Source organism: Cupressus sempervirens, chromosome 1 (genome assembly GCF_028749045.1).
Source record: "Cupressus sempervirens isolate cs-2001-9-10 chromosome 1, ASM2874904v1, whole genome shotgun sequence".
NCBI classification, from domain to species: Eukaryota; Viridiplantae; Streptophyta; class Pinopsida; order Cupressales; family Cupressaceae; genus Cupressus; species Cupressus sempervirens.
In genome coordinates, this window is record NC_143118.1 from 684,206,399 (window position 1) to 684,278,487 (window position 72,089).

Consider the following 72,089-nt stretch of genomic DNA (forward strand, 5'->3'; position numbering starts at 1 on the left):
CATGAAGTTACATAAGGTTTCAAGATTAAATAATGTCCCAACTAGGATTTCAATATAAAAATTCAAGGATAGTCACATTTACAGAATAAGTTAAATATTATAAGTTGAAAGATGGTCATGTTTAAATTGATGTATTTTAAACACTAAACTTCATCAAAAAAATAATGATATTTAATTATTGAAATCATCGGTGTAGAGTTTCCACTTTAAAAATCATATAACAATTAATCTCAATATTTAAAAAATCCCAAAAATAAAGAAATAAATAGAGTATAATCCCTTATTTAATCTATTTTATAACAAAAAAATGTTAATCTATTTATGTATGTATGTATGTATGTATGTATATTTTTAAATAAAATTAATATATACTTTTTTTATAATTTTAAATTATATATTTAAAAAAACTTTTATATATATATATATATATATATATATGGTATGTGCAGGATCATGGTGTACCAAACTATGGCCTTAAGTGGTAGTGAAAAACCAGCAAATAAGGGTTATGTCAACTTGACACGTAATTTTAAAGTGGTTCTAGACTTTATATCAAAAAGTTGTAAGAAAATAATCTATAGGAAATTGAATCTAGTTTCTAAAATACAAGGCCTTATCTGGAGAAAAATATATTCGATTGGTCAAAAGTTTGAATTTTAATGCAGTACTACAAAAATTTCAAGGCGAAAATAAAAAGTAGGTGTATGTCTGACCACCTTAATCATAATGAAATGATAATATTTTTAAATATAATTTTAGATATAAAAAGTAGACTCATGCCTAGATGTGACGCATATTTTTGGGAATTTTTATTCCAAATAAATAATTAATTATAAATTTTTTACTATACTATTTTCAGAATTAAAAAACTCCCGTGTCTGACCACCTTAACTACTTCAAAAAAAATCAAAATTAAGCTTTTTTTTAAATTTTCTTATACTAGTTGAAGCATAGAATGTGATGCATCTTTTGGATTTCACAAATCTTATACAGTTTGAAAGTTATAACTATTTTTCAACCAGTATGTCAATCAACACTTTGCAGCTAACTCCATTAGAAAATAAGTAATAATTACTTACTGAACTCATAATTTGACAAACCTTACATTTATGAAAAGCTAAGAACATTCTTAAGAAACCCTTTTCATTACATCAAATTTTGGTTTTAAAAAAGTTGTTAGCTACATGCTTGAAGTAAAAAACACATAAGAACATGCAAAAAACACATTTTTGGGATGTTTTAAAGATGACCATATAAGGTTGGTATCGAAAGATATAGTAGGAATTATAAAGGTATTAATTGTTTTCATTTAGTATCAGGATGGGTGGGAAAAAAGTTGGAATAGATTTTGAAATTCGTTGAGGCATTTCAAAACTACATATTTTTCAGATCGCCACTTTTTCGCACACCATGATCCTGCACATACCCATATATATATATATATATATATATATATATATATATATATATATATATATATATATATATATATATATATATATATATATATATATATATATATATATATATATATATATATATATATATATATATATATATATATATATATATATAACTATTTTATAACCCTTGAAGGGGTCGTGTCCAATCTGGTACACTATCAAAGGCAGTGGTGTTGCACTTAACAGAGTCGCACACTGCCAAAAGCAGTCATGCCCTACACTTGAGGTAGTTGTGTGCTGCCTAAGTAAGTCATACGCTGCCCTTGGGCAGATGTGTGGGGGGTGTATAACCCCTCCTCATTTAATATCTAATTATTTTAAATAATTTTTTAAAACAATTTTTATATTAAAAGAAATTTTAATAATATATTTTATTTTATTTTATTGTTTACAAGTACAGGCCCGGAGGATGAATTTTTCCTGCAAACCTTTTTTCTCTTTTTTTTTAGAGCATATGTGAAGATATTTAAATCAAATTGTAAAATTTATTCTAATTAAATTTCCAATCAAAATTCGTTTTCTCCCTAACATTTTCTTCTATAGAAATAATTAAGAATCTAATTTCATTCATACATATTTGGGGAAAATAACCAAAAAGACAAACATGATTCAAGCACCCGATCAAACATGAAGCCAACGGAGCTTTTCCAATGAAATGTTCAATCTCAGGTTTTCAAACCCTACCTAACGCTGATGCTAACAATCTAGCAACCGGGTGAAATTTCTTTTGCAACCAAATCCTTTGAGACACCAAAATTCTCTTCTTTTCCAAACTCTAGAGTTGCTCTTTAAAACTTGTGTGTGCAATTATGACCTAAAAACCCTCTAATATAGAATTCTAATTCTCTTTTAGGTTTTCTGTTTCCGCAAGCTCTAAAATGATAATTAACTTATTTAATTATTCCTTTCATGCAAAATTACTTATTTTTAAACTAAAACTATTCTTTTATATTATTATTTTTATTTCTCCACTTTATTATTTAAAGCAAATTCATAAAAATGACATTTATTTATTATTTAATTAAGAAAGCTAACTTAAGTGCATTATTTAAATGCTACTAAATTTTAAATATTTATTAACTAAATAATAATGCTACACAATATTTAAAGTTTAATATTTAATTTTTAATTTTTAAATCCCTTTTAATGTAGTTTTCTAAATTAGGACTTTAAATTAAATATTTTAAATTTAATTGAATATCCATATATTCCTATAATTCCAATAACAAAAAATATCCTATTTTAACATTTTTTTTCATTTTAAAATTAAATAACATTTAATAATTCAATATCAATGATCAATCCAAGAATCATAAATAAGTATTCTATCAGGCAAATCACAAAATCAAACCACATGAACTGCATAAATAAATCAACCAAAGTGAAAATCAATCCATGTATACACAAAAGACTCATGGGTTTTAAAAAGGGTCGGCAGTTAGTTACAATTCATCCTTCCAAGATAAGTATTTAGGCTATGGTTGGGACTGGACCTGATCATTATCTTCACATTCTCACTCTTTGAGTATTGTAATAGGGCACAATCATCCTGGTAATTCAGGGAAGTCGATGCCTAATACCTACATCTTGCATAAATGATGAGCATATACATGTACATAAATATATATAAACTAAATAGGCAATGGTAGGGAGTGGTACATCATGTAGATCTTGACTGGCAAGTGACTACGACTCCCTCCCTTAACCACATCAAACACATTAGACATGAAAGTAAAATAGACATGCACACCATACACATGAAAGTATGGGGTAACCATAATAAATCACGAGTCAACTTATCAAATGCTTATTTATTAGAATGCATCTCTATTAATACAAACATAGTCATCATTAAAGACATCTCATTTAACATTTTTATGAAAGCAACCACATTTACTAACTAGGAATCATCAAAGCAACATTAACACATAAGCAGTCATTATCATTAACAACATGTGAAATGTAATCAACTAAGAAGTTATTAGTGATATATCTGTAATCCAAGTTATGAAACAACATCATATAGCTGAAATCAAATATCTCTAAAACTAACCAATGCATGAAATGGGCCTAAAAGAGTTTGGAAATCATAACAAAAAAGAAAACTATAGGTGGACATTACAATACCAAAAATAAATTCTACTTGTATGATAAGATAAGATAAGATAATTTTATTAATGTCCAATAAAAGACCACAACTTGGGTCTATGGGACTTGAAGCTTACACCAAGAAGATAGATGAAAAATGGAGCACCATACGGTGTCCATAAAACAACAAATACAATAAATGAACAAAGCAAGAGACATCAAGGAAAATATTAGGTATTCATCCTGAAAGGTAAAAAATCCAATAGCAACTAATATGATTGGTGGCTACCAAAGGCCTTGTGGTGAGGTTGAGTGCTACAAGAGGAGTATTGTTGGCAAAGAGGTCCCTTGGAGGGTCTCATAGATCTAGAATGGCCCATGTTAGGGAAAATACATGGCCGCTTCACACCCCGAGCTAGAGCTAAGGGCAAGAAGAAGGTTGTAATAAGTTGTTCCTAGGTCTAACTCCTAGGAAATGATAGCTGTAAAGTATGGTCGCAAAGGTATAAGGACTCACAAAAATAGAGTGCAATGCAACACTGATCTATCTACCTAGAAAGATCTAAGAGGGATCTACAATCTATAAACAAATAATAAATTCTCCCTCTAATCCCATAGTATATGGGGCATCTGAAAAGGAGATGGATCTCAGATTTTGCCTCTGCTAAGGTACAAAGTCTTTGAGAACATTTCAAGTGAAGAAAGCTTCATCTAATTCTAGAAAATAAAAAAGCTCATGTCATATTTTTAGTGCTTCTTCAAATCATGGCTTAAATAAAATTTATATTATTAATACAATGATTTGTCCAAGTTTAAAATATATCAAGAGTAGGTTGGGAAAGTGCTTTGAATTTTTATGTCTTTTATCATGGCTATGTCCTTTATCATCTATTACTTCCAAAGATTCTAAAGTAATTCACAGTAGGTGCATGTCAAAACAAAAGTTCATAAGGTGTCTTACTAGTGCCTTGTTTGATATACACTCTATTCGTAGCATATACTATTGTATTTACTACTCTCCGAAAGATATGTGATGCATTTTTTTAACATCATTTTTCTTGTTGCTTCATTCATTGAGCTAGTTCTCCTTTCTACTATCACATTATGCTCTAGTGCCTTAGGGGTTAAAAGTTGTCTTTTTATACCATTGTCTTCACAATTTTTTTTTAACTCATTTGAAATAAATTATCCTCCTCCATCAAATCTCAAACATTTAATCTTAAAACTAGATTCATTCTCAACTCTACTCTTAAATATCTTGAATTTCTCAAAAGCTTCATATTTTCCTCTAAGAAATGCAACCCACATCATTATATGGACATCATCAACAAGAATCATAAAATACCTTTCACCATAAAATGCTCTAGACTTTGTAGGACCACTCAAATCTGTCTGCACATTCTCCAACTTTACTGAAGTAGAAAAAAAATTGCTTGGAAAAAATTTATATTTTGTTTTGCAAACGCACATTATGTGCACATCATGTTAGTAGGCTTCACAATCTTAGGCAAGTCTCTAACTACAAATGTGATACTAACCTTCACAATTTTATCAAAGTTGATATGATAAAATCTCTCATGTTATAACCAATTATCATCATCCTTAGCAACTATGCATTGGGTCTATCATAATTTCTCTTATTTTATAACAATTGTCTATCATGGGAGTAGCCATGACAAACTTCATGCTGAGAAAATCTAGAATGATGTCACATTGAGTGACTATGTGATGGAAACTTATGCATATGCTTCTTTCCACACGTGGGAATAACCATAGTGGACATCATGTCGAGTGAATCCATAATATTATCATGACTCCTTAAAATGGAAACATGTACTAACTATTGAAATATTAAAAAATATGACTCCTCTATATTTACACCCCACTTGTTATAGCATATTAGACCAATCTTTTTTTATAAACTTGAAAATTTCTTCAAGGGTGATATTAGAATTTTCTAAAATTGCATCTTTCAATTATCACAACTAAAGCCTTCATGTGTTTTTTATTGACAACCTTCCATTTAGATAAATTTAATTCATTTTTCCCCCTTATGTTTTTCTTTTTAAACATAATCATTTACAATGAAAAGGATACCTTTCTAATTGATGTATTAATCAAATTGAAGTATAATGGTTGTAACCTTTTGGTATATTGAATTGTTTAAAGAAATTCACAGGGTCTTCACTAAAGGGGAAATACAATACCACATGTGTTCATATTGGAGCATTTTAAATGGGAAAAAAAGGGGGCAGTATATTGCATAGATGGGGTTAGCCAATACTTTTTGGGGGTAGGGTTAGGAGTTTATTTAGTAAAATGGTGTGCAAAGTATTTAGTGAATATTAAAGTGACAAAGGAGGGGCAATATTTTAGAAAATAGGTCAGATTCTTTATTATGCCATGTATTCATGTTCTATGATTTAGGTTCACTAAGTGAAGCCTCATGGGGAGATCCAGCCAAAATATTTTTGTTTGATTTGGTAGTTCATTTATTTTTAAAATTAGGAAATAACTTAGAACATGATAAATTTGTGTATTAGTGTCTAAGGGATAAATTATAGTTTTAGGTGCATAGAATTACAATAAAATGGGGATCATGTGTTTAATTTTTTGAGATCCTTTTTTACCATAAAATTACTACAAGTTTGTGATTCTAACACAATATTTATGGAAACCTAAGTTAGAATTTTTAACATTTGCAATGCTCATTTTGATTGTTGGTGATAACTCAATGTTATGATAGTTGTCTATTCAATTCTAAGCACTTGTATAATGATTTTATCATCTGGAATTTGCATCAATGTCCTCTTACAACCCTAGAGAGGAGGTTGTCAAGTTTTGAAGGAGCTTTCTTACAGCCAGTCAAATTATATACATAAATAGAGGATATATCATCTCTAAGAAATTTCAATGAGTTGTTTAAATAAGATCAACTAGTGTCGGGTGTTGTGAAGAATGTTACTCTTATTGAGAGGGAGTCTTAACATTAGTGATCCTTGCTACGTGCTAAAATGTGTGTTTTTTGCAGACAAAAAAATATGAGGTGAAAGCCCTTGAGAGATGTTTCTCTTTAATGCATATTTCTTTGAGACAAAGAAATATAAGGTGAAATCTCTTGAGAGACGTTTCTCTTTAATGCATATTTCTCTAAGATGGAGAAAAATGAGGTGAAAGCCCTTGAGAGTTGGCGGTGCTCTTTCCACTCATGGGAGTAGCCATGGTGGACATCATGTTGAGAGACTCCATTAAGGTGTCACATTGAGTGACTCCAAGATGGGAATTTTTGCATATGCTTCTTTCCACAGATGGGAATAACCATGGTGGACATCATGTGTAGTGAATCCATAATACTATCAAGTTGAGAGATTCCATGACAAACATTTTTCCACAAATGGTTGTAATATTCAAGGACTCCATAACATACTCTATGACATTATCACACTAAGGTTTTCTGTGATAAAATATTTTCCACAAATTGGTGAAGTCATTGCGAGTGTCACGTTGAGAGATCATGACAAGGATACATATGGAAAGATACCTCCCTAGCTAAGAGGTATTGTTGATGTTATAACATTGGGAACTATATTACTTTTCCTAAATTAGAAATATAAGAATAATCACATTGAATTACAATTGTCCTCAAAAGACCAAGCTGTCTCTCACACTGAATTATAGTTGACCTCAAAAGACCAAGCTGAGGTCTTTGCTAAGGTGTTTTCTTTTTAAAAGAAAAACACTACTTTGATAGGATTTTAAAGTTTAGAATAGATTGAGAAATCTAAGGAACATGGTTCATTTATTTATAAATGCAAATCCACACCTACAAACTAAGTGGCATATATAATGAGATCCTCTCTTGTATTTGATGACTGCATATTTCTACATATGACATGTCTAGGGTGCATAAAGAAATAAGATACACGAAATTTGACTTCAATTGCATGCCCTTGCATCAAGAGCTAAAATCCTATCTAGATCAATATAATCTATCTTATTATCTTATCTAACAAGCATTAGTGCCGAAGAGTTCTCGCAGTGTTTTTTTGCTCTTTGCAATTCTACATCTAAAGTCATGCTCTTGCACATTCTTCTATTGCCTGATCACTATCACAATACCAAATTAATGGGACTATAAATTTGAATATTTAACACTTTTAATCTAGGAATTAAACTTAGTGTGTGATGTTTAAGCCATTTCATCTATCACTATGCCCTCTATTGCATTGCAACATTGTAAAAAAGCCTCTGCACCCAATCACGAATAGCAAAATATTTTCATTCAACAACTATACATAAATAGTTTACCGGTACAATTTTGAAGCAGCAAACAAAAGCAAATAAGATCTTTTTAGTTAAGTAGTTATTTACCCTATGTGAAGATGAAGATTAATTAGATCGGATATACCTCTGACCGTAAATATATATTTAGCTTCTTTGTTGGGGGCCGCGCAAACGCGAGCCCCCTCTGACACAAATTATGACGTGCACTCTCCACAGCGGGAGATGCTAGGCAGAGCCCCCTTCTTTATGTGCAATGAAGGTTCTCTCCCTAGGCCAGCGGCCTTCCTGATCATCGATTGACTCCGCCCAGGTAAGTATGCTTTGTACACTCTCTTCCCCTCCTACTTGTACTTACCTCCTCTCAGTTCTGTCACCTCTTCTCGCGCATGTGGGATCATTATAACACTCGCTATCTGCATCTTCATCCTCTAAACAAGTGCAGATTTCATCGAGAGGGGAGAATTAATGTGGCTCTGCCAGGTACATTCAATCAAACAATTAAATACAATGGCGCACTTGGCTTTTAAACAAAATCGTTCTGCGCCTATCCTGCACAAAATCATCATTAGCTTGCTTTCACATAATAGAGAGAGCTGACGGGGATGTAGCTCAGATGGTAGAGCGCTCGCTTAGCATGCGAGAAGTACGGGAATCGATACCCTGCAACTCCACTGGATTGGTTTTCCTTCTTACTCTGCATCTCTCCACTCCATATTTTATGTTTCTCAAAACTTGACATTTTTGCTCGAAAACATTGACCAATTGAAATCGATCTAATTGCTATGCAAATTTTCAACCGGATGAGAAAACGTCGAACAATTCTAATCTGAACTCAGTATGCGGAAAGGCCCAAACTTGAATTGAATCAAGCCGGTGAATTAAAAATTGAAGAGCATAGAAAACCCCAATAGAGATGCAGGTCCTACTCAATACCAGTATGCGTTAGGGATGATGCTACGCCTCTCAAGTACCAAGAGCCAAGTTTGGTGAAGAATCTGTACTCCGTAATTTTAGAAAGTAACCATGTTTTTAATCTATTATAGTCCTATATAATATTCAATCCTACTGTTCCTTATTTACCGTGCTTGTTCATTCACCTCTTCAGTTGTTAGTTTGTTGTTTTTACAACCATATTACTCTAGCATTTACTATGCAATTGTCAGTAATGAAGATTCCTCCAAGGAAAGAAATTTTGAATTTCATGTTATCATTATTGAGGGATTTGGAGGTTATCTGCGGCTATTCATGGCAGCCCAGTATTTGGAGCCTTCACCTTGCATTACCCTTTATTACTACAATTGTTAAGTTGTAAATCTAAGTTCCACCCGAAATAGAAGTCAAAGTAGTCACAAGATATCATAAAGCACCACACAAGACTCAAAGGTTGTTGCGCCTCCTAGAACACTAGTCCAAGTCATTGATCAGTGGTACAGATTTAGCTGCAAATGATGTAAGTGTATAGTTTACAAATATTTCAATTTTCAAATCTAACCATAAAAAATTATTTTACAAAAATTCATATAGATATCATACATAGATCTGTTATCATATTTGGTCATTGTGGCATGGAAGATCCAAAAAAATTTACCATTATAAAAATGTTCATCCAAAGAACATATCTGGGTTTTGGGGGTTTACATTCGCTATTTACTTGATTGAAGAGGGTTTGCAAATTCTCATATATGGTTGATCAACATTGATTTTCATCACACGTTGGCATCTGCAACTTGGTATTGGAATTAGTTTATTATTTGAGCTTGCACTTTGCTTAAGATTTCATCTATTTTCTTAAGGTTGCTCGACTAGGGAAATTATAAGATTTTTCTTCTTTTATATTTTTAGAGAAAAATAATATAGAGAATGATTGTCAATTCCCTTGCAATAATCAAAGATGCAATGTTATGATCTGGAATCACATGTGCTACCAAAATGATGGAGTCATTTTGCGATGCGATTTGTAATGGAATGTGATACTAGTCAACAAAATGAAGCTAAGTTTTCCACGTTGGATCACTTCTCCAACCAAATGTCCCTCCTAAATAGACGAGGGAAATTTTTGCCTATAACTAAGCATACTCATTGCATTCATACGAGGAGGAAAGGGTTGGATGTTGTCACATCACATTCCCTACAGAAAAAAAAAACGTATCCAAGCACCTTTGCAATCCAACCAATGTTAGAGGATATTTTTTGTTGCTTAGTTTTTGGATGACAACATTTACATCTGATTATTCAGATATTGTAAATAGTTATGTTCCTATAGTCTGGAGACGTTGACTATCTCGAAACAATAATTAGAGTTCTTGAAAGGCTACCGCTGATTCAAACACCAATTTGGTTGTGCATAGCTTTTGGAGAAAATATCGATCTGAACAGAGGCATTGGAAATGGCTGACTTAATTGAAGGTTGATGAATCTCCCACCAGCAATTTCTGTTCATCAGGAAACACCCTCAATCCATGGTTTTTGATACCATTGAGCAGAGGTGGTTGAGTGGAGGCATGGGTAGGGGGAGCTCAAAATTCCTTCATTTCAATTAATATGTAATGAACTTGGAATTGGAATGGGATTTGAAGCAATTCCACTTATTTAGATGGAAGATCAAATTCTGGTTTTAGGAGGTAAATGAGAATATCAATTTTTTTAAAATTCCAATTCTGATTTTGCACACACAAACATTAGATTAGAATTTTTTAAAAATTACAAATGCCAATTCATGTCCAATTCCAGCAACTGAACAGGCAAGTGATTCATCCATAATAGTACCCATCAAAAATTTCTCTTCCCTACTTATAATAAAAATAACTAGCAATCGCACCTTAGTGTGCAATAGGTACGTCATAGAGGTAGTAAGATCATTTTAAGTATTTCATCATTTACATGTCTCTTCCTCTCATACTCTCTATATCTCTTTATATCTTTATCAATATATCGTACCATCTCTATATGTTACTCTTTATCTCTCCCCCTCTATGTCACCCTCTATGTCTCCCTACATCTCTTTCTATAATTACCTCTTAATCTATCTCTATCTATCTATATATTTTTCTCTCATCATCAAACTCTATGTTCATCTCTATCTCTATCTTCTTCTCTCCCCTCCATATCTAGAAAAATCTCCCTCTCTTTATAAATCCACTCTTTCCACCACCCCCTCCCTATATTTTTAAATCTCTACATCTCCATATTTCCTTCCCCATTCTCCCTCTATCTCTATCTCATTATCTTTCTATCCCTATATATCTCCCTTTTTCTACCTCTCTCTAGATATCACTTTCTACCTATCTAATTCTCTCTTCTTTATATGTTTAGATCTTCCATCTACACTCTCACTTTTTCTTTTCTTTGTATCGCATTTCTTCTCGATCTCCATCTGCATACCTCTCTCTCTCTCTCTCTCTCTCTCTCTCTCTCTCTCTCTCTCTCTCTCACACACACACACACACACACACACACACACACACACACAATCTATCCATCTTTCTTTGAACCTATAAACCTTCCTCTCTATCTCTCATTATATATTGTTTCCTATCTCTATCTTCATCTTTCTCTCTCAATGACCTCTATTCAACCCTTACCCCTCTCTTTATCACTCCTTTCTTCTTTTTGTATACCTTTCTTTTATCCATTCATATTCTTGTGTACCAAACATATGCATTCGTTATACATGTCACTTCTATGCCATAATATACAAAGAATGGTAGTAAGAATAAGTACATATCAAATCATAGGCAACTTTCATTTCTTATGAAGTATTAAAATAAGACCTTTTGTGTAAGTTAAAAAGAATGTAATTCAAAGATCACAATTAAATGCAATATGCAATCAAAGCTTTTCCTTGACTCATTTGATTCTGCACTATTATGATATTCAATATCTCCATCCGGTAGACACCAAACCCATTGAGTGAATAGGATGCTCAACCTTAACATGAAATATTAAAATTCATTTTGAGGGTCATCCTTAAACATCACACACTAAGGGAAAAATTAAACTTATATAAAAAATAAATCAACTTTGATTGTTAACACTTTTGTCCTAGAAATCAAGCATTAGTATGCAATTTTTAAGTAGTCCTCTTTTGAGTAGACATCAAAGAGTTTTTTTGAATTTATAATATTCCCTCTATGAGACCCAAGATCTAGAAGCATGTTGCATTCGATCTACTTCCTTGGCTATGAAAAGCCCTAAGATTGTTGCTAGGAATTGTCTGGCCTAGTAAATGTCAGGAGTGAAATAACCAAAGGTGCGAAGATTGAGATGAGTGACATGGCTAGAGCCCCTATCGTAGGCGATTCATTTCCAAGAGCAGCAGTACAACCTCTTCCACAAAACAAAGTGGTCATCTATATCATTCAGCTCTTGTTTGAAGCAAATAGAAGGGCATCTTCCCCAAATAATGAGGAGGTGGAGGAAGAGCAGTAGTAGGTTCCTACGAAGAGCACCACCAACATAAACATGTATTTGCACATGTTTTACTTGAGGTCCTCTCAATTTCAATAATAATGGTAATAATTATAGGGACATTGCAAATTGATGCTTCTTCTTTGTATGAAATTAGTTGCAAATTGATGAGTATTTATAACACAAAGCCACACATCATGTGCATAATTCATAGAAGTAATTAAGCGATTACTTTCCCATTTCCAAAGTAATAATCAATTTAACAATAAAGAACACTTGTCATGGAATGATGTATAAGTTTATTTATTTATTTAGAATATAATATGATTGATTAAAATTTAAATATTTGTTAGAATTTTCTAATATAAAATATACTTAGTTTTTATTTTACACTTATTATTGAGTGAGTTTAAGAAATCTCACACTCCTTTAATATATTCTTCTTATTTATATAAGTTTAATTTATTTAATTAAATATATTTTGTAGATAATTCTTTTTATTGAAAAATAAAGTCATGAAGCAGCAAATTTTGAACTTTATGCAAGAGGGAAAAGTTATATTAATGACTGAATGATAGTTTTTCAAATATTCAATGTATATAAAATTATAATTATAATCATATATTGTTTAAAATTTTGAGTAATTATTAGTTCAATTGATTCTCGTGTCCAACATTGAAGCTCCCATTCAGTGCTTATAAAATATTTATGTGGTTAGAGTGTGAAGCAGTGTTATTATTTAATGCAATCCCACATCTACTTAACATTACACCAAAATAGACTAAATTTAAAGTTAATGATGTCAAACTGAGTTCAAAGTTAAGGATGACGAGTGGCTAGTCTAGTTTACTATCATAATAGAGATGATGGTTATTGACAAGGTCCAACTACAAGTAAGGGAGTGGAGGCACACGCTACACTTTTGATGGATACTGAATTTGGTTCAAACGAAGATTATTTTGATTTATTACGATGAGAAGAAAATAGATTTTGATACTGACCATTTGATTCATCCTTACCTACTCACATTTCTCCTTTCACACTTTGGCTTTAGAATGGATATCATGAATAGTAATCATCAAGTTGGCCTGACAACTATCAATCCATGCTTTCCTTAAAAAGTAATATTGTGAATAGTAATCTTTTGAATGGGCTAGATGATTTCAATGGTCATCCACTATTATGGAGCATTATCAACCGTCCGTTGTCCAAATGAGGTCAGACATCTCATATAAGGAAACCCCCTTAGCATTAATTACAAGAAATTATCATTTTATGTTAAATAATTATACTTTTAATGTGAAGAGTTCATACATTATTTTATTAAACCATAACATAAGTTACATGATTGATTCTTTACATTATTGAATAAATTGATATTATAAACTTTTATAAATGTTATTTAATACTTATAATTAATAGATCTAAAATAGAAAATAATCTTCACTAATTTAATGATCTATGCAAATATGACAAGTTACTTACAATTTTTACAATTTTCTAATGATACAATACAAGAACTTACATTTCATATGATCAAGCCAATGATAATTTTTTATATTAATATGTCAAAAAAGATGAGTTATAGTTTAGAATTGTAATATTTCTTTTAAGAATATATAATTAATTATATTTTCGTATAATTAATCCATTAAGATGAGGTTTAATGTCTCTTTATTGCACCAATGTCTATGCCAGCATCAAATCGGCATTTTATTGGTTTCAAAAATTATTTTAAAACTATATTTTAAATTAAATTTTATTTAAAATTTTTTGTTTGCTGGGGGAATTTCGTCACTGGTGATGAAACTAATAAATGGTCCTACTCTGCCAAGAAATAGTCAAAATTGTCTTCTTTGATTTCCAGAGCCTAGTAGATTGTTATCATTTGTTCACTCACCAAAGATTCAAATTTCAAATGTCCAACCCATCCAGCGGCTAGTCCCAGAATTAATATTATTTAAATGCCTAAGAGACATCAAAAAATCTAAGCGATCAAACCTTGTAAAGGTTTCCACGGCCCACAGGTTCTCTGTCGTCAGATCTAAGCCAAATCTACTGTTGGTGCTATCTCGACATCAGAAGCTACGCGAGATTTATGTTTGCAACATGGCATCCTTATGACGTGTGTTCGGTGGGTCCAATGGGCCACGCAACAAGTTTGGTGGGTCAAAAAATTTTCACGGCACCGTGGGTGCTATGTCGCTATCATATGTTGGCCGAAAAATCTTCATAGCGACATAGCGCCCGATGGAAAAGGTTTCACGGTGGGCAGGTTGCGTCACCGGGAAAGTTAGCGGTGGGCGGTCAGTTTCACGGGCCGAAAAGTTTCAAAAAGTGATAAGTAGCACTTGGTTGACACATGGTGTGGTCAGGATTAATAGTACCAGAATCTGCCAAGTTGATGCTTTGAAGGCAAATGGAGAGGTGCCGGGTGTATGAGTCAGAGCATATGTGGTTCATGGGCCCAACGATTTTTAGAGGGAAGGATGTGCAGAGTATGAGGTGGTTCTGATCGTCAGATTGAAATTGATCTATGATGGGCGCTTTCGCGCTATGGAAAAGATGCACGAGATTTACAACAGCAACATAGCGCCTGGGCGCCACATGTCCCTCAGTAGGGTCAAAGCGGTATGAACCCTCTAGGTTGGTGCTTTGTCAGACCAAGGTGGTCCTTTGTTAGGCCAATGGGGAACAACCACGTATGCCAGGTTAGAATATAGTTAGCGCATGGGACTAGATCTTTAATGTGGCCACTATAGTCAAGGCTAAGATCTCCACTGTCAGATCTACAGAGATTAATGGCAGGCAACATCGCGCTATGGATAAGTCACACAAGTTTTATGTTAGCAACATGGCGCTTGGAGGACACGTGTCATCGTGGGTCCAGGTTTGAAGGTACAGGAAATACATACAGTGATACATGGCCGATTTCTATTGATCGATGCACTGAGGGGCATTATATCTTGCTTGTCATTGAATTAAGTCAGATCGATAGAAGGCGCGATGTTGCCATGGTGAAGTTGCATAATCTTTACCATAGCAACATAGCGCCCTTTTGCCACGTGTTAGCGGGGCTAGGTCTTGCTAGGGTACGTCAGTCAGGTACTGCCAGGTGTCATTCGAGTGTGGTGTGGTTGCTAAGGTGGTGCCAGATATGATGGGCCCGAGGTAAGAACAATATTGTGGTACAACGAGTCTCCACAATCGTCAGATTTAAGGCAGATCGATGGTCGACGCTATCTTGCTTTTTGAAGTTGCACGGAAGATACCATGGCAACATAGCGCCTTGTCGACATGTGTCTCGCTGGCTCAACTAAAGTTGGTAGTTAATGACTAGCAGTTGGTGTGATTGCTATAGTTAACGATAATAGTTGGAAGGGTGGCGTGGTTGGTTCAATAAAAGGAGGTCAACCACAGAGGACTTCCCAGGTGGCAGAACGAGAAGAAGCAATTGGCTCGCATGGCCCAGTTGGCTTGTGAAACTAGGTTGACTCTCTGACCCCCCTGCTGATTCATGAACCAAAAATGAGGGTGATCTATTTTGTTGTGCGATCTGATCTTCATGATTGATCCTGACCACAAAAAATGAATGCGAAACATAAAAAATAGTCCACTGTCTCAGTCGATCCATCTACCCAGTCAGAACATCGATGGCACCATTTTCAGTCTTCTTAGGACACCTATTGCAAAAAAGGTCAGATTTTCCTTAGATTTCCATGATTTTCCTCCGCAGGACTTAATGGAAAGTAGCTGCAGGGTCACTTCAGTAGCAAAAAGATCTCAGTTATGCTTGAACTATAAAGGTAGATTTTGTAGTTTTGAGGGAGGACTCCTTTTCTGATTTCTCTGCTACTGCTCCCAAGTCTGTAGTGTAAAATTCTGTTTGTCTCTAAGTTGTATAACATTCTGTATCATCTCCTTCAGCCATCGTTGTGTATGTGCATCTGTCTTGCCTCTCATCAGTATATTGTTGAGATCTGTGGCTTACATACTGTGTCTATTTTCGGCCTATTGGATAATATATAAGTGAGATCTTTTTCCTTGTGTTATTTAGTTTGGTTTTCTGATCTGCATGTGGTCATTGATTGACATAAGTATGGATGTGTATGTCTTTTGAATGTTATCTTGGTTTTGTAGTGCATATATGGGCAGAAATGAGTCTGAACACTCTATCTTGGTGCATCACCTCCTTAGATTAGACTAGGTAGATTTGCTTTCATGCTCTCCTTCTCCCTTTTTCTCTCCAAGAGTAGATAGGTGCACCCTGATAGTAAGAGGATGTTGGCCTTCTTCGGAGACTTAACCTTGCAGTTCAAGTCCCATAGCTTGGAGGTTTTTTCCATGTTTCACTAGGTTTTCCTCGTGCATAGGCCTTGGACAAAGGTGCAAACCTAAGTGACAACAGTTTTTGGCACACCCAGTGGGACACTTTTCAAACAAAATTTAAAGTCTACTGGTGTCAAAGAAGAAAGAGTTTCAGAGATTAATACTGAAGAGGTAGTGCTGGGTTTAGTATTCGAGCCTTCAAGAGGCTGATTCTTCAAAGTACTTGGCGACTCTGAACATCAACAAATCTGGTTCCAGGCTAAAGCTGCAGTGATTCATGCCTAGAGCTGAAACAAGGGCGTCTTCTAGAGGTAAATTTCAATATCAAGAGCTTTCTCTTTCAAATCCTAGAAGAAGGAGGACTAGAACTTCATTATCACAAATTAGGGGTGTAATAATAGTCAATATACCTGTAAGATCTATCTCTACTCCTCCTACTATTCGAACTCAGCCTAGATTGCCATAAACACTCATTAATAGAACACTTGTTTACATGGCACAACCAAGAGGTCATTCTTTTGCCAACTTTAATGATGGAAGTCCTCTATTGTTAGCCCAAAGACATGATATACCAGTATCTTCACTAAAAAGTATACCTGATTTTACTAGTGAAACTTCCATCTCCCCTTTAGAGCATATCCAAGAAGTAGCAAATGTCTGTAATATTCAAGGTATTACAGAGGATGATGTTTCTGTCAAACTTCTAGCCTCATCTTTGAAAGGAAAAGCATTACAGTGGTATAGAGGCTTAGCTCATGGTTCTATAACCAATTGGGATGGACTAGGAGTAGGGTTATGCAAACATTTTGAGGATAGAAGTGACCATCTGTCACTTTTAGAGCAACTGACTACTATAAAAAGAGGCCCCCATGAGTGTATGACTGATTTTAACTATAGATTTCAAAAGACATGGGATAGAATACCTACTACAGTGAAACCTACCCCTGGTAATGTCTGCCTGCGTTACCTAAGAGCTTTTAACAGTGATATTGCCACTACAATCCAAACTATGGGAGGAGATACCTTGCCTAATGCTTATGATATAGCCATAAAAGCTGAGAACATCTTGATACAAGGAGGAAAGTTGGCTCCAAGGCCCCCTATGCCTTTCTTTCCTGATGTTCCCAACCACCAACCAGTAATGACCCCTCTGCCTACAACTTCTACATCACAAGCCCTTACTCTAGTCCCTCAAGCTTCCACATCCTCAAATGGGATAGATGAACTCAAAGAAATGCTCCAAGGTCTAGTACTGAATATAGATAAGAGAGAGAAGACCCTAGATAAAAAATTGCAAGAGCAGGGGAGGGAGTTGAAAGACCAAGGGAAGAGATTAGAGGATATTTTTTCTATAATACAAAAAATGAGTAACAAAGTGGTGGCCTTAGAAAGGCAGCAGGCTCAAGGTGGCAAGCCTCCTCAATTGCAATATCAGGCTCCAAATGGTGGTGGGCCTCCTAATTAGTGGAATAGCTCTTTTGATCAGGGTAGGAAAAATAGTCATGCTTCTGCTTCAAGCTCAAATCAGAATAGAGCTATAGTCCCTCAAAATAACTTGGCCCAAGATCAAGATTTCTATGCTTCTTGCAACTATTCTTATGGCTATTGCATGTGCCAGAAGGTAGAATCTTATTTGGCCCTAACTGACCAAGAACCTGCAACAAAGCAATTGTACAAGGAGGATCATTCCAAGGAGGCCTCATATATTCAAGGACATGATGATTTCTCTTTCATGAATCATCAGATTGGGGAGCATTGTAATGTAAACCAGGATTTTGTTGCTCATAAGACTAGAAGTAAGAAGAGAGCCGTGGAACATGCTGCCCCTCCTTCTCCTAAGAAAGCCTCAACTTCAAGTGTTGCACCTCATGCACATGCAGAAAATGAACTAACAAGTACTTCACAGCAGCAAAAGCAAGATTCTAGAAAGAAAGATGCAAGTGATCCTTATGTTGGCCCATCTCAACCTCTAATAAGTGCAGCTCCCAAAGTTTCTACCAAAACTCCTAATACACCTTTCAGTGTGGTAGAGCAAATGAAGAAGACCAATGTGAATATTTCTATGTGGGATGTTGTTGCTACCATACCAATGCAGAAGAGGATGCTGCAGCAAGAATTAGAGAAGATTGAACCCAAGGATCAGCCATCTACCATGGAGAGTGCCACAAGTATAGTACAACTAGCAGGGGATGTGGAGAAAAATAAAAAGGTTAGACCTCCTTCATTCTATGTTTCTCTAATTATATGGGGCAGATTAGTCCACAATTGCATGATACATTCAAGGGCTAGTAGCTTGGTAATGCCTAGGTGTGTTGCTGATGCTTTAGGAATGAAATATGAGCCCATTGTTAGGGATGTGTTACAATTAGATGGTAGTACTATCAAAACTGTAGGTATCCTTAAGAATGTGGAGAGACTTCACTGCTCAAATTGGTGGATTCATATCTGCCGATTGGTCATATATGTCATTTAAGACCAGATATGGAGCCAATGCCTCAATTAGAGCAGAACCTCAAGCCCTTCATCACACTAAATCTTACAACCCCAATCCCATCAACATGAATTGCCCTATTCTAGAGATGGATGAAAATGACATAGTAAATGAGCCTGCCACTTCCATAATAGGGATTCCTAATTTCTTCTTGGATGAGTGGGAAAATGCATATCAGTTTGAGCCTATGTCAGAGACCCTTGAGACAAGCCTTAGTACATATTGCATAATAGAGAAAGATGCTCAAGTTCCTAATCTTATTGGGACTAATGATGATATAAATGGAACATGGAGTATGTACTTTGATGGCTCAAGGAATAGAAATGGATCAGGGGCTGGTGTTATGTTGATCTCTCCTGCACAAATAAGATACTACTTCTCCTTTAGGCTCCAATTCAGTTGCACCAATAATATGGCCGAGTATGAATCCTTGATTCAGGGTCTCTTACTTGCCCAAAAGAGAGGAATTCAATCCTTGAAAGTCTATGGGGATAGTGAGTTGGTAGTTAACCAAGTGAGAAACTGGAATATCACCAAAAATTACTTGCTCAAGTCTTACAAACATAGGGTCTGGGATTTTCTTGACGGCTTCAATGCATTTAATATTCAGAGCATTCCTAGGAAAGAAAATAGACATGCTGATAGACTTGCAGCAGTGGGTGCAGCTTGTGATGTACCAGGGAATCTTGAGGAAGAGAAGAAGCAAAAAATAAGGGTGGTAGTGAGGCCTGCCATCCCTGACAACAACAATCATTGGAAGGTGTTTGATTCTGATGAGCAAATTGTGAGTTTCTTGCAGAATGAGGCAGATTTCTCAGATAGAAACTAGTCAAGACTGCAAGATCAGTATGGTGATCAAATCATTCATCTTAGTTCTAAAAAGTTTCCCAAGGGTCTCATTACTTTGGAGGGTGTCTTTAATCCTGATGATCAAACAAAAGGCAAAGGAATAAATCTAGCTGCAGAAAAGGATGATTATGCCCCAGTTACAATTGCTGATGGAAAATCTCTAAATATGGGGCAGGTATGTTCTAAAACTGAGCAAGAAAACTTCATTTAGTTATGTCAAGAATTTAATGATGTATTTGCTTGGACATATGATGACTTAAAATGGTTTGATCCTAGTTTGTTTCAGCATACCATAGATTTAGTTGATAAGGCCAAACCAGTAAGGCAAAAACGGAGGCCAGTGAATCCTAAGATTGAGCCCCTAATGAGAAAAGAACTATCCAAGTTGATAGAGGCTAATATAATATTTTATATCAAACACTCATCATGGGTAGCTAACCTTGTCCCTGTTAGGAAGAAGAATGGAGAAATCAAACTATGTGTGGAATTTAGGGATCTTAATCAGGCTTCTCTTAAAGATCACCATCCTCTCCCTTCCATGGAGCAAATTTTGTCCAAGGTCAGCGGTTCAAGGAGATTCTCTTTTCTTGATGGATTCTCTAGTTATAACCAAGTGTTGGTTAAAGAATATGACAGACATAAGACATCATTCACTACTAAATGGGGCACATATGCTTATTGCAAGATGCCATTTGGACTAACAAATGCAGGTGCCACATTTCAGAAGGCAATGGAGATGGCCTTTAAAAAACTAATTGACAAATTTGTCTTAGTATACCTTGATGATATAACTGTATATTCAAAAAATGTAGAAGATCATTTTGATCATCTAAGACAAGTATTTCTAATATGTAGAGAGTTTGGGGTTTCCCTTAACCCAACCAAGTGTTTCTTTGCTACAAGCCAAGGGAAATTATTGGGACACATTGTATCTAAGTATGGGCTAACCATTGATCCAGAAAGAATAGAGGCAATACTTGCCCTTCCTCTTCCTAAACACAAGAAGGGGCTACAAAGTTTCCTTGTTAGAATAAATTTTGTAAGAAGGCTTATTCCTAATCTTGCTACCATGGTGAAACCTCTTACAGATATGCTTAAGAAAGGTATGGTCTTCTCATGGACCAAGGAAGGGAAGGAGAGTTTTGAAGAGATCAAGACAGCCATAGCCTCAGCCCCTACTCTCATGAACCCAAATTTTGAAAAAGATTTCATCCTCTACACTCTAGGTGGTGAGTCAAGTATCTTTTCTATCTTAACTCAAACAAATGACAAGGATGAGGAACAACCTATAGCCTTTTTCAATGAAGGGCTCAAGGAATATGAAGATAAGTACAGTTATGTAGAGAAGCAAGCCCTTGCAGTCATCAGAGCCTTGAAGAAATTCAAGCACCTATTATCCCACAATAGGATCCATCTGTTGGTGCTCCATGCCAGTGTAAAGGATTTCTTGTTAAGAAAAGATATCAGTGAAAAGAGAGCTGGATGGATCACTAGGGTAATGGAATATGATGTTGATATTTGGATTACCAAGCTGGTAAGAGGGAAGGGGTTGTGTAAAGAAATGTTATCAGGCCGGGGTTTAGATGAAGAGGCTGCTATGGTAATAATAGAGCAGCAGGAGGAAGGAAATTTTAATGGTCCAAGGAGCTGGATAAATGATATGAAGAGCTTCTTATTAGGTGATGGATACCCTCGGGGATTGGATAGAGCCAAAAGAAGATAATATAGACTACAATCCATTCCCTATGTTGTGATTGATGGTATCCTGTTCAGGAGGGATTTTAATGGGACCCTATTGAGATGCATTGAAGAGGATCAGGCTGAGAGGATGATTAAGGAACTTCATGATGGCCCTAATGGTGGCCATTTCTCTACAAGAACAACTGCCATGAAGATCATGAGGGCTGGTTATTATTGGCCATCCCTATTCCATGATTGTTATGGATATGTGAGAAAATGTGAGAAATGTTCTTTCTTCTCAGGAAAATAGAGGCTTGCAGCTCTCCCCCTTCGTCCTATTCAGGTGGATCAGCCCTTTACTCAGTGGGGGTTGGATTTTATAGGCCCCATTAATCCTCCATCTAGTGCAAGTCATAAATGGATTTTGGCTACTATTGATTATTGCACTAGATGGACAGAGGTAGTTGCCTTGAAGGATGCCACAGAACCATCAGTTGTTGAATTCCTTGATGGAATTGTATCTAGGTTTGGTGCTCCTTCTACTATCATCTCGGACAATGCTAAGTCTTTTGTTGGAACCCAGATTTGTGCATGGGCAATGAATCACAATATCTACCTGAGCACATCATCAAATTACTATCCCCAAGGTAATGGTTTGGCTAAGTCTTCCAACAAGAATCTGATCAGAATCATGAAAAGGACAATAGAAGACAATCAGAGGATCTAGCATAAGAAATTAAGAACTGCTTTGTGGGCTGATAGGATAACACCCAAGAGATCTGTTGGGAATTCACCTTTTGTGCTGGTATATGGTAGGGAGGCCAAACTCCCAATTTCATTGGAATTCCCATCCTTGGAATTGGCTCATCAACTGGAATTGATTGAAGATAATGCCATGTCAGTAAGAATGGCAGAGCTGATTGAACTAGAAGAAAAGAGAATTAAAGCTATGCAAACCTTAGAGACACATCAACAGTAGATGAAGAGGAGTTTTGATAAGAAAACTAGGGTCAGGACCTTCAAAGAAGGAGATTTAGTTCTAAAGTGGGATGTAGATAGGGCGAAACCAGGAAGACATTCCAAATTTGATGCACTATGGAGTGGCCCCTATCTAGTTGCCAGTTGCAAGTAGGCTAATGCATTTCAGTTGAGCAGGTCAAATGGTGAAATTTTTCCCATTCCAGTCAATGGGATCTATCTAAAGCCCTATTTCTGAAAATTTGGGAATCCATGTGCATAAGTAGTTTAGTTTCTTTTCTGTTGTTTCCTACTTTTCAAGAAGTGCGCATGCACATGGTTCTCACTTTGAGTTGTCAGCTTTCGAAGTTTTGACAGTTTTGAGGTTGCAGTTGCAGAACTAGGGTTTTCAATGTTTTGATCTCCTCAAAAATAGGTTAAGGTTTTGCAATCCTCAGGTTCATACCTTTTTGACTCCATAGCCCAATGGATACATGAGGCCACTGGTCATACACATAGCAGGCTTGTGCCCCCTGTGAGTCGCCAGAAATGTTATCATTTGTTCACCCACCAAAGAATCAAATTTCAAATGTCCAGCCCGCCCAATGGCTAGTCCCAAAATTAATATTATTTTAATGCTTAAGAGACATCAAAAAATCTATGTGATCAAACCTTGTAAAGGTTTCCATAGCCCAAAGGTTCTCTTCCATCAGATCTAAGCCAGATCTATGGTTGGCGCTATCTCGCCATCAGAAGCTGCACAAGATTTACGTTCGCGACATGGTGCCCTTATGATGTGTGTCTGGTGGGTCCAATGGGCTAGGCAACAAGTTTGGCGGGTCAAAAAAGTTTCACGGCACTGTGGGTGCTATGTCGCTATTGTGTGTTGGCTGAAAAATCTTCATAGCGACATAGCGCCCGACGGAAAAGGTTTCACGACGGGTAGGTTGCGTCACCGGAAAAGTTAGCGGCAAGCGGTCAGTTTCACAGGCCGAAAAGTTTCAAAAAGCAGCAAGAAGCCATGGTGCCAATGAAAAACTCAAAAGTTTTCTGTTAGCGACATAGCACCTGGTTGACACGTGGCGTGGTCAGGATTAATAGTACAAAAATTTTCCAAGTTGATGCTTTGAAGGCCAATGGAGAGGTGCCAGGTGTATGAGTCAGAGCATATGTGGTTCACAGGCCCAGTGATTTTTAGAGGGAAGGATGTGCAGAGTACGAGGTGGTTTTGATCGTCAGATTGAAATTGATCTATGATGGGTACTATCACGCTATGGAAAAGCTGCGCAAGATTTACAACAGCAACATGGCGCCTGGGTGCCACGTGTCCCTCAGTAGGGTCAAAGCGATATGAACCCTCCTAGTTGGTGCCTTGTCAGACCAAGGTGGTGCTTCGTTAGGCCAATGGGGAACAACCATGTATGCCAGGTTAGAATACAGTCAGCGCATGGGACTAGATCTTCAACACAGCCACTGCAGTCAAGGCGAAGATCTCCACCGTTAGACCTATAGAGATCAATGATAGGCACCATTGTGCTATGGATAAGCTACACAAGTTTTATGTTAGAGACATGGTGCTTGGAAAACACGTGTCCTCGCGGGTCCAGGTTCGGAGGTGCAGGAAATACAAACAGCGATACGTGGTCGATTTCTATTGATTGATACACTAAGGGGCAGTATATCTTGCTTGCCATTAGATTAAGTTAGATCGACGGAAGGCACCATGTCACCATGGTGAAGTTGCACGATCTTTACCATAGCGACATGGTGCCCTTTCACCATGTGTCAGTGGGGCCAGGTCTCTCTAGGGTACATCATTCAGGTACTGCCAAGTGTCATTCGAGTGTGGTGCAGTTGTTGAGGTGGTGCCAAATATGATGGGACAGGGGTAAGAACAGTATAGTGGTGCGACGAGTCTCCACGATTGTCAAATTTAAGGTAGATCGACGGTCGACACTATCTCGCCTTCTGAAGTTGCACGACAGATACCATGGCGACATAGCGCCTTGTCGACACGTGTCTCGCTGGCTCAGCTAAAGTTGGTGGTTAATGGCTGGCAGTTGGTGTGATTGCTACAGTTAATGATAACAGTTTGAAGGGTGGCACGGTTAGTTCAATAAAAGGAGGTCAACCACAGAGGACTTCCCAGGTGGCAGAACGAGAAGAAGCGATTGGCCCGCGTGGCCCAGTTGGCTTGTGAAACTAGGTTGACTCTTTGACCCCCCTACTGATTCATGAACCAAAAATGAGGGTGATTTGTTTTGTTGTGCGATCTAATCTTCATGATTGATCCTAACCAACATAAATGAATGCAAAACATAAAAAAACACTCCACCGTCTCAGTCGATCCATCTACCCAGTTAGAACATCGATGGTGTTGTTTTCAGTCTTCTCAGGACACCTGTTGTAAAAAAGGTCAGATTTTCCTCAGATTTCCATGATTGTCCTCCATAGGACTTAATGGCAGGTAGCTGTAGGGTCACTTCAGCAGCAAAAAGATCTCAATTATGCCTGAACTATAAAGGCAGATTTTGTAGTTTTGAGGGAGGACTCCTTTTTTGATTTCTCTGCTACTGCTCACAGGTCTGCAGTGTAAAATTCCTTTTGTCTCTAAGCTATATAACACTCTGTATCATCTCCTTCAGCCATCGATGTGTATGTGCATCTGTCTTGCCTCTCATTGGTGTATTGTTGAGATCTGTGGCTTGTATACTATGTGTATTTTTGGCCTATTGGATAATATATAAGTGAAATCTTTTTCCTTGTGTTATTCAGTTTGGTTTCCTAATCTATATGTGGTCATTGATTGGCATAAGTCTAGATGTGTATGTCTTTTGAATGTTATCTTGGTTTTGTAGTGCATATATGAGCAGAAATGAGTCTGAACACTCTATCTTGGTGCATCACCTCCTTAGATTAGACTAGGTAGATTTTCTTTCGTGCTCTCCTTCTCCCTTTTTCTCTCCAAGAGTAGATAGGTGCACCCTGATAGTAAGAGGATGTTGGCCTTCTCTGGAGACTCAACCTCGCAGTTCATGTCCCACAGCTTGAAGGTTATTTCCGTGTTTCACTAGGTTGTCCTCGCACATAGGCCTTGGAAAAGTGTGCAAACCTAAGTGACAACATAGATTATTCCAAAATACCTATGATCGACGGGATTGAAAACTTTAGATTCGTTCATAGCTACTCAAAAATTCCAAAATTCCATGCAATTTCTATTTTTGACGCAATCCAAAAGTTTCAGAAACATTCACACTAAAGGACTCCCCAAAAATCCCATTTTTTTCACAAACCATTGAAACGGCCTCTGAAAATGGGCACTGAAATGTATTCATGATCATGTCAAAGATGAACAATTGCAAGAAACCCCATGTCGTGGTAGTGCCATTTCCAGCATTGGGTCACGTCATTCCCTTTCTCGACATGGCAATGCTTCTGGCCTCACAGTTAGCTACGTCACAACCTAGGCCAATCCAAATCGCATAGAACACCCGATTTCAAAAGCCATCTCCAATAGCCTCGACATTCGCCTCATTGTGCTCCCCACGCCCATCGTGAAGGGCTTACCCACAGGACTTGAGAACTTAGATCTAATCCCAATGGAAGCCTCAGACCTAATTCGCGAACTAGCAGAAAAGCTTCAAAACCCCTTCAATCGTTCAATTGAGGGCCAATTAAAACAAAAAATGAGTCCTCCAGTTTGCATCATCTATGATTTGTTCATTGTCTAGGCCCTGCAATCCGCCCAAAAGTTTAATTTGGAAAGCACTTTCTTCAATGCTTGCAGAGCTCTAGCGACGGTGAAATTAATTTTAGGGCGCTTTCAATCCGTCCACCATGGCATCGGAATGCTGATCAATACTTTTCATGATCTTGAACCTGGGTATTTGCAGCACTTGAGGAGTGTAACAAATAAGCCGGTTTGGGGAATCAGCCCTATTTTTCCTCCAAAGGGATCTACCATGGTCGACATGTGAGGGAAAGTGGCAAACATGAGCTTGGATCACTTTAAATTACAGTTTTCCTTATCTTGGATCACTGGAATGAAATGAGCTACTTGGGTCACATCGAATTACAATTTTCCTCGACATTTTCTTTTTAAGCCCACCCATCCAACTTTGAAGTAGAAATCAAAAAGTAATCTTCAACCCTCCCAACTTTGAAGCACAAAATCTTTACCTGCCCTAACTTTGAAGCAGATTTACATCAATTAGATCAGATATACCTATGACATATATAAACTAAGTAATTTATTTTTCACTTAGTTGTTGAAGGCCATGTGAACATGAGCCCCCTCTAACACAAATTATGATGTACACTCTCCACAATGGGAGATGCTAGGCAGAGCCCCCTTCATCATGTGCAATGAAGGTGCTCTCCCTAGGCCATCAGTCTTCTTGATCATCGATCGACTGCACCTAGCTAAGTATGATTTGCTTATGCTCTTCCCCTCAACCTTGTACTACCTATCCTCCCTTGTCTCACCTTTTCACTTGCATGTGGTGAAGGAGGTGGATAGAGTGGATCAAAGACAAACATGAATGCAATGATAAAAATTCAAATCAATAAGCAAAACACAAAGACATCAAGTTGTGCTACAACACTTAAATAAAATCTATTACAAATCCTTAGAATGCTACAACATTCTATCTACTCATGATCCACAATTAGAAACCCAAAATGGGCTCTGCTGATTACAGGCCTAGCATATTCTATTTATAAGCAAATGCATATTAAATGCTATAGCAAAGAGTTGATAATATAATTAATGTTTTGCAATGAAGATGGTGTGTTTTCCAGTGCTTGGACGGCTGAGGATGGCTACTTGTTTATTGCTAATAGTTGTTTGTCTGTGGCTGTGGACGGCTATGTGGCTATGGACGGTGGGAGAAATTAATACTACCAACACTCCCCCTTAATTTCTTCCACTAATGCTACTACATTTATATTGTTTTCCCTCATCATAATCACTTTGGGTTTAAGAACTTAACCCTTAACCAATGTAAATTTTGAAGTGGTTTAAAGCTCACTACGAACTCCACAAACATCACACAAATGGTTTTAAGATCACCATAAACGTTGCAGTCAAATGGTTTACAAACCAAGCACTCACTAGTTCTAATGACCACAAATCATCACTATGGTGAAACTATCATCACTCTGGGCCTTTCTCTTTTCTACCTACATCAAACTAATTATTGAGTCCATATAAAAAGAAATCCATCTACTAAGACACATGGGTGCCTAGCTAGTATACTTGCTAATTCTATAGAAATTCTTTTCACATACATGGTTCATCAATACATTCAATCAAACTCTAGGGTGTTGGATACAAAAGATAATGCACCCCTTACAATAGCTCATTAACAAATATTCACTAACTCAATCTTCAACACTTGGTTGGGGAATATCAATGCAACCAATTTCTATTAAATGATCACTATCAAGAACATCATATCCTTCACAATTAGACAAACAAATTCTCACCACCAATCTCAACACTTTTATCCAATCAACACACATGCGAACCTTTGAATCATGACAACCAACTCACCACCAATACAACCTACTTTAACTTACTTCAACCATAACTAACTTTAATAAATATTCTATAATATCAAAGACACATACTTAAAACACAAAGACATAATGAGCATTTCCATGATCAATATCTTCCATGCCATGTGTATGCATTCTCTAGCACTCCCACTTGCATGGAGATGCTCCACATGCTTCTAATATATGAATGATAGCATCATACAACACTAACTCAAACACATTTCAACTTTGACTTCCTTCTTTTCATGGCTTCTTTTTTTCTCATAGCAATCTCTTAATTTGTTCTTCTCTTTATTCTTGCAGAAGATAACTTAAAATTCCATTGCCTATTGGGCTATATTGCCACAACACTCTTCACCAATTCTAAACTTCTCAAGCTCTCCATGATCTATACGATAATATCCCATTAGCTCTGATACCACTTGAAGGAGGTGGTTAGAGTGGATCAAAGACAAACATGAATGCAATGATAAACATTCAAATCAATACAAAAAATACAAAGACATCAAGCTATGCTACACCACTTAAATAAAATCTATTACAAATCTTTAGAATGCTGCAACAGAGAATGCACCCCATGCATTCACATAGCACATTAACAATCATCACTAATTCAATTTTCATTACTTTTTTGGGGAATGATAGCATTGCACAATGCTAACTCAAACACATTTCAACTTTGACTTCCATCTTTTCATGACTTCTCTATTTCTCATAGCAATCTTTTGATTTGTTCTTCTCTTTAGTCTTACAGAAGATAACTTAAAATGCCATTACATGTTGGGCTATGATTCCACAACACTCTTCACCAATTCTAAACTTGTCAACCTCTCCCTGATCTCTAGGATCATCTCCCATTAGCTCTGATACCACTTGAAGGAGGTGGATAGAGTGGATCCAAGAAAAACATGAATGCAATGATAAACATTCCAATCAATAAGGAAAACACAAAGACATCAAGCCGTGCTACAACACTTAAATAAAATCTATTACAAATCCTTAGAATGCTACAATAGCTCTACTAATCACAAGCCCAATCCATTATATTTATAAGCAAATACATATTAAATGCTATAGGAAAGAGTTGATAATATAATTAATGGTGGATGGTGAGGATGGTGTGTTGGTCAGTGCTTGGACGCCTAAGGACAGCTTTGGACGGCTTTGGACAGCTACTTGTTTATTGTTGACGATTGTTTGTCTGTGGCTATGGATGGCTGTGTGGCTATGGACGGTGCGAGAAATTAATACTACCAACATGTGGGATCATTACAACACTCACTATCTACCTCCTCATCATCTAAAAAAATGCAAACTACATTCAATCAAACAGTTAAATGTTGTGGCACACTTGGTTTTTAAACAAAATCGTCCTATGCATACTCCACACAAAACCATCTAAAGCACATATCGTATTCTTTTCCTTTGCAATTTTAAGCCCCTCATTTTTCCTCCCAATTTTTTCTGTTAAGAAAAACTTATTTGTTATGATGTGAAGAATATATGCTTAAAAAATTATAGAAAATGGGGGATGTAGCTCAAATGGTAGAGTACTCATTTAGCATGCGAGAGGTACAAGGAGCGATACCCTACATTCCACTGATGCAATAATAGGGATTGCAAGCCTGCAACTATAGTTGTTTAAATCATCTTTAAATTGTCATCTTTTCCTCCAAATGTTGTTGACAAATTGAAAGTAGTCTAATGATACCTGGTTTGCAAGTGGAAAATATTGTTTTCCAGTCTGTAAAATGTTACAATTGAAGGCTTTGAGATAAGTCACATTAATTAGCAGATGCCAGAGAGTGGATTGAGAGACTTAAAACTTGGTATTCACCTATAGTGTGGAAACAAATGGAATTCCTCCTTCTCCAAATGTGGAGTTCTATTTGTATAGAAGAGAAAAATTGGAGCCCCCAAAATTTGAACCTTGAATGTTGAAGGGGTAATTTATGTTGTCATACCCATATTTCTAAGAAGACAAAAAAACTCATTATTCATGTAGCTGGGAAGTTGTCGGCAATGCAGAGAGGAGTATATATAGAACAAATTGCTGAAACTGTTAATTTCATTAATTGAGGGTACGAAGTTGTCACTTAAAAGTCTACTGCAAGTGTAGAAAATGTCTTCACAAATATTTGAGAATGTCTTTGGAACTGTTCCAAAAAAAATCAAATAAACTAGCAATGGTACCTTTGTGTTCAATAGGTATGTCAAAGATATATTTTGAAGATCAATTATAAAAAATATATATGAAGAGGAGAGGGGTAGATAGAGACCTCTTTGTGCTTTAACTCTATTTACCTCTCTCCTTCTCTCTCTATAACTTTGTCTACCACTATCTATCATTTCTTAATGATATCTCTCTAGTGTTAGAATAATCAAATGGGAAGAATACATCTAAGAGGAGGGGTGAATCAGAAGTAATACATTTTATCCATTAAAACTTTTAACTAAAAGTAAACTACATGCATGTAAACATATCAAACAAGCATAAAGTAAACACATGAATCAACAACACATAACACCAAATTTGGTAACCCAAAAACCCTCCAAAATGAGAAGGTAAAACTAGGGTGGGGATGATACCCACAAAATTACTGTAGCAATAATGTTTGAACACTTATGATGATCTGCCTTGTTAAAGGCTTTACAGTATATCAATAGTGACCTGGTTAAAGAATTTACAGACACATTACTTGAAGTGTCACCCTATTAAAGGATTTTATCACCTCATAAAAGGATCTACAACGTAGCTGTTAAGCTAACCTATCAACATAGGATTTTCCTTCTAATACAATTGCTAGAGACTATTAGACTAATAAACCCGATTGCTTACAATCTCAAATTGCTGAATTTAGGCACTTGATCTGCTCTTTTTGATCTTGATCCTCTGAGATCTAATATGGTACTCTTCGATATTGTAATACTTTGTTCTTCATCAATTGATGCTACAATATTGCTCTATTCCTCTATTTCTTTTCACTCTTCCCATTGAATTTCACTATAGTTTACATTGTTCTCCTCCATACATACAATGGGGTTTCATCCTCCTTTTAAAGATTATGAAGACTTAGGGTTAGGTATGGCTCTACATTCCATATTGAATCTTTAATTCCCACTCATTCCTTGCACTTTTCTTATTGGTTGCATGTTGATTGCATTGGAAATGTAAAAGATTTGTTCTTATCCTTATTATCCTTCAAGATTCTTCTATGTCGGCCCAAAAAATAATGATTTACATTTGATTTTGTAAAGGCACAAACTCAAATGCTAATTTTTGTGTTACTCAGCACAAATTGGATTATTGGTGCTCAACAAATATATGATTCTAGTTTTCTCAGGACCTATTGCATTCTAACTTGCTCAACATCAACATCAACTATGACTTGACACTTATATATCACTTGGTACCTTTATCATGCTTAGCACCTAAAGTCACTCGGCACTTGAAGATTGCTCGACACCTGAAAATCACTTGGCACCTATTGTATTTTTTTCTAGCTTGGCACATATAGTGTACTCAACTTCTATATGAAAGTTTGTTAAGTGTGTTGACACTTAGTTGTCAAAACCAATCTGAGACCAACAATCTCCCCGTTTGAGACAAGTGTCAAAACAACTTAACTAAGCATTATTTATCTAACCTTATGAGTACATTATCCAATCTTAAAATTCTTAAAACTCTCCCTGAGCTGATTGTGCCATTTTAGTCTTGTAACCAAAATTATTGTGTTGATTTATCTGATACTCTTTGCCTTTGCCCTAATTTTGTACTTTGTACTTGTGTTGTGTATCAGAGTTATCTTCCATACAATTCCCAAAACATTGAATCTCCCCCACACTATGTCTTATCTCTTATAAATACTTAGTATTCTCCCCCTTTGTTATATCTCCCCCTTTACTTTATTTCTACCCCATTTTGACACTTATGTCAAAGGGTGCTAAGGAGTAATACCATATTTTGCCAAAAATGTATTGTTTACCTCCACAATCATTTTTAGAGCTGCATCCAAATTCTCCAAAGCAATTTCTAGTAACTTATGCCAGATGGCAGTCTTTGCAGCAAGATGTACAAGTCCATCTAATGTAGAATGATTAGGATCTTTCTTTACAATAGTTTCAGCATAGACTTGCTCTTTATGGAGTACTTCCAAATGTGGGGTTATAGAAGATTGATTTTGCATTAGTTTGGCCTTTATATTGGCCTCTTCACTTGTGAGTGCATCTAACTCCTTTTGGGTGTGAATCAATTGAGCAAAATGCTTCTAACTTTGAGCTAGATCTCTTGGTAGCTACATGCTAGAAATCTTAAGATTTCTGTCCAAGCTCAGTATTCTTTGGCCTGTCTCTTGTGTGAAATTGGAAAAATCACATAGCTTGTACAATGAGAAGATATTATCAAGTATAGTTTTGACCTTTTCAATATTCTTGGCCAACTATACTTGTGACAGTGCTATTTCACTGGCTATTTTCTCATTGACTTTCCCTTGAAATTTCTTCTCAGACCATTCCATGAGTTTCACATTGGTCTCTTGGTCTTCACTTGTCACCTGTTCAACAATATCTGATAATTGTTCCATTATAGGCTTTTTCTCATCTGATCATTGCAAGCTGAAGGCATCCATAAAGATGTCCTTAATCTCATGCAATGCTTGCTTATGCTTATACTCCTTCCTGAGTATTTCTTGTCTTTTTCTTCTATTCAATGCATCCTACATCTCAGTAATCTACTCAATGTTGATTGCTTTAGAGTCATAAGTAGGTATGACTATTTGTTCATCTAACTCAGGGTCTCCATGGTGAAGTACCTTGGTCACTTTGGTTGAGCTCGAGCCTTGTGTAGAGATTTACAATGGTATCATCTCAGTGCTTGACTTCTAAAGAGCTTTTGTAGGAGTGCCAATTTTTGGTAACTCTACCAATGTTTGCATTGCAGCTTGCTCCTCTTCTTTTGATGTGTCCTCCTTGTCTTCTTTAGATTTCCCTTGATCAATGAAAAAAATTAGTGGGGGTGTACCTATTGTCTATACTGTAGGATCAGATGTAGCAATCTGTCTTGTTTGCTCTGTATGTTTCACTACCTCTATACTCAATGTCTACATTGTGGTATCATTTCTGAAAGATGTATCAACTATTGCAATCTATGATAGTGTTGGAAGCCTTAAAATTTGAGTACTAGTAGCTATAGAGACAGATAGAAGGTGGTTATTGTGGAATCACCTTATCTCTTGATGAGTCAACTACTGTCGTTCATAGCTCATCAACACTCACCAATACAAGATTTGTGTATAATTGAGCTTGTAGTCTTGATTGGTGAAGGATCTTTGTGAGATCCTCTATAGTTAGGGTATTGATGTTCTAACAAGATTTTTTAGTAACATCCTTTACAGTTATAGTGTCTATAGGTGTGATGGTTACATGAGGGCTAGGAGGTGACAATTGTGTGTCTTGCACACTATGGTCTTGTTACTACTCTTGCTCAGTTGTTGCCATTTGATCTCCTTTTTGTGTCTCCTCCTCCTCACCTTTTTCTTTCTCCTCTTTAACTTTCTTCTCTTCTTTATTTTCTTCTTCTCTCTTCTCTTCCTCTTTCTTCTCCTTTGCATTGGCCTCTGCCTTATTTTCATTTGCATCCTTATTTTCTTCTCCATCCTTGTCATCAATCAATTTGTATATTGTCTTCCACAATTTTGTGGACTTACTTACAACATCTTCAATTTTATTTTGTAGGATGCTAAAAGCTCTATACTTTGGTGCAAATTTGCCACCATGTTTCTTATTAGCCTTAGTTATTTGACCTCTATTCAAATCAGGCATCACTTGTGCTAGTGTTGATTCTCTTATTTCCTTTTCCATTTTAAAAAAATAATGCCACTTATTTTCAATAATCTCATATAACTCCCTAGGCATAGTATTGTCTAACTAGAGAGGTGTGTACTTGAATTCTGCGATCATGGCATACACAAATTCCTGTATCTTATTATGTTCTTCTCTACTTAACTTATTAAAATCAATGCTTTTCAAATCAATAAAATCTACATTATTAACATTATCAAAGATTTTATCTATGTGTAACTTACGAGAATGGCTTACCACTTTAAATTAGTTGATATTCTCTGATTCTGTTCTCTCCTCATCATCAGAATCTAGCTATGCAACATATTTCTTCTTCATTTTTGCTACACTGCACTAGCCTGTTCAGTGGCATTTTTCGTTTCCTTGACTTTCTATTTTTCATTTTATGTAGATGTCCTTGTGGTGGCTCTTGTCATTGGTTTTGTCTTGGCTTGAGTTGGCTTTATAGCCTTCTTGGCTTTGGGCTATGTTGAAGTCTAAGTTTTAGCCGTTCTCTTCTTGGACTCAGCTTGTGTTAGTGCTTCCTTGGCTTCTTCTTCCTTGGCACCTTCTTCCTTATCTTCACCTAAGCCTTGAGTAAGTTCCATTGAGCCTTGCCCTTATTATTCTTCTTCACTCTCACCTTCTTCTTCTTCCTCCTCTTCACCACCTTCTGCCCCTTCAATTTCTACACAAAATTTCTTCTTTATCTTCTTCTCTAGTTTATCTTTTCTCTTAATTATAGAGGTTGTCTTCAACTCTATCTCAACTTTAGACTTTACAACATCATATGTGCCAAAAGGTTTGGTAGTCTTGTCTATTTCTTCTACAAGCAATGCAATGATTGTTGTTGATGCTTCATCCACGTCTAGCTCATAACCCAATGGCCTTAGCCATCTCACCCTTGGAACTACTGCTTGGATGTAGGTGTAATAAATATCAACTAAGAAGAAGATATCATCGACATGTTGTTCCACTAGGGAAATTGGTATTCTTAATCTTTGTTTCATGGATTTCTTAAAATCCTCAAAATAGCTTGTCATTTAGGCTTCAAAGTTGTCACCCATCTATTCAATATACTCATTGATTTGTGTAATTGTAGATTTTTTTGACTTCTAGTTCACCTTTCCAATAGAAGGAAACTCTTTCAAAACATAGAAGAATGTGCATACAATAATTGAACCAAACTTGCACTAAGATCCTTTAGATCTTCTGATTGCTCCTAGGTTCTTATTAATCTACTACAACATCAATTCTGCTAGATCATATATATGATCTTTCTTAACAAATTTATAGGCTACATCCACAAAAATACATGGTACATTGCTCAGTCTACTAGATTGATAGAACTTGTGAGAAATGATTCTCACTATAAAATCTAGAAGGGGATCTGTGATAGTGTCAATTGTCATGCCCCTTTGATTCCATTTGGCCCCTGTGTTTCTTTCAATGGCCTCTTTTGAGTCACTTCTCAGGGTCTTATGCTGATCTAGGGTTGGAAAGCCCATAACCCTATGTACTATCCTCTTTTTTATTTTAACTGGTACTCCTTCCAACCACAAACATCCATCGTGAATTTAGCTCAAAACAATATGTATCCACTCTATCTTGAAAACTGTAGGAAAAACTAGGGCACTAATTAAACCCTTTTTCTCAACAATTTGGAATTCATCCTTCAAAATTGTGTTATCACATAATTTTTGATAGGCTTAGAAGATTTCAAGGTCTCCGATAGCACTTATCTTATAGTTGTAACACTTCCTTACACCCTATACCATGACAACTCTCGGTGGAGTAATGGAAAATATGCCAACAAGGTCATTCATAAGAGACTTTAGGGATTGGCCTAAACTTAGATTGTTTGACCTCATTATTGACTAATTGGACCTCGTGATCTTCCTTAACCTTTGGGTTCTTATAACTAGAAGCCATTTCATTGATCTAGGGTTTTAAAAGATTTAAACTTTAACATTGCAAAACTTGGCACTTAAAGAATACCTTAGATTGATGAAATCTATGCTTGATCACTGTTGAAATCTGTGCAAATGGCTTCAATGCTATTCTTTGATCTCTTCTGCACTCTTCTCATCTTTGCTATACATTTGAATGGTATGAAATGATCAAAAAATCATCCTTATACCTTTCAAGACCTAGCATTAAATACTTAGTGCATATAACTGTCCACTCGGCTCTTGAAGGATTCAACATGACTCGGCTTCCATTAGTCTTCCATTACTTGACACTAACTAGATTTCCACTTCACTTAGCTTCCATTGGCATTTCTCAACTAGTCACTAACTATCAACTTGGTTGCTACTGGCAGCTTGGCATTCATTGACATTCACTCGGTATCTAAGGACAACTCAACAGTATTTGCAAAATCTTCAAGTTTTGACTTAACATCTTTCCTCATGTTGTTTTCTTCTTTGCAGTGCTTGTTTGTCTTGGAACTGATGTATGATGTGGCTTTGTATATTAGTCCCATACATCTATCCTTTCTTAGTTGGATGAGGTGTGACCACTTGACCTATTAGGTGAAGTGATCCCTTCATTTGATGTGTTTTCTCCATCCCTTCTCTTCCATATCTTATTCATTTCTCTTCTAATTTGTTTAACATCTACCTTTGCCTTCCCTTTGTTGAACTCAAAATTTGGTGCCTTTGACTTTGTTGGGAAATTCTTGATGATATGACCAGTCTTCAAGTAACTAAAACATGTGGTTTGACTTAACCATCTATTGTAGTTCCCTCTGAAATGTGTTCTTATGTAATTTTCAAGAATGTGTCCATATTCTTGATAGTAGTGATAGCTATACCTGGTGTTATAGTCCCAATTGTAGTGATGACCACGATTACCTTCTCTTGTTGCTTAGTTTAATGTCCACATAAGCTTTGATCTACACTCAAATTCTCTATGTCCATACTTCTTGCAATTGTAGTAGTGACCATCAAATCTTGTTGTCCTCATGGTCTTGGTTCTGCAATCTTGTGTTAGGTGTCCTTACTTGTTGCACTTGTGACAATAGCTTGCATTCTTAGACTTATCATGCTGATGGTTATTCTTGCTCCTACATACAATAGAAGTATGGCTATTTTTAGCATAGAAATGACAAGTAGGTTTAATATTCTTACCTTTGTTACTCCTTTCTTTTGTAGTATGGATGATTCTCCTTATTTAGTGCTAGTGTAACCAAGTCATGAAGTATCATTACTAGCCCTTGGCGATTTCAGTAGCTACTCAAAGTACTTGATAGCCTCATTGGGTTTATTGAAGCTCTCTACAATTTCCTTCTCTCTTTTTAGGTCATTTTACAATTTTTCATTTTGCATCTTCAGTGTAGAGATCACAATGTCTTTCATATTCAGCTCATGATTTGCATTCATCATCTGGCTTACAGTATCAACCTACATGTTTGAGATTCTTTCAAACTCAATTGTCTTTTCCTCCAGTCTATTGGTAAGATTTATCTTGTCATCCTCAATGATAACCTTGTCTTCAATGGCTTTCTTCTTTTGTTTAGTTACTTCACAAAGCATAATAGCTTGTGATTCTTATTCAAGCTTGAGTATTCTGATTTCTTCTACTTGAGCTCTATTCTTCTCCATCAATTGTGCTATTGATGTATCAAATTCCTTGGAATCTCCATTGGAAAACACTTTTGTGGTATCAATCTCCTTGTACTATGTGTCATTCTCAGCTATGGCTATTTCTTTCCTCCTTTTAAAGGATTTTCTCAATTCTTCTCTCGCTTCCTCCAAGTTGTGTAGAGTGAGGTACACATCAATCACCTGATTGGCTATTATCTTCCCAAGTTTGAAGACTTCCATCTTTAGATCTTTTCTCTAAGTTTTTAGGCTTCTCCTTGTGAGAAATCAGCTGTAATACCAATTTTTGGAATAATCGAATGGGAAGAATACTTCTTAGAGGGGGGGTGAATCAAAAGTAATACATTTTATCCATTAAAACTTTTAATTGAAAGTAAACTACATGCATGTAAAAATATCAAAGAAGCATAAAGTAAACACATGCATCGACAACACATAACACAAAATTTGGTAACCCAGAAACCCTCCAAAATGATAAGGTAAAATTAAGGGGGGATGATACCCACAAAATCACTACAGCAATAATGTTTGAGCACTTCTGATGATCTGCCCTATTAAAGGCTTTACACTCTATCAATAGTGACCTAGATAAAGGATTTACAAAGACTTTGCTTGAAGTGTTACCCTATTAAAGGATTCTATCACTTCTTCAAAGGATCTACAACTTAGTTGTTAAGCTAAGCTATCAAAATAGGATTTTCCTTCTAATACAATTGCTAGAGTATTAGACTAATAAACCTAATTGCTTACAATCTCAAATTACTGAATTCGGGCACTTGGTCTATGCTTTCTAATCTTGATCTTCTGAGATCTGACATGCTACTCTGCAATATTCTAATACTTTATTCTTCATCATCTAGATGCTACAATACTGCTCTATTCATCTAAGTCGTTTCACTCTTCCCACTAAATTTCATTATAGTTTACCCATACGCTATTCGCCTCCATACATCAATTGGGTTTTTCCCTCCTTTTAAAGATTAGGAAGACATAGGGTTAGGTATGGATCTACGATCCATATTGAATCTTTAATTCTTGCTCATTCCTTGCACTTTTCTTATTGGTTGCATGCGTTCTCCATTTTTCTTATTGGTTGCATGTTGATTGCATAGGAAATGTAAAAGGTTCGTTCTTATCCTTATTATCCTTCAAGAATCTTCTATGTTGGCCCAGAAAAAAATGATTTACATCTGGGTTTGTAAAGGCACAAACTAACATGTTAATTTCTGTTTTACTCAGCACATATTGGATTACTGGTGCTTGGCACATATATTACATGTTCAACAAGGTGCTTCACTTACTACAAGGTTACAAAATGCGAGGATGGTGATCTTATATGGCACACAATGTAGTAAGGTGAGAGAGGTGAATCAACATATGCAATATAAACTTAAATTAACATTAATTGATTTCTCTATACCATAACCTTAGAAATTTAATGCAACTCTTATTTTAATATTATAAGAGTGTAATAAAACATCCTAATGCACATAATGACACTTGGTATGTGCATAGAAACTTAAGGTCATGAAAAGGCTTGTAGCGAGAATTAAATGATTAGATTTACCATCCAAATTCACAAAAGTACTAAACCACTTGGAGAAAGTAGGCACTAGTCTACTAGAGACATAGATCTCTTATTTTCATATGTGACCGTCAACCCAACAATTTTATAGACTTCTTTTTTATAAAATATCAGTAACTACATAGATGCTATGTACTTAATCTCAATAATGATAATGGATTTTAGACCTTTTAATTTACTAATCAATTCAAAACCTTTCTACTCAATCATTAAATGATATTAAATTATAATGTTGGACATAAAACATCAATATGTAGTTTACATGTTTTGTACTTGTATCTACAAAAGTACTTCAATACACAATCCCTTTGGAGGGATTTACAAGATATTTATATGTACATCACAAGTTGTAATTAAAACATAGGTTATTTGGATCTAAAGGTTAACACATTTTCTAGTTAGTTTCAAAAATACTTTGTAAAAAAAATGCAGCAAGCTGGGCCCAAAAGCTCACACATAATGTAGCATTATCTAGCTCCAAAAGTCATGTTTGTGCATTCTCCAAAAGATTTATTTATGTGTTGCAAGAAATATTAAAGTTGTCCAAGGTAAATGTGAAATAGATCTAGCCTAGAAGGTTTCCACAGGTTTCCACATAATGAAATGGCATTTGATTCCTACCAAAGATCAATGTGATGCCAAGAAACATCCACCCCTAATTTCTAGTATTCACAACATAGAACACCCATGCACATCATGCTAAAAAATTAAACAAAACTTTTCATCAAACTACTAAAGAAAATAATGTTCTGCCTCTTCTTTCTTATGGAAAAATATAATATAAATAGATCTTCTATATGCATATTCTCCATTCAAGTAGAAATATGTTATCCTCAAACATCAATAAACATAGAGAAATAAAGGGTTGTTGGAGCAAGTTCACTATCTAGGTAACTATACTAACATTTCAAATAAACTCCAAGGTTAATTTAGTCACTTATAGACACATTTCAATAGATTCTACAAGATTGTATCAATAAATGAGATTACCATGGCTCAAAATGTCGATATGTCATTGATAAGAAATTTATTTAAAATTTAACATGATCATATTTTTCATCATAATTGTAGGATTTGGATATTTGCACTGCCACTATGTCATCATTGTCAACACACGTTTGACATCATTTAAACAATAAATCCTATCTTAAGTAGTTTTTTTAGTAGTTATATGCATGATTCTCACTTGACTAGATATTTCTTTGTATTAGGTGTTTTTTTCAAGGTTTTCAAATTCTCATAATATTCCATATTGAATGGAAATAAAGAGAATATTGAGATGTGCATGGGAAACATTGACCTTGGGTATTTATTAATCTTCTCTCAAAGAACTAAAACTTTAGGATATTTTAAATAATGTTTCGCAAGTTGTTTAGACCATAAAAATCTACAATAGGTTAATGGTATGTGCTTTGTTCTTGCCACATTTCATAGTGTAGAAGAATAAAAGTATTGTTTCCTTATGAGCTACATAGGTTGAATATAAGAAAGTAAATAAGACACAACTAACAAAATCACATGAACATAAGCTATTTTTTTAGTACTTGAAAAGTGCCAAGTAAGTTCATTACTTCACCATAAAATAAAAGTATTGTTTTCTAATAATACATTGTTTCATGATAGGGAAAAATATATATAAAGGTCCATCATTACATCAAGAATTTCCGCCAACAAAAGGTGATTAATCTCAAATATTATAAAATAAAATGACTAAATAGGCTAAATTTGTATATCTTGTTAATTTTTAAGAATTAAGAGTAAACCTTCACCGTGGTCATTCAAGGAAGTATTAATATAAATATTGATATAAAATATAATATAATCTTCATGACTTCCTAGTTCCCCAAGAATTTTTGAACATTCAATGAAATCTATATTTATTTATGAACTCAATAAAATATTTTGATAGCAATATTTTCATTGAATAATTTGTTTTTGCACTATTTTAACCTTAGACTAAATCCTTAGTAAATTTTGTTAATATCTCGCATTCAGCATTTCATCGGGGATATTTCATTAATGCATTTTTGTCAAAACAATTGAGGTGCCTTGCCTATGATTCCACATTTTGGATATCTTAATTTCACAAGGTTTTGTAAAAAAACTTTCTTTGAGCCATTTTGCCAAACAATTTACATACCTTGTCAAAGATAACATATTTGTACACATGTCTACCAAGGTAGTTGAAACTGCAATATATGATGATATTTCTCTATCATTTACAATGATAAAATATTTGTACACATGTCTACCAAGACAGTAGCAACTTCAATATATGATGAAGTTTCTCTATCATTTACAAAGATAACATATTTGTACACATGTCTACCAGGGCATTTGCAACTACAATATATGACAAAGTTTTTCTATCATTTATGCAATTATGGATGTCCATACCCTACTCTAAATTTCCCATTATCATATGAGTTTGGCCATTGGTTGAAATTTTTTTAAATTCCTTTTCAACAAATGCATCTTATGTGTATCCTATAGTTAAAGCATTCCAATATAATATGACACTTATTTTAGACATCTGGTCAAGTAGTTCATGTGAGGCATTTATGTTTCCACATTTTGTATACATGTTTATAAAAAATTTCCAATTGTAACATTTGATAAGAAATTATCTTTTTCCATTCTTTGATGGATGTTGATACCCTGTTCCGAAACTATCATTCAAAAGCTAATGGTGACTCTTCCTTGAATGAGATCGAATGAAGAGAATGAATGTTATAGTAAATAAATGGTGGGAATGAAAACCAAAAACATTGAATGGGAATGGCCTTTTTCATAGGCCCAACCAACTAAGCCATCGATGCTTCCAATGTACAACACATTCAAACAAACTGGCGAATGAAAAATAATCAAAATTTAATGACGTAGATGAAACCAATAGTCGTCATGTCTGTTTGAGATGTTTACACCATTGATCATGTATTTTAGCTCGTCTGTCTCATCTAGGGAACACCTTTTGTCTAATAATAAACTAGAAAATAAGTATATGTCCCTTCATCCATATTTTCCTCTCATCCTCTCTATATTTCCTCATTTGTCTATTAATCTATCTCCATTTCTCTATCTATTTGTCTCACATCCTCTTAGTCTATATTTATTTGTATTCATAACTTCCTCTACCCATCCATATGTGCCTATTCTTCTAGAAAAATTGTAAGGTAAAATAAATAGTGACAATCAATCAATATATGTAAACATTTTTACTATCAATTACATATCTACAAAATTAAGATAGTTGGGAGTATCCCTAACATTTCACAAGGATAAGAATAACTCTTGCTCAATGAGTCACAACAATAGGTTTGACTAACAGAGATTATAATTCCTATAACATAATCCATTTGCAAAATTTGAAATGAGACTCATGGAAAAACAACCTCACACACCATGCCTGATATTGATTCCCTCATCGACTCTTACTTTGCTAAACAAGAGTGATGGACAACATGGAACTTTTCCATAGATTTAAAGATATGCATTGACATAATGGATAAACATTACAACAATATCAATTAAAATTATAAGACTTTTGAAACTACATCTAGAGAGACTTATAAAATACATTTGAAACAATATCACCAGATTTAAAGACATGTATTGAAAGAAATCCAAAATGTGACACATATAAATCCTATAACTACATCTCTCTCCATCCTCTACCTATCTCTATTTCTCTCTCATTCTCTCCCCTCTCTTCATCTCTAGGTATATTTATCCCTTCTACCTCTACCTATAACTATATCTCCTTTCTTTCTTTATATCTTACTTTCCTTCTTTAGGTATATGTATCTCTTCTACCTTTATCTATCCTTGTATTCTCTATTTCTTTATCTCTCAGTCTCTTCCATGTTCTTCTTTATCCATCACCATTTCCCTCTATCACTCACTCTCTCTCCTAACTCTCTAACCCTAATACAAATATAACATGAGCCTATTTGATAATGAAGTGTTATTATCTTCTTGATGTATTTTGCTAAATGACCTTCTAGTTGATCTCATGTATTGTACAAAACCAATAGACTACCATTGCAATGATCTTAATTATTTATTTCAGTGTCTACACAAATTTAGATAGGTATGATTCTAATAAATGTGATTAACAATGACAAACATTAATTTTTATGAATGAGAATGTTTGTACGAATTTCTCATTTGGTGTGCATATCTATTCTGAAAATGATAACAATATAATCAATTTAGTATGCACAATAATATTCCTTCACAATCCTTTAATACATAGTTTTATTTAGAATAAATGAAGCATTATAATTTTTTTACTCTTAGTTTTAATTATTGTTTTTTTTTGCATTAGATTTGTATAAACTTTTGAATTAATGTTATATCACTCTACTTACTACCTAAATTTTAGGAATATTAGCATATTAATAAATTAGGCTCTAGGCTTACTGGACCGATTAAGAATAGCTAAACAATTTTTTCCAATATAAGATTGTCTTTTGCAAAGGCAATAAGCCCTCCCAAGACTTCAATAGTATAAGAATGGGTTATCTTATCAAAATTAATTTTCAAAGTCTTTTGAATTTCCACCTTGGATGACAAAGAAATGAGAACTTGGTATCGGTGTGGGCAAGGATGATTTTATATTTCATCAATTCTATGGATATTTTCAAATGATGTCAACACTTGAGGTAGGAAAAGCCCATAGTTAGATTGAACATTTTTTGTCATATAGGGCATATACAAAACTTTCAACTTCTTTGAAGCCCATCAACCAAAAAGGCATATATTTGATTGGAACACAGAAATCTCAAGAGAAGCACTTTCCATAGAATTTAAATCAATGAACAACAACCCATAATTTACCCAGAACCATAGCCTAGTTAATGTTAGTTGAGACTTCAATTTAGCATATATCCAGACTAGGTGATGGACCTACATGGTGATAGTGCATTCACTATTACAATGTCCCTATAGCTAAACTCCATGTCATCATTGCCAACATTTGCATTATTGTAGGCGGTAAGGAAATAATTTTGTAAGGAAAAATATTAGGAGGAAAAAGTAGTTGAAATACAATCAACACCACCGAAACCCTCTCCACACAAGATGAAATGTTACAAGTGGTAGGGGAGAGGACCCAATACTTGAACACCCTAACTTCACAATTATCAAAACCCTACGTAAAAAATTCAAATCACCCCTAGTTTTTTACATCAGCTTACTTGGTGAGACACCTACTTATAACTAAGGTTTCAAGTCCATGTCACCCATTATGATGTCAAATCAACATGCTTTTTACCATGTTGTCCAAAACAGCCCAAAAAAAAAGTGAGACCAATGGTCGTGCATAAAGGGTACCCATAATTGAATAGTTGATGTGACATCACATCATTGGTTAATTTTTATAACTAAGGGTACATTTTATTCAATTTTGGGTAGTTAGCATAGTACTAACAACTTTAAAGCCACAAGTATTGGTACTTGATGTTGTCAGAAAAATTGGAAATCAAGTAAATAAGTGTAGGTATCAAGTGAACAACTCCTATCACAACTATTGGAACGCGTTCAAGTATTGGGTCCTCTCCCCTAGTGTAGAAGTCTATACTATTATCTTTCCCTATGAAAAAACTATTATCTGAATATGATGGTTGCAAAAAATTTTATTAGAAAGTTTGATTAGATTAGATTGGAGACTGTTTAATCGGTACCCAAATAAAAAAGAATGTTCCATTGAAATTTCAGCAACCTCCTTGACTCTACAACTGCAATCTATTATCAAGGTTTGACTTAATGTTTATGACATGGAAAGTACATGGCTCAGTGGTGGAATCTAGATGGTCATACATCTTGCTTATTCATTGACAACTGTTGATTTAAAAAATACCAAGTCCTTTTTGTCAATATGACAGAGGAGTGAATTGGATAGAGAAAGAATGGATGGAAGGGATATATTCCATGGTTGTTCATCCCTTTAAACCAACTACCCATCGTTGATGTAAGAAAATAGGCTAGCAAGTTCATATAAGGAAATGCCTATGGCATAATTATACAAAATATTAGAAGATCAACAATTTGTTCTTAATAATACATTCTCATACAAGTAGCCATGGAAGATATGAAGACATTTTCTTTAGCACTATGTTTATTAGTTTTTATATTTTTGTAATTTAAAACTTTTATTTTCAACCAAGATAAATTTCTATCTGGTACATATTTATTCTTTACTTTTGAAATTTATTAGTTTTATCAATGTATTTTGATATATTTTGACTTCACATTTAATTTATGTAGGGCCCATTTGCCGTTGCATCAAAAGCCATGACTGTTAGTGAACATGGAACACCACATAATTAACCACCTGTGGGCAGGGGAGCACGTTGCATCACCCAAAAATCTCCCCCTTGACGCACATACCAGGTGCTTACGCGGGTTGGGAAGGCACCGGGGAGATTTGAACCCATGACCAAGCCAAAACCAGGCTCTGATACCAATTGTAGGGCCCATTTGCCATTGCACCAAAAGCCATGAATGTTAGTGAACATGGAACACCACATAATTAACCACCTGTGGGCAGGGGAGTGCGTCGCATCACCCAACAATTTACTCTATTTAAATATAACTTGAGAAATAAAGGTAGAGATGGGGAGAGATATATCCAGGAAGACATATATAATGCTTAGTTTCTCTATCTTTATTCATCTATATGCATATTTGTTTCTCATTCCCTCTATCTTTATCTTTCCCTATCTCAATCTTTCTTTCTCTCGACTTCCATCTCTCCATTTATGTGTTCATTTCTATTTTCATCTCCACCCCCACCTTCATCATTTCCTTCTTGTATATCTTGGTCTCTATCTCTTATTATCTTCATACATATAATTTTTTTTACATGAAACATGGTCATATATATCCTACAATTTTCTACACATATTTGAAATTTGTAAAAATTGATCACAATCAATTGTATAAATGGCATATGCAACACACTTGACATATTTAAGGGTTGTTAACATGAAACATGCTTTAATACAACCCATCATCAATATAGTACAATGTTTCATACTGTTGGATTGTTATGTGTGATCATATGATAAAATATACTCCATAATTGATAAACTACAACTCATAGATTACATTGATAAGATTTGTAAGCTTGACTCAAAAATTAAATGTGACCCATAATTGATATAAAATATGAACCCACATTCCTAAAAAATAAAGATTATATTGTTTTTCATTGAATATTACAAATATATTTTAAAATCTATTTTATCCACAGATCATTTACATTGATGAACATAATAGAAGAAACAACAAGATGCCTTCTACTTTCCATAAGCATTGTTTACTTAGTCAATACATGAAGGAGATTTAGTAGGGAGGTGAGGGTTCCCACAGATACCATGTTTCCCAATCAAGAGCTCAAGTGGAATTCTACCATTTGTTCCAAGGCTTCTAACACAAACATCTCATTAGGTTAACCGAGCAAGCTTTGCAAGAAGATGGGGATTTGGTACTAACAAAAAATCAAATCGTGGTGGACACTTCAAATTTGAGAGGAGTAAAAACCACCAGTATGATGGTTTCCACACTTACACAAGGCAAGGCTAGAGATAGGAAACTGCCTTGCAAATTAATGTTAGAGAGTGACAGAATCCTTGTATAGTATATTTTGAACTTGGACCATGGATCCATGTATGGGAGCCTGTGAATGACCCATGCAAAGATGTCAAGGGTGGAGATTTAGTATAGAAATTAAATATGGATATAAAATCTAATAAAATATGACAATATATGAAAATGTCATAATATATATTATGTTTGAAATATGGAGAGGGAGGGATCTAGAGGGTCATAAAGTAATCGAAAGAGGCAACTAGAGAGGTGGAAAGAGTGAGAGAGGACAAGACTAGGAGATAGCGATAGAGGGGAAGATATGGATAGAGGTGGAGATGGATATGGAAGAGAGGGTTATATGTAGAGAAGAAAATGGATTGGTAGAGAGAGAGGAGAGATGGGTGGATAAAGATCATGGAGATAATTATATATATAGACGATACATATAGATAATATGAGAGAAGGAGAAAGAAAAATATTTAGATAGAGATAGCAAGTGATATAAAAAGAGAGATAGAGACAAAGAGAGAGAGAGAGAGAGAGAGAGAGAGAGAGAGAGAGAGAGAGAGAGAGAGAGAGAGAGAAAGAGAGAGAGAGAGAGAGAGAGAGAGAGAGAGAGGGATATAAGTATTCATAAAGATGACAAGATTGTGTGTGTGTGTGTGTGTGTGTGTGTGTGTGTGTGTGTGTTAGAGAGAGAGAGGGTGGGAGGGTATGAAGAGGGAGGGGTAGATAGAGAGGGGGATAGAAAATATTAATATATAAAGAAGAAAGAATGTGATAGGAAGAGATAGAGAGAGAGAGAAAGACAAAGAGATAAATACTTAGTTGAACTTTCATACATTTGTGACATACCCATTGCACACTAAAGTAGGATTGCTAGTTGCTATCCAAAAACATCTAGAAATAAAAATCTATAAACCTTGAGCAATTAAAATTCGTCCAATTGCTATCCAAAATTTCAAGCAAGTGAGAAAACATGAAGAAGTTAAAATCTATGTTGAACCAGAGGTGTTACCATTAATCTACAAGGGCCTCAAAGGTATCTTAATTGGAAAGAGGCTCTCTTGGGGTTGGACTTTATAGTAATATAATTGTTGATCAAGTTCATCATGTTATTTTATTTCATTTAAAGAAAAATAAATGTAAACTAGTCTTTAATAATATCAATAATCATTAAATAAAAAATTATGGTTATACTTGCATTTATTGTGAGCCACCTATTTAGTAAGAAATTGGTATGATATCTCTAGGTAACAGTTGGAGACTGCTCACTACCCTTTCACCTTTGGGTTTTTCTTCCCTCACAAACATGGTTGAGAAAACTATAGTATGTGAAAACAAGAAAAGTTCTTCTACAAAACCTAAGCCAAAACCATTTATGTTTGGCATTGTCAATGAAAATGGAGAAGGTGGAAAGTTATTCAAATAGGTTGTCGATGGAATGTGTGAGCTCTCAGAGGGTACCAAGTTCATCGCAAGTGAAGAAGAAAGCAATGGAGAATGACTTACTACAAGAGGTGGAGGTAAGATGTCATCCTCCACTAATATTATCATCAAACCCTACAAAGGTCGATAGCCATATAGACAGAGATTTGCAAACTTAGGGATTCTATAATTTCTTTTGTTGTTGTGGATATTTCTACTTTTCCTTCTCAAAAATACCTCAATGAATGGGTTCATAATGTTTGGAAAAAAAACATGTTCTTCATTTTACTTACTATTGTGTCTTTATCTTAGCCATTCTTTCATGTAGGTGAAGAAAGTTTCCTCTATTTAGCCATCTAGAATCATTTTTTATAGATTAATAGAGAAGTTGAATATTAATAGGAAGAGTGAGATAAGGATGAACACTATAGTCATCATTGCTAGATTAGGAAATGTGAGATCATTCTATCATGTCAATATTGAATTAGTATTTGATGGGAGGAGGAAGGGAGGCTTGTGAAACTTTGGGAACAATATAAGGAGAATTTCTCCAATGATCAACTAGCACACCAAATTCCTCTTGTTGCATGAGTTAAACACTAGAGCCAATGGATACCTCATCTGAAACTATATCACCTTGGATCATCAATGGATTGGGATGTAGCAACAAACTCCTATAGGGGTGGATCTTTCTTTGGAACTCCAAAACCTAATGAGCAATTATAGGACCCCCCTCACCCTGGTTGAGGACTCCTTGGTTTGGATGCTTACTCCCTCAGGGGACTTCATGGTGAAGTCAACTTATCTTTGTTGCCTTGGGGGTGGAGAGGACCAAGGAGATTGGAGAAAGGTTTGGCATCCATGGATCCTTCCTAAGATAAATACTTTTGTGATGGATGACTTTACATGGGTCTATCCTCACTATGGATAATCTCTAAAGGCAAGTATGCTAGCTTGCAAACTGTTATGTCCTTTGTCGTCATAATGAAGAATCCATACCACACCTTCTTATTCACTACCCTTTTTCCTCGGAGATGTGGAGGGAGGTACTTGTCTTATGGGGAATCTAGTGGTGTGCTAATGAAGTTCTACAAATTTTTTTTTACTCAAATGGCCCATCTTCCCACCCTTGCCTATAAAACTTATTGTTAATAACTCCTCCTTATGTTGCATGGGTTATCTAGAAGGAATGAAACAACATAATTTTTAGGGATAAAGCTTCTACTAGTTTGGATGTGACTTAACAAGTTATTATCCTCCTAAAGGAGTTTAGTGGAATTTAGCGGTGGATCCCCCCTTAATCCCCATTGTAGACTTGATAGGCAGTTGGCTTCTACCTGGGGTGTGGGGCAAGTGGTTGCATAATTTGATAACTCCAAAGCCTTGGCTAGGATGAATACGGTGTGGAACCTGCCCCCTAAATCATGGTTTAAGATTAATTTTGATGACTTGGCCATAATGGGAAGTTCTGCTACTGGGGGTGTCTTATGCAATTCTATAGGGAAAATGGATATGGCATATTCTAGTAACTATGGAGGTGGCTCAAATAATGAAGCTAAAGTCATGGCTCTTCTATGGGGATTGAGACAAGTAAGGAAACATGGAATCAATAGGCTAATGGTTGAAAGGGATTCAATGTTAATTATCAATGCTACTAAAGGGAACAGTCGAAGTGCTTGGGAGACCAAGGTGATAATTGAGGAAATTTGTAAGTTGATGGAGGAATACCAGGAAATCTAGGTGGATCATATTTACCATGAAGGTAATTATGTAGTGGATGAGCTGGCTAAATTTGGACACAGTTTCACAAGGCTAATTGAATGGGAGGACATCAATTTAATTCCATCATTAGCTAAATTCTTGATGGAACGTGAATATACTTTGAACAATGTCATATGAATCATCACTCTAAGTGGAACATCTTTAAGTTTTCACATGGGCAGGAAAGCAAATGGTCTCATAAAGTTTATGTTTGGAAAGATTATATGTAGATACACTTTAATAATTTCCTTGTCATAAATGCTATTTATTTCCGCAAAAGGACAAAGGTGTTGGATTTTCTCACACTCAAAAAAATTATTATAAAAGATAATAATGACATCTTGCACATACCCCACTATAGTTATAGCTGACGTCGGGTGATTTTTGAAAGAAAAGGATAGTCTACATGTACTAGGGAAAGAGATTTTTTGGGCTTTAGGAAACCTTATGACCTTATGATTTTTTTGTCTACTTTCACATTTGCATCTTGGGTATTTTTAATTTAACTTCTGAAAACTACCTTACCTGCAACTGGGTGATGTCAAAAGTTTAGTGGAGTTTGTGGAAAATTTTGAATAGCTAGTGGTTGAGTTGGGTGGTGGTATGGGAACCAAGGATTATATTGAACCTGTGGTAGTTGAGGAGTACATTCGCAATAGTGAAGCGACAGTGGTGTATCTGTGAGAGGGTGGCCTATTACCCTTTATGGAAGGGATGGTAAAACATGAGGAAAAAATTTCTATGTAGTACTATAATTCCTAGAAGGATTGAAGTATGGTTGCTAATGAGATGAGTTTTGAAATCATTGAGAATATTATTGTTAAGGTTGGTGGGTTTCCCATTGGTGGCAAGAACTAGCGTAAACAAGCTCGAGTGAATGATGAGACTAGCCTACAAAAATTCTTCAAATTTAATGAGGAAGCAGTGTGTATGCCTGGTGGGTTTTCTAGGGAAGACCTTCCTAATCCCTGGGACATCATCTGCTACACTATTATGAGATACATTACTTTGGAGGATCATTTGCAGGTACTCTATTTTTATCATTTCCCCATCCTCAACCATTTTAGAAATATCGATCAAATCTCTTTTTTGTTCCTTTTGCTAAATTCCATGGAAGATAGTATTTTCAAGGCTAGGAGGAATTTGGAGGAGGAAAAACCCTTTTACCTCATCCACCAAGGTTTCATGAATTAGTTGAATATCCATCACCTTGCCCAAAACTTGCCTCTCCTAGTTAACCCTCTAGCCACTGCTACCCTCTAACTCTCTATTGACCCTAGTCCTAGCCCTAGCCATAAAAAGATCAATAAAACCCCCAATCCTGAGGATAAAAATACCAATAAGAGAAAATAGAGTGCTCATAGATCCAATAAAAATCTCCAAATGGAGAAGTTTAAGTCCCCTCCAAAATAGGTCTTCAGCTCAAAGTCTATGAAAAGTGACATAAAACCACTGAAGATGAAGAAACCCCATTAGGATATTAGCAAGAATCCTAGCTCCAATCCCCCAATCCCATCCCATAATTTTGATACCCTGGAGGCTAATCCTTCCTCGGCTAGAAGTGGGGGTGAGGACATTACTTTCCCCAAGAAAGACATTCCAAAAGTAGGGAGAAAAAAGGGAAACACAACAATGACCGAAGTTATTGCAAGGCTTGGCTTGATAAGCTTGAACAATCAATGAAGGAGTTAGCTGATAATCATACTAGCATCTACCAAATATTTGAAACCTTGGCCAAATTTTTCACTAAAGTGATGCATTCCATGGCTACCACCCTTTACTTTCTTCATGTGAACAAATATGTGAATGATTTGGACAAGGAGAGGAAGACTTCTCGCTCTATTTATAGCTTCCTGGTGGAGGACTAGATGAAGAACCTCCTAGAAAAACCTATCAAGGAGGAGGGGATGACTATGGATAGGATAAGAAGGAAGGTAGTTAGCCCTTTTGGCTATTTTGTTTTTGCTTTAATGATATCATTTAATCTAAATTCGATTCCCTATAGAGCTTTTTCTTATTTGTATAAGTTTAATTACTGGACTGATTGTAGTAGTATGTTGTTTTACTATTGGAGTACTCTTCCTAATTATCTTCTTTATCGTAGTAGGACTGATATAGTTAGGGTTGTTATGGATTATGTCTATTTCTTGAAGTATAAATTGGTATTGGTTAATAGATAGGAAGGTAACCTCCAGCTATTATGTTAGCCTTTTTGTAATTTGGGGTCAATCCCCCCTTTCTCTTGGCTGCTATGTATATACTTAAAAAACTAACCCACAAAGGTAGGCTACTTCAAGTGTATTTTTCTTAACTTGCACTTCTATCTACATTGATATAAATTACAATCTTAGGTTACTAACCATTACAAATAAACATAAATCAATTAAAATGAGATCTATAAGATACACATGCATACAATATCAATATATACATGGAAAAACACTCTTAGGTAAAAAAATCCTATAAAATATAATTTATTATTTACATACTTACAAAAATTGTCTAAATAAATTATAGATAAAACTTATAAATATCACTGAATTGAATAAAGCTCGTTTCATTATAGAAAGAAGGAAAAACTAGAAAATCACACTTGTAACTCTACATATGACAAAACCCACATTTCTCCACATATCTTGCATGCAATATTATGTAAGTTTTACAATTTATATGATTAGTACACAAAATTAAATCTCTGTAAACTATTTTTCTCAAACGATTTAATACTTATTGCTCATATACTATTTTCATTGACCACATTATGAATGATTTAAAATAATTAATTTTTTTTTACTATCTAATTTATTTCTTCAAATTTATCAATAATTGAATTATGAGAAAATAAATTATTATTTAACAAATATAATGTTATATATTTAAATTTGTGAATATATCTCAACTTTATTAATTTCTACAAAAAAAAAATTTTAACTCATTACTAAAAAGCTTTGCCACATAAATTTACTTATTAGATAGTAATTTATGAATTTTTTTAAGGGTTTCTTATAGTTATTTTTATCTTCTAATCACTTTCTTCAATTGTGATTTATAATGCATTTGGTAAGTTTAGATTTCCAGATTAACCTTCTCTACCTAAATAGATGTAACTATTGAATAGGAGAGAAATAATTTATATAAGAGAATACAAAATAATCTAGTAGGTTGTATCCAACTTTCAAATAAAAGACAATCTTTAGGTTTCATGATTTATACAAAGCAATTGAGCACAAAATAGAATTACCAACAATTTATATATTTTAGGATTAAAATTTACATACTATCTGTTTCCATTTCAAAAGTAACAATAAAAATAATTTCAAAAATAAAATGTTGTCATTGTTAAAATTCAAACATAAAGATCTAAGAATTATTCTTTTGAAACTACACATAAGCTCTTGTAGCATGGTGGACATCTTCTTCTAAACTTTTATATCCAATGACAATCACCAAAATATATTTATAAAATAAAACTTAAAAGACATTCATTTTTCCCAAATTCTAAACTCTAGGCCTCCACCCCAAAGTTTCAATATCAATCATTGTATTGTATTTAATGCAAGCTAAGTATAATAGTTAACTAACTTAAAATATACATTAATAACAAGACACTGAATGTCAATTTTTATATTTAATATAAAAAAAAAAATGGAGAATCTAACTAATATTACTATTATTTTTGAGATCTTTGTCATAAAGAACTTTTCTATATAGATCAAATATATCTACACACAATAGATAACGTATAAGGTTTCTACAGGTTCAAGGAGAACTAACGCTAAAACAAGATCAGCACCTTATGCGTCAAAACATTCAAAGCTAGCATAAATTGTTTTTAAGCTTTCGATGTGAACTCAAGTTTTGCTGAAACAAGTGTTGTTTTGAAAGTTTGTGAGCCTAAGATTTGGACAACCGATGGAGTTCTCTGAGAAGGGTCCCCAGTACTGAAGCCTGACCCAAAAGTCTTATTCGATACTTGGATTCATGACATCTGATTCTGCCTCTCTCTCAAGCTTTTGTTCTTCTTTCGTCATTCGTGACACTTTCGATGCCAGTAATGGGAGGAATAATGGCATGCAAGCCAGGTATTTGACTAACGATTGCCGCTTACTGCAAACTCTGATGCGGACAGATTTTGATGTCGATTTTTTACTATAAATTATGTAGATCATGAAGATCAAATGTTGAAATTTTCGAAATTTTTTATGATGTTTTCTATTTTTTGAAAATTAGTCGATTGTACAGTTTTAATGGAAGATAGCGGCACCCCAAATAAAAGAGGGAAGTGACTACATTGTTGAAGTCTTTTCATAGTTTAGCCTATTCTACTAGTAGGTGGAGGGAGATGTAGGAGCTATGTTATAATATTGTGATTTGTGCACATTCTAAAAGTGTTCTATGATAGACTTTGCCCCCATGCTGGACAATAAATAGGACAATTCGCAAACACAACATGTATATGTCCTAGTACAGTTAATTTGTTTGATGGAAAATTAATTTGCTTTATTTGTATAGTTTGTATACCATAAAACATAAGTAGGAAACCTGATATGGATCTGAAACAGATTTGCTTTTCTTATAAAAATTTTTCCATCTTAGCGATGAACGTGCCCTTATTTGCACGCTGGTCAACCTTTAATACTAATCGCATTTTTTGATGTTCCCACGGTATTTTCTCCTTACACGGCACCACGAACTGACACTTTGTGAAACCGGAATTTCACTATTATATTCTCTCCTAATTTGCTCACTTCACACTCTCTTTCCGTCAGCTATCTCACCACTCGCACCATAGAGCATCATCTACGAGGTCTCATGGACGAATCCCACCAGGTCTCAGCTGATCTCGACATTCAGCTGGTCAGCCTAAGTCCTCTCAACGCCATGCAATAACTGGAAAAAAATACTGTTTGCATATTCGAGTGTAGGTGAGATGATGATGAAATCTTTTCATATTTTTTGGTATTCATTTTCGCTTTAGTTTTACTTTATTATATTGTTGAATAATAAGAATTTCTATTGCTTATGATTTTGAAAAGATGGAATAGTAACATTTCAAAGTTTATATAGTCAGAATTTTAAATAATAAATAATAAATAAAGTTATAAGTATTTAATTTTAGAAATTTAGATTATATTTATTATATTAGATAATTTATCAAATAATTGATTTTCAATCAGTTTGCACTTTTTTAAATGGGTGACTATACTTGATCTTCAATAAATTTAAACTTTTCTAAGTTAGTGACTTGTTAGAAGAAGAAATTGTTAGAGAGGGGTGAAGAAAGTTTCCACTATCTAACCATCTAGGGGGTCCTTTGTTGTCGATCAAAAGAGAAGTTGAATGCTAATAGGAAGAGCAAAACTAGCACAAACACTATACTTATGACTAGAGGTCGAATTGTGCTTCTCTCTTGTGCTTTGTTAGTCTAGCTAGAATTCAACTTGTACATGTCATTTATAAAAGCTCCCAATTCTATTGCTGAATAACCCTTCTATTTGATAGTACTTATAGCCATCTCCTTTAATTTTTCTACGCGATCTCTCATGGCTTCTCATTTCTTTCCAACTAGAGTAATTCTCATAGCTTCCTTCACTATTTTCCTCCTCTAGCAAACCATCCCTGTGTTCACTATAATGGGCACCCTGGAAATGCCCAAGAACTAACCAATCTTTGAAAATGATTTTAATGTCGTTGCATAGGTTTTAATCCACATAACATGAGCAAGAAAGATTTTATGCAAATTGAAAACTGAATTGTTGCCAAAATAATATTAGTTCTCAAAATGATAAAATCAAGTACATAGCAATGTATTCCAAAGGCCAAACTCCAAGGGAATGACGTCTAGAATGTTACAAGAGAGGATGAACGTCCTCTAATGCCAAGACCAAATCTCTAACTCACACCTCCAAGCTTTTATCAAATGTAATTCACAATCATCTTATGCAAAACAATGAGGCTCCCACCTCTATTTATACTTTCCCTACCCCCTTCTAGAAGGAAACCAAATATTAACTAATTGCAAGCGATAGAAGCTTCCCCCTTCCAATAATTAATGCACTCTCTAGAAGCTCCTCCCTTGCAATACAATAATTAATTGTGCTTCTAGAAAATTAAATTACTAGAGGCTTCCCCCTTTCCAATAATTAATACACACTCTAGAAGCTTCTCCCTTGTAATACAATAATTAATTTAATTAACTAAATATAAAGTCACCTATTAAGTTTTAATTTATTTAATGAATTTATAAGAAATTAATTTAACTGCTGATGTAGGGACATTACAATCCACCCTCCTTGAAATTGCTTGTCCTCAAGCAATCCAACAATACAATGAACTCTAACCTCCACCAAGATCCCAATTGAAGTAGTACGTGATATCCCTATGGATATTAAAGCAACTGCAAATCAACATCATCAAGACCAACCATATGTCCTATAGCCTAGTACCCAAAACTTGTGTTGATGATGTAGAAGCCAAAATGTCACCAAAAGGGAACTTTGTAGAAGATCTAAGAAATCTCTTCTTCCTTGTATCCACTCACATAATATATATTGGACTGGAATCTTAATCATCACCAACATGCATTGAAAAAGATGCAGCTATAGGTGAACCATATGCACTCATGCCAACTATATCAACAATAGGTGTAGCCACATCAAAATATATGGACATAGGAACATCAGTAACCGCCACAATAGAAAACATAACCAAATCTATAGTTGATGAAAACTCATAATCAACATGTTCACCATCATTAGAAAACACATCAACCATTGCATGCATACTACTAAACTCCTCATTAGATGGTTCAACTGACATAAAAGTGGCTATAGATATGACAATATCCTTGCATTCTCCTAATCCCACTTTTGCTGCAATGCCATCCCCTAATAATGCTTCATATGTAGACTCCTTACTTTGCACACATGTCTCCACACCAGATTATGAATCAATAATAATAGAGCATAAACCAAAATCTATAGACTCTGCTGAAATACCCACATCACCAACATCATAACTGGGTGGCTCTATACGTGTCTCGATCCCACCCAAGGAATAAACTACCTCCTAAATTGGAGAAACATTAAAATCATCAATGTTGATGCCCATCCATCTAGGCATTAGCTACAACATCATATCCATTCACCTATTCTACTCCTATTGCATTATATCCATTCACCTATTCTACTCCTCTATTGTATCCAGTAACTTGAACATTACATTTTCCTGATCTGGACCAATAAACATTTTGTCAAACACTTTTCTCACTATCTGGCTATTCCAACTTCCCTACAAGACCTCCACAGGATGGTAGGAATTATAGCTCTAATACCACTATAGTGAGCATCCTAGAAATGCGCAAGAACTAACCAAATGCTGAAAATGATTTTAATGTCATTGCATAGGTTTCAATCCACATAACATGAGCAAAAAGGATTTTATGCAAATTGAAGATTGAACTACTACTAAAATAATATTAGTTCTCAAAATGATAAAATCAATTATGTAGCAATTTATTCCAAAGGCCAAATCCTAAGGGAATGACATCTAGAATGTTATAAGAGAGGATGGACATCCTCTAATGCCAAGACCAAATCTCTAACTCACACCTCCAAGATTTTATCAAATGCAATTCACAATCATCCAATGCTAAGCAATGAGGCTCCCAGCTCTATTTATACTTTCTCTACCCCCTTTTATAAGGAAACCAAATATTAACTAATTGTAAGTGCTAGAAGCTTCCCCATTCCAATAATTAATGCACTCTCTAGAAACTCCTCCCTTGCAATACAATAATTAATTATGCTTCTAGAAAATTAAATTACTAGAGACTTCTCATTTTCCAATAATTATTACACATTCTAGAAGCTTCTCCCTTGTAATACAATAATTAATTAAATATGAAGTCACCTTTTAATTTTCAATTTATTTAATGACTTTATAAGAAACTAATTTAACTACTAAAGTGGGGACATTACATTCACAGAACTAAATTTTGATGCGTAATGTAGGAGATGCTAATAGCTGTGGTGACATAAGTGACCTCAAGGCTATTGGGAGGGAGGAGCTAAGCGAGGTTGAAGAGAGGAATTAGGTGACTCAATTCTTGATAAGGCACCACCACAACATGAGGCTTCTTCAAACCACTCATCATTGTTGGCCAAAACAAGCTACAGATAAATGAAGTTAGTCTATAAGACTGGAGTTTTGTAACAAAACTATTGATGGTTTTCTATTGTAGCAAACTTGGGGCAGATGTTGTGAAATATATTAGAAAAATAGAACAAAAGAAACATAATAGAGAAAGAAAGAACTTCCAGCTTAATTTTATTGAATAATAAATGTCATATTATACAATAGCTTGACTCAACAACATTCCTAAATGACTACTAATTAGATTGACAACAAACTACTTCATGATTGACAACACATAAAAACTTGACAACTAATTGAAACTTACAGACACCTAACTCAAACACATCTACAATAAGAACTCTATTCAAACTATAACTCTTTAACTAAATCCTAAACTAAACTTGTAATGTCCCAGTTTTTTGGATGAGTTACTTATAAAGTTATCAATATATATATATATATATATATATATATATATATATATAAAGTTACAAGGTAACTTTATATATTAAATAAAAAATCTTCTAGAGCTTGCTGGAAGAAGCGGAGAAAAAAAAAAAGGAGACCGACCTATCAAGGAAAAAAGAATAACTAGGCATTGAGGGCTCATTGCCTATCATCGAGATTTATTATTGATTTTTGCTGATGTGTGTTGTGGAGCCTATGGTTTCTGCAAGTAGTCACAATTGGCCATTGAGAACGAAAACTCTCAATTGGTACACAATTTTGAGGGTGTGAAAGATCACATGAATTATTGCAGTTGTGGGAAGGATATTTCAGTCCTTTCACTTGTGCTTAATTGCTGGTTTATTTTTTCAAGTGGAGTTGCACTTTCACCATATGATCTTCAGAAATCAGTCTCCAGTATCTGATTAATCTAGGTTATTCATTTCAGTTTGTAGTTGTAACAAGTTCTCAATTGTATATAGCCAGTTAGGGTTTGTCTGTAATGTGCCATGTCATAATGTTTTGGTGTTGAGAATTTCCATATCATTTGTAAAAACATTTGGTTTTTATTGAATGAATACATTGGCACTATTATTTCCTTATTTCAACAATATACTTTCAGCCATGTATTAAATTTAGGGTTTTTTTCTAGTGGCCTATTGGAAAGGATCATTATAGTGGTATCAAAGTAGGTTTCCTACCAGCCTAATAGTGTTTATCTAGCCAATTTACACAGGGAACTAGCATAACTAAGAATATGGCTGAGAGACGCTCTCAAAGCCCATCTAGAAGTGTGCAAGATGATGAGACTTTACAGCATTAGAAGAGGCTTGTACAGTCAATAGAGGCAAGTACATAGGAAATGGTGGTTATGATGCAACATTTGATTGGGGAAAATAGGAGAAATAATCATAATAATGACCAGGATGACAGGAGCATAGTAGGATCACAACATAGGACACAATCTGTAACAACTAATAGACCCACATGTCCTACATTCAGGGAAGAAACTCCAGCATGCACACCTAATGCTATGGTAATAGATATTGTAGATGAACTTCAACAAACAAGGAATGAGTGGGATTCATTACCATGATATGTACAGGATGGATGGACTTTTGATAGGTACCTAAACTACAGAGCTACCAGGCATAAGCAAGCAAATAAGCATAGTGAGTTGCAACAAGTTGGTATTATACACATTTGATGGTAGTGGAAAAATGACTTCTTATGCTTAGATTCATAAGGTGGACACTTTCCTATCTCTGAAGACTATGACAGAATTTGAAGCACTCAAGTATGCCACTTTACACTTAGATGGGGCAGCACACGATTGGTGGACACATGGCATGATCACATTGCAACACAATTAGGTAACCACTTATCAGGAGTTTTTGGATAGATTGATAGAAAGGTTTGATAAAAAAAATCTTGAAGTTTATTTGTGGGAGTTAGCCCAGTTAAGATAGTCAGGAGGCTTAAAACAATTTATCAATGACTTCCAGAAGCTTGTAGTGATGGTGCCCAACATTTCAGAAAGGAGGCTAGTCATTTTATTCACAAAGGGATTAACTGAACCACTCAAGGGGTGGGTAAAGGCCTTTGATCCTCCTACATTACAGGAAGCCATGAAGAAAGCCTGCAGTATGGAACTTGTAGCTCCAACAAACTAGTTTAGTTCAAAGGGTTCTTCATCATTTAGAGATAACAAAGGGGAATTTAGCAAGGGTAAAGAGAAGGTTAATGATTCAAAAGGCAAGCCAACTACACCTTTGGATAAGGAAATACTTAACGACCTGCGTAGGAAGAAGCTATGCTTCTTTTGCAAAGGTCCCTATGAGTTTGGTCATGATTGTCCTATGAGGCCTAAGGGGAAGGCTAACCGAGTGATGTGGGCTTATCACGAAGGTTTAGATTCAAACATCTCAGAGCACCATGATGAGGATCCTGATGAGGTAGAGGGTGAACAAGAGGTAGGTAGTGCTTAGAAAAAAGAGGTTCCAAATATACATTTACAGGAGGCACGTCTGTCTAGTATTCAAAGAGAGGGATCTTTCAGATTTTGGGGAGTCTTGGTAGGATAGAAGGTTATTACTCTATTGGATATAGGTGCCACGCATAATTTCATTGATGCACAATTTGTGGAGAGGCATGGACTCATTACTGAGGAGTTTGAGGGACTGAGAGTCAAGGTAGCTGATGGATATACTCTTTGTTGTGATAGGATGGTGTGAGATCTACCTTTGCGCCTAAACATCAATGAGTTTAAGGTAGATTATCATGTGGTCAACATGGGTGACATGGACCTAGTACTTGGGATGTAGTGGCTACATTCTTTGAAGAAGGTTACCTTGAGATTGGAGGATATGGAGATACGATTCATGGTGTATGGCAAGATTCATGTGTTGAATGTTATCCATAATGGTGATGTCAGGACTATCTCATTTAGGCGGTTGGAGAGATTAGCCAGGCATAATAATATAGAGTAGGTGGCAATATGCACCTTGATACCTACCCATGAGGAGCAACATAAGACTAAATATCATCCAAATATTAAAAAAATTGAGAATCAAGTATGAGAAGGTATTCAGTGAGATTCCACCAGGTAAGCCACCAAATAGAGGTATAGAGCACATTATCGAGCTGGAGGAAGGTGCTAAGCTTGTCATGATCACACCATACCACCACCAAAAATGACTCAAAGATGAGATCGAGAGGATCATCAATGAGTTGCTAGCAATGGGACACATCAAACCAAGTAAGTCACCTTTTGCATCTTCTGTTGTTTTGGTAAAAAAAGAAGGATGGAACTCTACGAATGTGTATTGATTACAAGGTGTTGAATAAGAGAACTATAAAGAACAAGTATCCCAACCCATGCATTGATGAGCTGATAGACAAATTACATGGGCACAAAAATTGATTTGAGATCAGGCTATCACCAGATCAGAGTTCAAGAGTAGGTTATTGAAAAAACTGTGTTCAGATGTCATTGTGGGCATTTTGAGTTTGTAGTCATGCATTTTGGTTTGACTAATGCACCTGCCACTTTTCAATCCGCTATGAACAAGGTCTTCCAACATTAGTTGAGGAAATTTGTGCTGGTATTTTCTGATGATATTTTGATCTATAGAAAGACATGGTAGGAACATTTAGAGCACTTGGAGACAGTATTGAGCATTTTACAAAGGGAGTCCTTGTATGCCAAGGAGTCCAAATGTGATTTGGGGATGACAAAACTATTGTATCTTGGACACATCATTAGTGCGGAAGGAGTGTGAATGGATCTTGAAAAGATTTGCACTATTGTTGATTGACCACCACCAGAGAACCTTACACAATTAAGAGGGTTCCTTGGTCTATGTGGATTCTATCGCAGGTTTGTCAATGGCTACTCACGACATGCAACACCCATGACAGATTTGTTGAAGAAAGGGGGATTTGTGTGGACTCAAGAGGCACAAGACTATTTTATCTGGTTCAAGGGAATAATGACTACATGCCCAGTATTAGCATTGCCTGATTTTACAAAGCCATTTGAGCTTCGATGTGATGCTTCTGGAGAGGGAGTTGTTGATGTACTCATGCAGGACAACCATCCTATAGCTTATGAGAGTAGAAAACTTAGAGGGCCTGAGAGATCATTCAACATATATGATAAGGAGATGTTGGCCATCATGCATGCCTTGGCCAAATTCAAACAATATCTTGTGGGGAGAAAATTTTGTATTAAAACTAATCATAATAGTTTGAGACATTTTTTGGGATAGCGGGACATGAATGATCGTCAGAAGAAGTGGGTGAGTAAGTTACAGGCATATGATTTTGATATCACATATGTTAATAGGACATAGAATATTGTTGTAGATTCTTTATCTCGTAGGTCACACCTCACTTCTATGATTCAAATATCAGAGGATTGACAACACTTGATTGTAGTAGAATATGCCAAAGACACATGGGCCTCTGCTATAGTGGAGGGAACAACAATTGACACTAGATACACTCTCATAGATGATTTGATCATTTATAAGAATAGGATTTACTTAGTCCTAGGATTGAAAGTGAAGCAGTTGATTTTGAGAGCATTCCATAATTCACCTACAGCAAGCCATCCTAGGTATTTCAAGACTTACAGGTTAGTACGAGAATGGCTCACTTGGAAGGGACTTAAGGCTAATGTTTTGCAGTATGTGCGTGAGTGTCATGTTTGCCAGTAGAATAAACAAGAGCACACTTATCTAGTAGGGCTCCTACAACCACTTCCTATTCCTGACAGGAAGTGGGAGTGCATCTCTACGGATTTTATCACGAGCTTGCCAAGGGCCTAGGGGCACAATTGTATTTATGTGGTGGTGGATATGCTAACAAAATATGCTCACTTCTTCCCTATCCCTACTACATACTTAGAAACTTAGGTGGCCAAGGTCTTCTTTACTGAGGTTTTTAGCTTGCATGGTTTGTATCAGAGCATTGTGAGTGATAGGGACAGCCGCTTCATGAGTCTCTTTTGGCAGGAGATATTTCGGTTGTGTGGCACTAAGCTTACACCTAGCACCAGTTATCACCCACAGGTCGATGGTCAAACAAAGATTGTAAACAAATGGGTGGAAGGGTATTTGAGGAATTATGTGGCAGATCAATAGCGAGCTTGGGTCAGATGGATATATCTCTGTGAGTATTGTTACCATACTACATATCATATGACTATACAAATGACACCCTTCATGACACTCTATGGTTATGAGGCACCTAGTTTCTTAGATTTGTTGTTGGGAGACAGTCGAATACCCCGTGTAGGTGAACTATTATAGGAAAGTAAGGATATAGTTGCTACTCTTAAAGACAAAATTGCTAGAGCTCAGAACTAGCAAAAGTAGTATGCAGACAAGAAGAGGATTGAGTGTAGTTTTGAGGTAAATGATATGGTTTACCTCATGTTGCAACCATATAAGCAGTCTACTCTCAAGAAGAGTGGTGCAGAGAAACTCAAGCCACGCTATTATAAACCATTCAAGATCATCAAATGAGTTGGTGAGGTGGCTTATGAGTTGGAGCTTCCCACATATAGTAGAGTGCACAACGTGTTTCATGTATCACATCTCAAAAAGGCATTGGGTCAGAATGTGGTGCCTTCTATAGTATTACCTCCCTTGGATGATGAGGGGAAATTGATCTTAGTGCTAGAATCCATTCTAGATAGTAGAGAGAAGCAGCTTCGCAAGAGAGTAATCAGAGAGTATCTAGTTAAGTTGAAAGATTTACCTGTTGAAGATGCTACTTGGGAGGGAGAAGTGATTTTGCAGCATCCAGCATTAAGATTGCTTGAGGCCAAGCAATTTTAGGAGGGGCAGACTTGTAATGTCCCATTTTTTGGAGTTAATTATAAAGTTATCAATTAAAAAAATTATATATTACAAGGTAACTTTATATATTAAATAAAAAATCTTCTAGAGGTTGCTAGAAGAAGGAGAGAAAAATTAAAAAGGAGGCTGACCTATCAAGGAAAAAGGAATAAATAGGCATTGGGGGCTCATTGCCTATCATCGAGATTTATTATTGGTTTTTTCTGATGTGTGTTGTGGAGCCTAGGGTTTCTGCAAGTAGTCACAATTGGCCATTGAGAACAAAAACTCTCAATTGGTACACAATTTTGAGGGTTTGAAAGATCACTTGAATAATTGCAGTTGTGGGAAGGATATTTTAGTCCTTTCACTTGTGCTTAATTACTGGTTTGGAGTTTCAAGTGGAGTTGCACTTTCACCATATCATCTTCAGCAGTCAGTCTCCAGTATCTGATCAATCCATGTTCTTCATTTCAGTTTGTAGTTGTAACAAGTTTTCAATTATATATAGCCAGTTAGGGTTTGTCTGTAATGTGCCATGTCATAATGTTTTGGTGTTGAGAATTGCCATATCATTTGTAAAAACATTTGGTTTTCATTGAATGAATACATTGGCACTATTATTTCCTTATTTCAGTAATATACTTTCAGCCATGTATTAAATTTAGGGTTTTTTTAAGTGGCCTATTGGAAAGGGTCATTACAAAACTTGTGTTGCCAGCAACTCAATAAGGTTTGCCACATGTGAAACAATTATTTATTGACTATTGTTGGAACATTAACTCCAACACCTCCACTTAATGTGACAACTAAATAAAACATTATGTAAAAATTTTACTTTGGAAATATGGATAAAATCACAAATTTGTGTCAGCTTTTATAAAGAAATGAGATATCAAAATGTGACAATTAATCATTAATGACAAAAAAAATGGTATTTGTGTTTAGAATTTGAAGATGATGTAAACTGATGAAATGTGTAGAATTGGATGAATTTTATGCCTATAATTTTTACAACTTTTTTGAGTAAGAATTTATTCATTTTTTTAAATTTTGAAGTCCCTTTTTTAACTATAAAAAATATATGGTGTAGTTCCCATCAAACAAGTATATGTAAATCATCTTTTTCTCTTCTGATTTGAAAATATCTTATAGATGACATACATAGCTAGGGAACAAAAAAATAAATAATTCTTATATATATATATATATATATATATATATATATATATATATATATATATATATATATATATATATATATATATATATATATATATATATATATATATATATATATATATATATATATATATTTCCCTTATTATAAGTGCTCAAGCTCCACCTTATTAGAATCCAACAGCTTTTTCCTCCTGTCAAAACTTCTCTATAAACTTTACACTTTCTTGAAAAACAATTACATATTCATGAAGAAGACTCTCTATTTTAGAGATAAATATAATTTTTAAAAAATTTTGATATGATTTATTTATTTCTTTTTCTTTTTTCAGGAAGCATCTTTTGAAATGTTTAAATATTGACTTATAATATTTTTAAATTATAACATATTATAACTAATCAAAGCACTCAAAAATTTCTATAATGATGAGATTGAATCTAAGATCTATAAAAGGGTATTTTTAGTTTTTGAAAAAAATTAAGTTTTGATAGAGAAATGTGATTTGACCAAAATAAGTTTTGGTATCCCAAATGGTGACATAGATCTATGGTTTTATTGATTATGTGTCATAGAGGAGTAAGACTTTCTAATAGTTATGTAGCTATCATCTAGCTTCGAAACACCATTGGACACCATCTCCACATGAAATGTCTCATAAACATTAACAACCTTCTAGACTTTCAGATCTCCCCAAACTATTGGACACACCATCTCCACATGGAATGCCTCATAAACCTCATAAAGATATAGCTTCTCCAATCCTATAGCACCTCAAACTATTGAACACTTATCTACACCCTTTCCTATTTTCCTAGCATAGACTTCTTCAAAATAAAACAAATTCTTCAATGAAATAATAATCATCTGGTGATTCCTCTCTAGGCCTCATCTTCTTAACATTTTCTTCTCTAACAGACATAACTTAATAGGAGGATAGCTCAAATACCATATTGGAAAAATAGAATATCAAAAAAGTATTAGAGAAAGAAATAACTTCTAGCTTAATTTTATTGAATAATAGATGTCGATTTATACAATAGCTTGACTCAACAACATTCCTAAATGACTACTAATTAGATTGACAACAAACTACTTTATGATTGACAACACACACAAACTTGATAGCTAATTGAAACTTATGGACACCTAACTCAAACACATCTACAATAAGAACTTGATTCAAACTAGAACTCTTTAACTAAATCCTAAACTAAACTTGTGTTGCCAACAATTGAACAAGGTTTGCCACATGTGCAACAAGTATTTATTGACTATTGTTGGAACATTAACTCCAACACCCCGACTTAATGTGACAACTAAAAGAAACATTATGTAAAAATTATACTTTGGAAATATGTCATAGAGGAGTAAGACTTTCTCTTAGTTATGTAGCTATCATCTAGCTTCGAAACACCATTGGACACACCATGTCCACATGAAATATCTCATAAACAATGACAAGCTTCCAAACTTTAAAATCTCCCCAAACTATTGGACACACCATCTCCACATGGAATGCCTCATAACCTTCGTAAAGGTATAGCTTCTCCAATCCTATAGCACCTCAAACTATTGAACACTTATCTACAGCCTTTCCTATTTTCATAGCATAGACTTCTTCAAAAGAAAAAAAATTCTTCAATGAAATAATAATCATCCAGTGGTTCCTCTCTAGGCCCCATCTTCTTCTCTAATAGATAGAACTTAATAGGAAGATAGCTCCAATACCATATTGGAAAAATGGAATAGCAGAAACATAATAGAGAAAGAAAAAACTTCTTGCTTAATTTTATTGAATAATAGATGTCAATTTATACAATAGCTTGACTCAACAACATTCCTAAATGACTACTAATTAGATTGACAACAAACTACTTCATGATTGACAACACACACAAATTTGACAACTAACTGAAACTTATGGACATCTAACTCGAACACATCTACAATAAGAATTTGATTCAAACTAGAACTCTTTAACTAAATCCTAAACTAAACTTGTGTTGTAGCAACTCAACAAGGTTTTCCACATGTGCAACAATGATTTATTGACTATTGTTGGAACATTAACTCCAACAAAATAATCAATTGATTTTGTGGTATTTGGAATAGGCTATCTATCTCTTGTTGCAATCAACTAATTTTGAAACCTAGAAATGGTATTTGTTTTCTACAAAAGATAAATGCATAATTAGTGATAGACATCCAAAATTTGTACTAATTATTGTAAATTACACTAAATTGTGATGGAAATAATTAAAAAGAATATGCTTGACAAATATGCTAGGACTGAATTCACTACTACATAATAGAGGGTTTAAAGACATTATATATGTAAATTTTGGCTTAAAGATACGTTATATATGTTTTTGGCTTAAAGATACGTTATATATGTAAGGTATATTTTTAGATTTTAATTGAAAAAAAAGGCAACAACAAAAAGAAGTTTTCTTAGGCTAGATAGCTTTTACTTCAGTTTCCTCATCTAATTATGCCATTGAACTTATCTCTGAACTCATCGTTTGCTCCATTGAAAAATGATAGAAATGCAATGATCAACGGTAGGAATGGGCGGTTACCACTGCAAAATCGTGGAAATAGTGATCATTCCATTAGATATTTTGATCGGGGTATATATAGAAACATCATATTTTATATTTTCGATGCCCTAAGATGTTGTCTTCAACATTTCTACCAGTAAACTCTTCTTCTTCCAGTCACGTAGCAACATATTGATCTGGTTTCAGCGCTTGTGTAGCTGCTCGTCTTTAGTCTCACACCTGCCGCGCTTCCTTTCGTCATCTCCATATGACTTATGCCCTTCAATGGAACCCAACCCGTAGTCCCGAGTCTCCTGACACCAAAATTCTCTCATTTCACTTTTTCAATACCATACATTTTTGTTTTTTAGATACTGGAATTTTTATTTTTTTGCTTATATTTCTTATAGATTCAGCCAGAGGATGGAGAAATGTTTGAGATCTAAGAACTTTATGCTAAAGATTATTAACTATTGTGAGGGCTTTTAGGTTTGTAACATATTGTAGCAGTGGATTTTCTTTTATAAGAGGGTTTTAGCTGAAAGTTTTTATTTTGATTTTTTCTTCCTACCTAGGGTTTTCTTCTTTATCAGACTCTAAAATGGGAGGAAATGCTAAAACACTCTATCAATGGCTAGTGCCTGGCTGCAAAGGTTGTGTCATTTGCAAAGGTTGTGTCATTTGCAGGGGTCTATATCCATGTTGTAAGAAACATGTCACAACTTGTAAGATTGAAAATTTAACTAGAGAGCCTTTTTGTATGGAGAGTAATACATAGTGATCGTGATTCCTAGAGAAAATATCATCAAATGTATGAATAGGTTGATCACTAAAATGCAAGTACGATTTATGACCATACAACATGAATATATATCCAAGATCTTCCTCTTTTAAAAAAATGTTTACCCATGTAAGAAATTGATTTTTGCTTAACATAAAAGTCTTATTTAATTAATTTTTTTAATTTAAAAATATCTACGTATATTATGACATTACGACGCTTTGAATTTTATTTTTTATATCATTTAAATTTATTTCCATTGCATCTCATATTTTTCTATGAGTGGAAAATGATTTGAGGGGACATTTATGAATTTATTTCTATTTTTGTATGATGCATTGAATTTTGTTTTTCATTTCTTTTGTTTCTAACTTCTTTCATATCTAAATCAAAAGAGACAAAATATTTTTAAAATATTTTATTATTATTTTAAAAAGCAATTCTAAGATTAGAAGATGCACTCAGTATGACATGTGTAGTTTTAATATGTTATTTTTCAATTTCTTCCTTTCATTTGTAAATGAATTTATTTGAAAGTTTGAAAATTTGAAAATTTAAAATTAGTTAAATACTATAAGTTTTGCATAGTAAAAAATCACCTTGACAAGTGAGCTTAGTCTCATCTCCCATTTTAGTTAATACATTAAGATTTTGGTAAAAACATTTTATTTGTGCAATAATTTTTTTACTAATATAATTTTTTAAAAAAATTCTATAAACCTGTTACCCATCTAAGTTGATTTTTTATCTATCTAAAATAGAATTATAAAGTAAAAATGATTCTAAAAGTTTAAATCTATACAAATACAAACATACTAATAAAAAATTATCTAAAGAGGTTTTAATTTTAAAAATGAATAATATTTATTTTAATATGATACGTTAATAAAATAAAATTTGCAATAATATAAGTATAATTGAATAATATTTTATTTAATGTAAATATATAAGTACAAATTATGATATATATATATATTTGAATATTCTTGTAAAACATAATAAGACATAAAACATTAAACAAATTGTATTAATTTATTTTGTTAGCTATTCATATTTAATTTTTAAAAACAAGATATCATTTTAAATTTTTTATCAATTTCTAAATCTTTTAGAAAATGATTGTTGAAGATCTTAATTTTTTTTAAAAAAAATTCTCAGCCTTCTTATACAAACTTACCATTTAACTCTTTACGCATACAACTCTGATGTTTAATTGAAATATTAAATTATTTTCATAAAAGAAAAGTTAAGGACTTCTGAATATTCACCAAGGGCATTATTATTTAATTTCTTTGGGTTAGGGTGCATACTGATATGAGTAAAATCATTTTTAAACTGTAATATATTTTTTCACTTTTCGGTACTCCTTAAGCAGACTTTCATTTCTAGAAAATTCACGTTGTAGAGTGTGATGAGCGCATTTGAGGCTCTGTCTCAGGCTATTTATTTACAAAATAATTTCTTGACTAAGGTTTGTCTGCACTGACACATTTTTTTGATGTCTTCAATCAAACTGTGGTTTGCGGGTAGTGGCTGACATTTTCAATACTACCAATATTCCTTACATGCACCATATTGTGCTCAGGCGCATTTTAGCATGTGTGACAAATATTTAGTTTCCTCCATATTTCTTGCCTGGAACTAATGTTGCCGCCTCTTCCTCTGTAGACTTTAATCCCATCTCAACCGTAGCGGTAGGCCTTATCCTATTCTTTTAATATTGCCGTTGAGAATTGTAGAAACCTCTGAGCCGAAACGAATAGTGTTTATCGGTAATGCCTGAGCTAGGGTTAAAAATTCTGCCAAAGTAGATAAATCAATCATGATACGAATATTAAAATCAGAAAAAGAAAAGAAAATTTAAGATTCCTCTGGAGCCCGATTGAAGGTTTTGTCGAACAAATTTCGTGTTTCCCTTTCTCCCGTGTATATTTGTGGGGAGGGACATAAAGAAGAGGAGAAGACGGATTAGTGGCACCATGTTGAGTATTCCAGTAGGGAATTATGAGACAGCGTCGCCTGCCTGCAGATGAACGTGCTAAGCCACAGGCTTTGTATGAGTTAAAACTCCAGATTTGTGGCAACACGGAGATTTTTCCTCCGACCTACAACTTCTGACAATGGTGATCGTCGTAATTAATACAAGCTTATCTGCTTACAATTTTTCTTTCTTATTTTCTCATAATTAAATAATAAGATTACCCTAGCAAAAATCCTCTCAACCAATAGAAAATTAGGATTTAAATAATTTTATTTTTTTTCTAAATATTTCAAATTTAGACTTTAGAATGAGACAATTTATCCTATCGAAACCATCTCCTTCAATTTCTCTGCGCTCTCTGTCATCTCTTTTCGTTTCTCTCCAACCAGAGCCATTCTCACAACCTCCTCTACCCTTTCCATCCTCTGGCAACCCATCTCTGTGCTGGCAGAACTGAATTCCGATGCCCAATTCTGCAAGAAGCTTTGAATTGAAGTGCTGATCTGCAAACATGGGCCATGCAAGAATTGGAACACCAAAATAAATGCTTTCGAGCGCAGAGTTCCAACCGCAGTGGCTTATGAAGATACCCACTGAGGGATGAGAAAGAATTACAAGTTGAGGCGCCCAACGGCGTATGATTAACCCTCTCTCTTTCGTTCGCTCCAGAAAGCCTTCTGACAAATATGTGCTAATTTGAATTGAGGATGCCGACTCCATGTGTGGGTACATTTTGATGCCCCAAACAAATGGCTGTTCGCTGGCTTCAACACCTCTGGCGAAGGCCCGTGTTTGCTCTTCTAATAAAGCGACCTGGCTTCCAAATGAAATGTACACGACGGATCGAGGGCCTTTCGAATCCACCCAGCAAACCAGCTCTTATTCATCCATGTCTACCATTTTCCCTCTCGTATTAACATTTCCTGCTCCACCAAATAAGTTTTGTGGATGCACAGGGCCTACAGCCCAAATTGGTTTTGCCGTCAATTTTTTCAAGTGCTCAACATAGAAAGGCTTGAGTTCGTTGAACATATTGATCAGCATTCCCGATCCTTTGCAGTGGTATGTAGATATTGATAAATGATTAGTGATCATGGAGCAACAAAGGATATAAGTTACAACCATGAGGACAATGATTTTCTTATGAGAATGAATAAGATCTACATCAAAAGTTAGGACTGCTACAAAATGATCCAAACAAATATTATAAGGATCAATGTAATGTCATAGAAAACAACAGGACGTCATGAATAGAACGAAATAGTGAATATTATGAGAAAAAGACAATACAAGACAATTTTTAAGCTACAATAGCAATAAAGAGTAGGTCGTAGCCATTGGACTACAGTAATTTGGAATTGCAAATAATGCATGCACTCTCTTTAGGTGTTATTCATTCCTAAAGTGTTTTAAAGAAGGGTTTCTTTAATGATGTCAATGATCAAATATGTAAGGAAAAGTGATATAAGACTCATCCAAATCATTCCATGCAATTATAGAAAGGACGAAAAATATTGTTATTATGACCACAAAAGTGAAAACAAAGCTATCTATAGACATAGATCTTGATTGAAATATGAATTATCATTTACTTGCTTCATCGTGAATACAATAAAAAATAAAGTTATAATATGCTATCTGCAAACATAGGGCCTAATTAAAATGTTAATTATCATTTAGTTGCTTCATTGTGAATACAATCAAAAGAAAGTTTCTTGAAGTTAAAAATTTTAAATTTATATATATGTTAAAAGTACAAGGC

The 72,089-nt window shown here is 34.8% G+C and overlaps 2 non-coding genes across 2 annotated transcripts; both read right to left on the bottom strand.

Moving 5' to 3' along the window:
- Positions 1-7,991: 7,991 nt before the first annotated feature.
- LOC149579765 (U1 spliceosomal RNA) lies at positions 7,992-8,153 on the bottom strand. The gene has a single exon (XR_016358009.1). It is a non-coding gene; the product is annotated as a U1 spliceosomal RNA (small nuclear RNA).
- An 18,663-nt stretch (positions 8,154-26,816) lies between these two features.
- On the bottom strand, positions 26,817-26,978 carry LOC149579766 (U1 spliceosomal RNA). The gene has a single exon (XR_016358104.1). It is a non-coding gene; the product is annotated as a U1 spliceosomal RNA (small nuclear RNA).
- Between the last annotated feature and the right edge of the window lie 45,111 nt (positions 26,979-72,089).